This window comes from Nuphar pumila, chromosome 15, assembly GCF_984573655.1.
Source record: "Nuphar pumila chromosome 15, dmNupPumi1.hap1.1, whole genome shotgun sequence".
In the NCBI taxonomy this organism is placed as follows: Eukaryota; Viridiplantae; Streptophyta; class Magnoliopsida; order Nymphaeales; family Nymphaeaceae; genus Nuphar; species Nuphar pumila.
Genome location: NC_143263.1, coordinates 6,262,789 through 6,334,877, shown reverse-complemented (window position 1 = coordinate 6,334,877; position 72,089 = coordinate 6,262,789). Strand labels below are relative to the sequence as shown.

The window sequence follows — 72,089 nt, the reverse complement described above, 5'->3', positions numbered from 1 at the left end:
AGATATGTGACTATGAGTAATCTAGCTTATGTGAACCAAGGTCAAGAGTTGACAGCAGATTGGGCTTGGGATGAGAACTTAAAATGAAAAATGGCCCTACTCTATAAAAATGGCGTGTTCTTGCAAAAACCCACAAATATGCCAAAATTCTCTAAATGTCTAATTGATTCTTAACTTTTTATGACCATTTTACCCTTTACAACATATTTGTGCAGATAGACATCCTCACATTCGCACAAATATGTTTTGAACCTTTAAATGTAGTTAAAATTACTGAGGAGATTTGCAATATATTTGGGTGGGCCTCCTCACGTTCACACAAATATGTTGTGGACCTCTTAATATGGTTAATATCATTGAGGCGATTCACAATATATTTAGGTGGATCTCCTCACATTCGCACAAATATATTGCAAACCTTCAAATGTGGTTAAAATCATCAAAGAGGTTCGCAACATATTTGTGTGAACTTGTTAACATTCTCACAAATATGTCATGAACTTCCGAATATGGTTAAAATCAAACTAAGGAGATTCACAACATATTTGTGTGAACCTCCTCACATTCACACAAATATATTGTTAACCTCCAACCATGGTAAAACTCACCAAAGAAATTTGTAATATATTTGTGTGAACCTTCTCACGTTTGCACAAATATGTTGTGAACCGTCAAAATGTGGTTAAAATCACTAAGGAGTTTAGCAATAAATTTATGTGAACCTCTTCATGACAAAAAAAATCACCGAGAAGATCCACAACATAGTCACACAAAAAATACAAGTATTTATATGAGTGAAATCATGCGACTATAAAATATCAAGATATTTTGTATGAATGTCGAATGATCCACTTGACACTCACCACTACTACACTTTGCATCAATAAAAGGATCTACTTTGAGAATTGAATCTTATGGTTCAAAACCAAAACTATAGAATCTTATGGTTCAAAACCAAAAACTATAGAATCCAGGCCCTGATATTGGTGGTTTGCTTTACATCATTCTCCCCTGGCTAGAAAGAATTTGACTTAGATGAATCAATTGGATCATGGTAGAAAAACATATTGGCAAAATATACCAATCATAAAGCAACTCAAGTAGATATGCATTGTTCCCTAATTTTTAGAGGATTCTAAAAGCACCATACTTACATGGACTCAATTTCTTGTATATCCTTACAAGATACCATTTAGGTTGTAAGTAAACCATAACTAAATCACCAACCTCAAAACTAACATATCATCGACCCTTATCCACATGGGATTTGTACTCCTCAAGGTTTGCTTCAACCTAAGAGTGAATCTCTTGCATGCAATCCACAATGTTAGAAGCTATTGGCACATGATTTCCCAATCTAGGCAAATGAGCCAGATCCAAAATATGGGTGGGGGAATTCTCATAAACAATTTGAAAGAGTGACCTTCTAGTTAGGAGTGTCAACGGGTCAAGTTTGGTTCAGATCCAGGTGAAACCAAACTCAAACTTGATTTGAGATGATGGTATCTGGTTCGGACCGAGGTCTAATTTGACCCACAATAAGGGAAACCATAACCGAATCCTATAAGGATTACATGAACCAGACCCAGTAAAATAATATTTTTATCATTTTTATATTAAAAAATTGTGGATCTTAATCAGAACTTGGGTTAGGCCCGGTATAAAATTTCAAAAACCATACCAGACTCCATATATTAATCGACAACTTTGACAAGTTGATCTCTCAAAGAATTAACTTTGACAGCTTGATCTTTCAAGATGATGGCTCCTTTTACTTGTATAGTGAAGAGTTTATGATCTTTCTGCTTACAAATATATGGAAGGGAAAATGTAAATATCCCTTGTGGTCAAGCGTAACTGAACCCTCACTTCTTCCTTAATCAACTAAAGCATTGAATTATTTACATACAAGTACCAGAAGTATTCAAGAGATAAAGATGGATGATAGCTATTTGGGTAGTAGGCCATCCTTAGCTTTAAAGATTGTTTCCTACTGCCTCTTAGCCGCATATAAATGTGGTAATAGCCACTCAACATGTCAATCCTCTGGACCCTGAAGACGTTTAAAACAAGCTGGTAAGGAAATGGGAATCAATATTTAATCATGAGTCTCTGATATATAACTGCCTCAGTGCATCTTACAGGCACGAGATTCTTTGGCTTCAGTAGGTACAACACAAGTTTAGTAGGAGCAAGTTCCTTCTAGAGCTCCACAAGACTTGTAATAACATCAATTAATGAAGACCAAGAAAAAAAAACATGAAATGCATCAATGCTTGGCCCATCTTTCAAGTTGGGAGTTAATGACTTGCACTTTACAGGGGAAACCATCTTATTTCATCCACACTTCATTAAATATTCGGTCCTGAGATTCATTTCAGAAGGAAGAAAAGGTTTAGGAGAAGCAGAGGAATATAATTTTGTTCCCAATATTTCCAACGAGGAAGTTATTCAGATGCCTTAGACTGAAGCCAGTGAAATTTGGATGTAAAAAATGGAATGTATGTGCAAACTACCTAGCAAATGGGGTGGAACACCCTTGTTTGTTTGTTTTTCTCACATCTAACACCATAGATGTGATCTACAAGTTTTGTTTAGTGGGAACTGGCTCTTGGATTGTGAGAATCTCATCTGTATATAGGTTTTTCTGGCAATCCAAAAATCAGCGGATACAAAGGCATCAATTTTTGTTCTGAATCATAAAAACATGTTTTTTGATGAAAAAACATGATCCAAGAGTCTATTCCTACTAAATCGAGCATGCTGAACACATCTATGAGATTAGATTGTGTCAAAACAACTTGCATCGTGAGATTTAAACTAGATTGTAGGTACAATTGATTGTACATGCTTCTCCACCATTCTAGGATAGATCTTTTCCATGTTTCCTCAAGAATCATAGGTACCTATCTGTCACCTTAAACCGAATCAGCATAATTTTGCTATCCACATGCTATATATGGCAGCCTTATTACATGTCTTGAGACCTCCCTAGTCGATATTGCTTTGCCATCTTCAGCAGGAAACTTATAAGATTTAGCAACATAATATTAGTTATATAACAAGGCAGATGTGAGGAATTTCTAAGATGGCCCACAAATAATTTTCTGGTAAGCCTGAAGGGCTGGTGGACATGGCTATCAATCTAGACACCAAAAATAGGATTCGCAAAGGATGTATAAGTCTTAGGTTCTTCTGACTTTCTCATCCACCTACTAAAGCATGCCATTGAACACGGTCCCATGAACATCACATTCAATGAACAGTAAAAATTATTAAAAGTTAAGACTTACAAGCAACAGATTGGCACTCAGGTATTCTTTTCTAGAGAGATTTTGTTCTTCATCCCACCATTGAGTTGCCAACCATTACTTTGATTAAGAATCAGAATAATTGCAGCAGATTTATCATTTGTAGGATCCCCTGCTTTTTGTAATCTAATCATGAAGAAAGGGAGAAGTCAAAGAATAAAATCCATACCCAACATTCAAATCATGTTCTATCTAACTAATCACCATTCTTAATCTAAAGTAATGTTTGAAAAACTATAAAAGAACCTCTTAATAAAAATCCAGCATAATGCCTTTATCCTTCCCCACAAACAAGATGAAAGGAGAAAAGTGCTCACCATTCTTTAAATTTAGTACTCATCACATCACTTTCCATCTCTTCTCATTGTAGCTCATTGTTTTCCTTAAACAAAGTTTCTTGGCAATCCACCTTTGTCATTTTTTTAAACCCTACATTGTTCACGTTTACCTGCTCTCTCTCTCTCTCTCTGACACACACACACACACACACACACACACACACACACACACACACACACACACACACACACACACACACACACACACACACACACACACACATAAACCTTACATTAAATCAAGAAAAGCTAACACCTAAAAACCAAATCTCATCCCCCACAACTACCAAACTTCCAAATCCTACACCCTCTACAAAAACACCCCATTTATGCAGAAACACTCGAGCACAAGAAAACCTGTCTACGTGAAGAGCTCGATTAAAAACAAATCAGAAAAAAAACGCTATCATCATAGAAAAATGACAAAGAAAAGAAAAGAAAAGAAAAGGAAACCATATATATTCTTAGATTAAATTGTCCGCAGAAGAGGAAATTTTATACATGACGAATATCAAACTTTCAGGATTTTCTACACGCAGAATTGTACACAAACCTTCATTGGTATAACGAAAAAGAAGAAAAGATCTTCCCTTACTCATGATGAGTCCAAATAACGCACCATGACCATCACGATTATCATCACCACGAGAAAAAGAGCAATAAGAAGGGTAGAAGGAAGAAATTCCGACCGTCACCGGCGTTCTGAACACGTCCGGCGGTGGTCTGGATGGCCTTGGTGGTGACAGCCGGCGAGCGACGGCGAGCACGCGTGGTGGTGGTTGTTAGCCTTTTCATACGAGCGGGGAGGCGATATATAGGAACTCGACTCGGAGGCTCGGTGGTGACTCGGATTTGTTAGTAGTGGGGTTCGATGAGATGTCATAATAGCGAATCGGAGTTGATTCGGACCTCAGGCTGGGTCCGCCACTGCTTTGGGTCCGGATCAAATGATAGGATCACAGAGAAATTCGAACTTGGATCCTCATAATTGGAACTTGGATTGGGAAGATAAGTTTCTTTGATTAGAACCATACATTGCAAATCTTGATATTGAGAATTTTCTAATTCAATGAAAATCTGGCGAGAAAGGAGGGTCATTTTGCCATACCACGTGATCCTTAGTTTTTTTTTTTTTATTGCAATCACATCACATGTAAATACCCCAGCACCAATCCAGCATCTTCAACATCCTTCTCCAAGCCACAGTTCAATCTCGCCATTTTTGGCTAGAAAATGGCTGAACTGATACCACTTGGCCAAGGCAATACCCCAGTGGCTGAAAAATCTCAAGCCTATTTCCAGGCAGTTACTATCCAGAAAATGGCCGGCCAGTTTTTTCATTTTTTTTTCGTGCTTGGCTTGTTTAGCTGGGTTGTATGGTGAGCTCAAGCTTGGCTCGGCATGACATATGAAACGACCCAAGCTTGAACACCCTTGGGTTCGCTTGTTTACCAGCCCTACCTGTGACCAAAGCAGACGTGCCATAAAACTTTAATGTTTTGGGGGAAAATCCGGACCCTCTTGCACCGGACTCACCCACGGTCCACATCAAGAGCCGAATCGTACCACCAAGAGTCGCGGCAGTCTCATCCGATCCGATTCTCCACAGTTTCCGATCCGGTTCGCGTTTGCAGCAACTGAATGAACTCACAAAAAACCAAAACCCCAATTGGCAAATCACGCTTTGCGAGCATGGGATCGCTAAGGAAGAGGCACGAGATACTATGGTTTCGCCTTAATGCGACCAATCTTACTTCTCTACTAAAATACCGTTCGTGCTATGATAGACACGCATTTCGTTGCATTTCTGATCTGCAGTCCCTGCAAATGCCCTCTGATGGCGACCCCCATCACAGAATTCATGGAGTTTTGGGGGATTGCAGAAGATGGGCAGCCTCTGTTTCAGTTAAACTCGTACATTGCTGGCTAATCAAAGGTGGGTTCTCTCGAGACGCGTTTGTAGCCAACGATCTCATCGCCATGTATTTCGATTTCAGGTGTCTTGAATCCGCCCGCCAAATGTTCGACGAAATGCCTGAGAGAAACGTTGCATCTTGGACGTCGTTGATGTCGTGTTACACTAGGTTTGGGATGCCGGAGGAGGCCTTGCAGGTGTTTCGTCGGATGCAGTTGGAGCACGAGCAGCCCAACTGCTTCACGCTCTCCAGCGCTGCGAAGGCGTGTGCTGTTTTGAAGGATTTGGAGATGGGTAGAGTGATCCATGATCATGCTTGCAGAAATGAATTGCAATATGATGTTGTTTTGATGAACTCAATTCTTCATATGTATGTGAAATGTGGTAGTTTGGTTGATGCAAGGCGAGTTTTTGATGAGATGCTAGTTAGAAATGAGGCTTCGTGGAACACAATGATTGCAGGGTATACAATGGTAGGTTGGATGGAGGAGGCTGCTCGATTGTTTGATGGAATGCCTGAACCAGACGTCGTCTCATGGAACACCATGGTAGCTGGTTATGCTTCCCAGAAGGAGTGCCAATTGGCATTAGAATATGTTTCTCGGATGCATAGGTTTGGTATGAAACTTGACCAGTTTTCCTTCCCTTGTGCTCTGGAAGCTTGTGGGGTTTTAAGAGTTGTCACAGTGGGAAAACAAATACATGCTTATCTGATTCGATCTGGTTTTGAGTCTAGTTGCTTTGTTGCTACAGCTCTTGTCGATTTGTATTCAAAGTGTAATTGTGTGAATGAAGCACACAAGCTGTTCATCTCCTATTCAAATCATTATCATCCATCCTTGTGGAATGCCATGCTTTGCTGTTATGCTAATAATGGGCACAACTATGATGCATTGAATCTTGTTTCGCAGATGCACACATATGCTTTGATGCTGGATTCGTTCACTTACATTGGCATCTTGAAGGTTTGCATCAGCATGCTCAATCTTCACTTGGGTCACCAAGTTCATGGATTGATTGTTAGTAGTGGGCTCCAGGCTGATGTTGTTTTAGAGAGTCTTCTAGTGGATTTATATGCCAGTTGTGGGGAAGTCAGAGATGCTTGGAACCTGTTCTGCCGTCTTCATGATCCAGATGTGGTTGCATGGACTGGGTTGATACGTGGGTGTGTTCAACAAGGGTTTAACTCTCTAGCAATCTCTTTGTTTAGAGATATGATCAGATTGAATGTTGAAATGGATCACTTTGTTATGTCTAGCACTCTCAAAGCCTGTTCTGCTTTGGCAACACTTGAGGGTGGCAGGCAGGTTCATGCTTACATTGTCAAGAATGGTTGTGAATTTGAGGCAGTTAATCAGACTGCTCTTGTTGATATGTATTGCAAATGTGGTGAAGTTGAGGACGGGCGGGTTCTCTTTGAGGGTTTAACTCATCGGGACATTGTGTGTTGGACTGGGATGATCACAGGTTGTGCTCGACACGGGAAGGCAAAAGAAGCGATTCATTATTTTCAGAAAATGGTAAATTCAGGGATTAGGCCCAATGAGGTTACATTTGCCAGTGTTCTCTCTGCGTGCAGGCATGCTGGTCTTACTGATGAAGCATGGGCATATTTTAAATCTATGAGAGAGAAACATGGGTTAAATCCTGGAATGGAGCACTATTGCTGTATGGTGGATCTTCTTAGTCAAGCAGGCCGCTTTGAAGAGGCAGAAAGATTGATTTGTGACATGCCGTTTGAACCAGATGAAACCATATGGAGGTCCTTGCTAGGAGCTTGCAGAATTCATGGCAATGTTAAACTTGGAAATCGTGCGGCCAAACATCTTCTTGCAATGACACCACATGACACATCTGTGTACATTACACTCTCAAATATGCATGCTAGTTTGGGTATGTGGGCTGAGTCAGCCAGGTACAAGGAAATGGTTAAAGCTATTGGTAAGAGGGAAGCAGGCAGCAGCTGGATTGAGGTGAGGGCATGACAAGGGAGCTTTTGTTTTTGAACATTTAAAGCGTGTGTTAGCCTGCTATGCTATATGCGGTGCCTAAAACACTGGAGAGAGCAATCAGTGCTGCTTGTATCAGTTGACCAGCAGCATGAGGTGGAGATGTTGAAAATTGTATGTATGGCACTGATGGTTTTGGAATTTGGGGATATGCTCCTGAGTAGTATATTCTAGATTCATCCTCATAGCTATTCAGTCAGAAAGAACAGGTATACCTAAGCATAATCCTTAGCTATTCTGTTAAACATTTCAAGTCTTACACCTTTTGCTTTTTTCTCTACCATGGCCATGTAAGGGAAGCCTTCTTCTTTATTTTATTTTATTTTTATTTATGAAAAACTATTAGAAACAGTATGCCTTTTCGAGGAAAGGAAATGATGATAAAGCATTTTATCCCTCATTGTTTTTTCTATCTTGGGGTTAATGTGTCTCAGAAGATGTGTTTTTTTGCAGTGTTTCTTTCCTGAACGGCAGGAATACTGGAGGTATTGACATGTTAGTTTATGTGAGCAAGGTAATGAAACTTTTTCCTTTTCCTATCCTTTTCACCTCGTCTCATTCTCTTGCTCTTGTTTTTAATTGGTGTGCATTAGAACATATTGGGGCACGTTAGGGAGGGGGTTCAGAGTAGGATTGCATGAACTTAGAGTTCTTGAATACTGGGGAGAAGGATGCATTTGTTTCTCATTTCACTTGTGAGTATTAGATTACAGTTTTTTTTAATAAAAAGTTATGTTTGACTATAGTGACAAGGGAGCAAGACGAAGGGGCGATGAAACATTTTTTCCTTTTTTTAAAAGTTTGCGCCGCCTTTGGAGGTAATGAAATGATAAAGTTAATGAGCCCAAGGTACCTTTAGGCTCTGTTTGGGAGCCGGTGTTGGGAGGGACATCAAAGGGGTGATGTGAAGGGTGATGATATCAGGGGATTTCACAACCTCCTCGCAGGGAAGTCATTGAAATCTGGATTATATAGTGTCATCGTCCCTCCAATCTCCCCTTTCCATCCCAAAATCAGGACACCAAATGACAGAGACCAGTGGAATCCCTGTCTCCGCTCCCAACATGGGCTCCCAATCAGAGCCTTGTTTTTCTCAATTCTGTTTTTCCCAATCAGAGCCTTGATGTGAAGGGTGATGATATCAGAAATTCCAAATTGAATATATCATGTAGGGAATTCAAATCAAACTGCTCTTCAAATGTATTCCAGTCACTGTCTGTAGCATAAACCTGAGCCGTTGTGTGGTTTTGGTTGTTTCTGATTCAAAATGAATTAAGATATAAGCTACTTCAAACACTCCAGTAATGTTTTCCTAAATTTTGTATCTGATTTGCTGAAGCCTATACCATTTGGCAGCTGCTGATCTCCACCACACTGGTCTAAAGATGTGTACATGCCCGCATGCTGTCAAATTTGATGAAGATGAGAATGTGTTTGGGGTTTTGGAAATTATTCTTTTGAGCCAAACTAGGTAAGACTGCATTTTGTTTGGATCAAATATTTTTATGTTGTTTCACTCGGTTCTTATGTCATTCCAAGTCCTCATTTTTTTATGTTCTTTTTTGTAGATAATTGTCATCATCTTCTTCTTAACTTGTCCAATATGCATGTGGATTTGTTTCTTTAATAGTTGAACTCCCTAATTCTTATTATGTCCTACCAGTATGTTTCCCATTTGAAGCCTGCAGAGGTACAGATTGACTGCTGCATATGAAATCAAAAATCAAGTCCAGAAATGGGGCCACCTGCTCTATAGAGAAATCTCATTTTCTTTGAACAAAAATCATTGACATGAAAGGATGAAATATAGAAAAGATACAACCACGAAGTGCATCTGCTTTTTAGCAAGATGGGCCATGCTTATTGCTAACAATTGCGTGTTCAAGTATTTTTAGTTCTAGCATCCATTCATGGTGATTTTATCACCCGTATTATTTGTTTTCCTTTTACACATGATAGTAATAAAATCTTGATGTTGCAGCTATAATTGTCTGTTGTGATGGTAGTTAAACCTACTCTTATTGAGAAGAAAATCAACCATCTTCTCTTTTGAATCCTTTGTATTTTTCAAGGAAGTGGCATCCAAATCTTTTTAGAAATCAAATAATCAACTTTGGTTAGCTAAGGTTCTGTCAGAGCCTTCAAGACACATATCACCACACTTGTAACTCCATATGTTGATCTCATTATGGAGATCCATATGAAACATTGAAACCTATGACCTCGGTTTAGTTCAACTATATCTAAAGAATTCATCATTCTAGAAGGCTAGTTTGCATTCTAAAGTTTCCTATCCTTATCGTCTGTACCAAAAGTTCCTTGTTTTCCATAGAGCTTGGAGTTGCAGAAGATTTGAGCTTGGCTTGACCTGCTTATGTGTAAACATAAAATTATTAGGGAGGATTAAATGACTCTATTTTAGTAAGAAATATTTGCATTGGTTCACAATTTTGATTCTTCAGCCATATTTCTCCCAATAACTCTGAATAGATGTATGGCTGCAAATGGATCGGATACATGCTGAAACTTGTTAGATCCAATCCAAATCCCAAATGTTCAATATAAATCGGGATAAGATCTGATATGATAGGATTGAATCTGGATCCAAAATATGTAGCAATATTGGATCCGGTAAAAAACAATAAAAACTAAACTTTATACATGCAGAAAACAAAATCAAATTGGATTTTGATCTGGATCTGAATTAAATCCAACTTGAAATAGTGATCTGAATCCGATCCAAATCCGAAAGAAATCTAATTTACCAAATCCAATCCAATCCAATCTGAATCCGATAATAATGTGTTGGACTTCTATCGATGTTCGATTCATTTGCAGTAAATAGATGCCTGTAGTTTAGGATGGATTGATTTGTTTTTTTTTTTTGTAAAATGCATTAGAGGGATTACAAACGCTATGAATGGATCAAGTTTTTTTTCCTTGTTCTAGAGCGAGAGAAGCAACAGTCTGATGATTTAGAAAAGCTCGATGATCATCACAAGGTTGCGGTTTGATAACAATTGAGGTATCATTATTGATTATTCTTTTTGGAATTTGGAAAACTAGTTGGCTAAATGGGATGGAGAATAAGGTTGATGTATGACCTTATACTTTCTATGGTGCCGGTTCATTGGTGATTACCGTGGCCCAACTGCTGCTGGTGAAAGCTGATGAACATCATTAGGGGCCTGGTTCACCTGCCAATGCATGGCGTGGCCTGAAAGTTTGAGAGATGGGATCAGGTCAGAGTGTGCTGTGAACCTCCAGAGCATCCTTTGGATGCAGATGAACGGCATCCAGGTCTGTCCAAATGAGATGCCCATCACTTGGATGGGTCCCACGTTTTTCCCCGATGTTGTTCCTGTCTCAAAATCTGAAAGACTGAAACTATGTCACAAAGATACAGGTATGATCTGACATGCCACCAGTTCAACAAGTGAGATTGAAAGCTTTATGAAAAAATGACAGGGGGTGCAGTTTTTTATTTTATTTTAATCAATAAATAGTTATTTTTTAATATTTTAATTTCTAAAATAGATATTATTAAAAGCATTATATACTATCCACACGTCAGAGTCATGTCAATGCTCCTGTCACCCATGGCACACCCAGAATGAGGTGCCACTCTGTGAATTCTTAAACAAGGATGATCTGGTCCTTGGTTGTTAAAATCTGGAATGTACCGAACGAGTCAATACAGATGCTCTAAACCATAATTATGATAATAAAAAATAATTGGAGTGAGTCAACAGAGATGATGTGGACCACAATGTCATAATTGGGAACTAATTGTTTAAATTGGATTACCTGTTTCACCAATTCTTCTCTACAATATGCACAAAGACCATGAGGTCCTTGTGAGATGAATCAATGGACGGTGAAAATGTCACAGATCACCTGATCTGCTCTCCAATTCTTTCACTAATCTATGATTTCTGATTTGGGAGGGAAATGTGAGTACTCACCCAAAGATGGGCTAATTCTACTCTGGAGTTGGGTGCATTTATTCATGAGGAACCGGAAAACCACCTCCGGGATCAGATCATCATAGTTCTTTAGACCAACCATGGGGGAGGTCAGATCAGAGATTCTCGGTTCTAAAATCTTAGGATTTCAAATCCGATCATTTGGATTTGAGAACTGAGGCTATCAAACACTGCCAAACTATGGTGGAAATGCTCTCATTGCTACGTGAGCCAGTTGTGGTGGTATTATTATTATTATTCATACCAGCATCATCATTATAGATCAAGAATTAGTTCATGGTTATTACCATATTGGTTCCAGACCCAAACCATGATGTAATGATGTTTCAAAATAGATTTGGATTTACATTATGATTGGTTCTTACAATCCGGATGGCTGTAGCAGAAAAGCATGTTGTCTCAATCAGATCATCTGGCTCTGGATCCATATCTGATTTGATGGAACTGGACCACATGAATATGAACCAATCCACATCTTCATGGTACGTAGTTTCCATGTGTTGCCAAACATGTGGTGTTGGTGTTGTACTTTCCAAAAGCATCTTTTTGTGAATGGTGTTGAAATGTGATGTTGGGGTCGCAAACTCCCTTCTTAATGCAGTGTTTTGGTCACAGTCCTCAAACAGCAGAGAGTGTTGGGAAAACCACAAGTCACCTCCGATTCAAGGATCCCAAACAGAGCCCAAGAATAAAAAAGGGGTAACGTTTTGTTTTGTCCAGGGACACTTTTTGTTCAACCCCACACCTAACTTTCTACTAGACAAATACATAAGTGAAATGTTATGTTATTGGTCCTGCTTAAGACAAGCTGGAGGAGAAGGACAACTTTGAAAAAGAGAAAGAATATAGAAGAAAACACCATAAAAAGAAGAGCATTGGGCCGCAATTCTTTTTCTGGTTCCAAGTTAATGTTTATCTTATCTAAAATCCCAAGTCGTCATCAATCACCATCAGTGTGTGCAATACCTTGAGAATCTGCATTATCAAATTGTGCACAAAAGTCAAGGCTCATATTATATTGATCAATGATAAAATGACAAGAAGGGCCTTAGTTCTTGGACAACTAAGGAAATAACACTGTTTGGGGTCTGTACTCTGTAGTTTGTGTCATAATCACAAAAAAACTCACTTTCAGGATTTTCCTGGCAAGGGACAAAATCTGGATATATATATATGTGTGTGTGCGTGTGCGTGCGTGCATGCGTGTGTTTTATCACATGAAACATTTATGGAATCAAAAAAAAAAAAACACCCAAGTATTCCTTAATATCATAACTAGGATTTTCAAGAGAAGATGCCATTCATTTAATGAGAAATAAAAATACAACAACAACAACTACGCCTTCATCCCAAAACAATTGGGGTCGGCGATATGAACCAAAAAAGAAAATCATTTTGGGTCTTCCACATGAATCCTTCTCCTTCAATCGTTTTTATCCAATGTCATGTCCTCGGTGAGGTTCAAAGCATTCATATCCTTTCCTATCACCTCCATCCATGTCTTCCTAGGCCTACCCCGACCTCTTTTAACTAATATATTTTCCCATTTCTCCATCATTCTAACTGGAGCATCATTAGGCCTTCGCCGAATATGTCCAAACCACCGTAAACGATTCTCTCTCATCTTATTTTCAATGGGTGCAACGCCTACCTTCTTACGTATCTCCTCGTTCTGAATCTTATCTTTTATTGTATTTCCACACATCTATCTCAGCATACGCATCTCAGCTACACTCATTTTTTGAATATGATGTCTCTTGGCAGCTCAACATTCCGTACCATATAGTAAAGCGGGCCTAATAGTCGTCCTATAAAACTTTTCCTTCAACCGCAATGGCATTCTACGATCGCACAACACTCCAATTGCACTTTTTCATTTCATCCACCCAACCTTTAACATATGATTTACATCTTCATCAATTTCTCCATACTTTTGAATGATAGATCCCAAATATTTGAAACAATCATCCACCAGTATTTCTTGCTCACCAAGCTTCACTACACTCTTATTACTACTTCGTTGCTTACTAAACTGACATTCCATGTATTATGTCTTACTCTTACTCAACTTAAAACCTCTTGCTTCCAATGTTTGTCTCCATAATTCTAACTTAGCATTAACCCCAACTCTAGACTCATCAATCAAAACAATATCATCAGCAAACAACATACACCACGGCACATTTTCTTGAATTGATCTCGTAAGCTCATCCATCACTATAGCAAATAGGAAAAGGCTTAAAGCAGATCCTTGATGTAACCCAACCGTTATAAGAAAATTGGTTGTTACCCCTCCATAAGTGCGGACATTGGTTACTACTCCTTCATACATATCTTTAATTATACTAATGTACTTAAGAGAAACACATTTTTTCATCATTGTCCACCAGAGAACGTCCCTAGGTACTCTATCGTATGCTTTCTCCAAATCAATAAAAACCATATGCAAATCTTTGTTCCTCTCTCTATTTCTCTCAATAAGTTGTCTAAGAAGATGTATAGCTTCCATAGTTGATCTTCCAGGCATAAAACCAAATTGATTCTCCGATATCATGATAACCTTCCTCAACCTAGACTCAATCACCCTCTCCCAAAGTTTCATAGTATGACTCATGAGTTTTATACCATGATAGTTTGTGCAATCTTGTATATCACCTTTATTCTTATATAGAGGCACCAAAGTACTCTTCCTCCACTCATTAGGCATCTTATTTGTCCGCCAAATCTTGTTAAAAAGATTTGTCAACTATTCTAAACCTTTCCCTCCCAAGCATTTTCAAGCCTCGATAGGTATACCATCTGGGCCAACTGCCCTTATTGATTTCATTTTCTTCAAAGCCTCTGCAATGAGAAATAAAAATAAATATAAAAAATTTGAGTGACTGAGGCTGAAGGAGCTACTCTCAAAGTAATAGAAAGAAAAACAACGATTACAGTGAGAGAGTCAGAGTCAAAAAGCGAATTTCTCACTTCTTTCTCTCATTCAAAACCGTGCATGAGACTTTCATCTCGCATGACTCCTAAGTCCCCATGACCACCCTGCCTTAGGTGGCCCACCTTTGACAGTTGGAGACACACTCATATGCCAATGGGGTTTGATCCAGCAACTTCATCTCAGCACCATCACAACTACCCAGCTGGCGATGCGGGTGGCCCCAAGGTGGTTAATCTGGTGATACTTTGAAATTGTTTTCTTTAGAAAATCACTAAAAAACATCAGTACATTATAATTTAGAAATATGTAATAAAATACATAAAATATGATAAAAGCAAACAATATAAAATAAAAATTGATAATATCACTTAAAAAACACTAATATCATCACATTTTCAAAATAAGTCATTGTTTTTAATACATTGTAATTTTTTAGATTATATCATGTATTGCAATTATCACGATAAACTCTTGATATTTTAGGAATACCGCCATATAATTTGTTTGATATGCTTTGTGCATCGAAACATCTTCATATGGTAGCAAGGTTAAAATGACCAACACCAAATTTGGCACACACAGCAACGTCCTTCAACCAAATTTCTAAGTTAGAACATGTCCAAGTACTTCAAAGTCTAATCTTGTCAATTCAGAGAACAGTTTCTTTGATTTGTATAGAAGCAAGGTCATTTTTGGATTGAGCAAATAGGTAAAGGATTAAGACAATTTTTTCATGTTTTCTCCCTAGGGCTTTTGATGCGCAATCAAGTTGTTTTCTCCCGTACCTACGTACACTCTCTTGGCAGTGTAAAACTCTGGGGTTACCCGTTGTCCCTACGAGTGTCAAAGGGTTGGGTTTGGTTTGGACTCAGGTGAAACCAGATTTTCGAGTATGGTATGGGTCTGGACTCAAGTCTAATTGGGTCTACTATAAGATAAATCATACCCAGACCCGATAAAAACTACATGAACTAGACCCGGTAAAATAAAATTTTTTATCATTTTTACATTGACAAATTGTGGGTCTTAATCGGAACTCGGGTCGGGCTCAGGTCTGGTATAAAATTTCACAAACTATACCTGGGTCTATGTATTAATCAGGTCTGGACCCGGGTTTTAATCGGGTTTTCTTATTTATCACCATACCCGAACTCTATAGGGTATGGTCCGGGTCGGGTCCTGGTAAACGAAGCCCGTGGACACCCCTACTTGCCCCCAGGGAGTCTCCACGTTCCTTCAAGTCCTTTTACATCTCTATTTTATGAATTTGGTGCAAAAATTTATCATTGTTGAATGGTGATGATGTGCAGGGACCTAAGGGTTTTACCAACAGGAGGCCAGCCAATGTACCGTGGTATTTTTTTTTTTTTGACGGGGGATTATTTGAAAAAAAAAACTACAAAAATATAAAAAAAGAATTCGCACTATTTAAATTGATGTTTTAGAATAGGTATATTGCTTTTTCTTGAAGAAACTGACGCCACATTCATTATCACGTCCACAAGAAGTGATTACTCTTTTGTTGTATTTATGCATAAATCTATCGATCCCCTTAGTTACTCTCATGCGCAGATATATCAGCATTCATTTGTTTTACTTGTTTTAATACAGAGGGTCACAAACTCGTGTGCGTGAGCATTCACATGAGCTCTTCTTTTCTTTTCTTTTTCTTTCTTTTCTTTTTTCTATTTGACTCGTATCTCCCATAAGCATCCAGTTGGTAAAAACCTCTCAGGTTCTCCTTAGACCTGATACTACACCCAGCTTCAATCTTGTGGCAAGGGATACCTCCCCTAGGTTTTCAATTGTGATCATCACATGCCATGTGACCAGGGGCGTAGCTAGGATTCATGTGGGGGGGGGGCAAACAGGGGTGTAGCAAAAAAAATTTATTTGTGCGATAGTCGGGGGTTCGGGGGCAGCAGCCCCAAAAAAAAAAATTTAGATAAAATAAAAAATGGCTACAATTATTAATAAAAATCTATTTCATATGGACAAATCAAACTATTTGCTGCAGTCAGGGCTGGGCTAGGACTGGGCTGGGCTACAAAAATGGATAAAAATCTATTTCATATGGAATCAGGGTTGGGCTAGGACTGGGCTTTAAAAAAAAAAAAATTAACTGTTTCGGGAGGCAGGACTGGGCTACAGCAAAGTCCTGCCCCCCTTAGCTACGCCTTTGCATGTGACGAACCATGGTTGCCCTAACCAACTGGGGCGCCAGTAGGAGGTCACCTTGTGTTGGGGCGTTGCAGGTTCAAAACCCGATGGTATAATTGTATAACTGGTAGGAGTCTGCTTAACCCTAGTTTGCCTTTCCAAAAAAAAAAAAAAAGAACCATGGTTGTCCCTACACAGGAAGGTAGAGAGACCTTTTGGGTATTGTCATATGGAATTTCTCTATTAGGTGTTCACACCTATATCAACTTCAAATTATAATATTTGAACTCTATGAGGAAGGCCGTTTTTTTATCAGTTATGAGGAAAAAATACCTTGAGGCTAAAGTGACGAAAAACTCCAGGTGCTGCCCCGCGACCACCTTGGCTTATCTGGCCCACCTCTAAAAGCTACGGACACAGCCGTATGCCAGTGGGTTTTGAAATGAAAATCCATTTTCAAAACCCTACCAAAGGAAATAGAATAACACACTAATTAATTGAGAAAAAGCTTTACATAATTTCAAATAAACCTATAAAAAACAGGGTAACTTACGTTAGGTACCTGACCTATGGTGATTTTACACTTAGCCACGTTAGGTTTCTAATACAAACTCTTCATTTTTCTCAAAGATTGCTGAGATTGCCCAACTCTAGTAAAATCTTGACAATAACAGTTGTAACATTTTTCTTTAAGGCCCGTTTGCGTGCTGCACAAAAGGTGCTCTTTTCGTGGGAATTCATGCATTCCCATGAGTTTCTACGGGGCCCACTATATCAACGCAAACAGTGGCTCTTCTTTCCCCATGGAAAGAGGAGCCCATTTCCCCCCGCCCCTTCAGTGGAAATAGGCTCTGTGCAGATTGCATCTGGGAGCCTCCTTCTGCAGCTCGCCCTTAAAATGGCGGGCGAGAGTAGGGATGTAAACGGTTTGGATTTGGGTCTAATCTAGGCATTACTAAGTCTGACTTAATCGGGTATATAGTCAGATGCAAAAAGATAAAACAAAACTCGGATCCGGCTAGCTTAAACCCGGCATTTTCACTTAACCAGGTGGGGTTTTTAGTCAAAAATTGGGTTTTAGTCAGATTTGGGTTTGAATGCAAAACTTAATACCAAACCCAGATCTGATTATTAATGGGATACAAATTTGACAAACAAACCTGCTTGTTGGACTCAGATTCGGGTCAGGAATCAGGTTGCGCCCGAATTCCACACACACACACACAGAGAGAGAGAGAGAGAGAGTGTAAGACCCGCAATTTTTCAGAAAATATCTGAATAAAATTCATGAGGCATTTACCGGTAATAATAGCATTTCTTCTCAGAATGCGAAACAAATCAATTCCTGCGAGCCAGTTATACTTAGGATATTCGTCGAATTGCGAATATATGCTCAAATACTCGGGAAGCCATAACTTCCTAACTAAACGAAATCAATAGATTCGTACGAGCCAACTTTTTTAGTTACGTCAATACGAAGAAAATGGCGTACTCAGAATTTTTCGGAAAAAATCGCCGGAAACCCGAAATTCTTGCGGGACCCACGGAAATATTGGTGGGACCCACAGAAATATTCCTCAGAAAATATCTGGTGGGACCCACAAAAATATCCCATGGAATATCCAAGTGGGCCCCACACCAAGGAACCTCTTGGAATTAAAAAGAAGCCAAGGGGGTAGTTTGGGCATGAAAAAACCCAAGAGGAGGTGGGCTTGGGCTATAAATAGCCCTCCCCACTCTCTCTCTTCTCATAAAAATCGACCCCCTCTCTCTCTTGCCTTCTCTCTCTCTCCTAAACCTCCCCTACCTAGCCTAGCCCACCTGAGCCCACCTGACCTGGTCTGAGCCTGCCTGACTTAGCCTGAGCCTGCCTGACCTGGTCCTAACCCACCTGACCTGGGTCTGAACCCACTTGACCTGGTCCAAACCCAGTTGACTTGACTTGAACCTAGTTGGGTTTAAAGTCAAAGTCAAAGTCCTTTTTGGTCCAGATTCCGGTTTGGATTTCTGAACCCAGACTTAGCCTACTTGAGCTGAGTTCGAACCTGCTGAACCCAGTTGACTTGGATCGAACCCTGTTTGGTTCAAACCACTTAGGTTGAGTAGCTTGACCTGCTCTACCTCTTTCTCAACTAAGTCAGCTTCATCTGACTTAGTCTGACCTCTCGAAGGAAGGCTCGAAGCCAAAGAAGCAACCCGGAGCCGTTTCTTCCACGATTTGAAGTAAGTTCGCTTCGTTGATCCATCTCTCTCAAGTATTTGATTGTTTGTATATAGAATATACTTTCTGAAGTAGTATCTTGCTTTAGTTCTTGGTTGAGCCCTCTAGGACGCTTCGGTGTTCACGCGCTCGCCTCGTAACTATCGTCGGATATATATGTTCGAATGCGCAGTATATGCGTTCTTCAAAAATAGTATCTCATCCTAGTTCTTGGTTGAGCCCTCTAGGACACTTCGGTGTTCACTCGCTCGCCTCGTAACTATCGTTGGATACAGATCTAGGTGTATATCTGCTGATTCTGCCGACGCGTCTTATATCGCACAGGCTATGTAATTTACCTTTGCCGTCGCGTCGTATGATGTCAAGGCTCCCTGCTTTCCGCACTTCCGATTACTGCACTTCCGATTATGCATTTACTTACGCCGTCGCGTCGAACGATGCCAAGGCTCCTGCTTTCTGCAATGTCTTTACTTACGCCGTCGCGTCGAACGATGCCAAGGCTTCTGCTTTGTTATATATGTAGAATATTTCGTTCAGTTACACACCCTGAACAATAGTATATGCATTTCTTTACGCCGCCGCTGTATAAAGCACAGGCTTCTGCTTATACTACATATATAGCGCATAAATGAGCGTTCAAATGGAGATCAACTCCAAATCGCCCATGCGATTCCTTGACCGCTCCTCGTTCAAGATTCTGCTTGACGAATGAAGCCCCTATTGGAAAGGCTTCGGTTTTTAGCAAAATGCTCTTTACGTAATGACTAAGTCAATTTCGTATGGCCTGGCTATGGCCAAGGGTTCCTGCAACCTTGATGGATGCAAAGTACACACAACGGTGCGCATCCATTTCCCGAATTAAGCGTGGCGATTTCCTACCAAAGAGGGGAGATGCCGCTGAAATGGATAAAAGAAACGCACGCTTTCTCCGTAAAAGAGAGGAAGTGCTGCTGAAATTTCTGAAGAAGCTATGAATAGCTCAGAAAGAACGTAGCAGGATACTCTGACATATAGCAGAGTGCTACCCAGTTCATGGTTTGCCCTCTACAACGTAGAAGGGTTCGTCGCACCACTGCCGGTAGAGCAGGGGAGGTGCTGACGAAATGGTTGGCAGAAGAGCTGCTGGAACCAATGGAACGGCATAATGATGTCCGTTGATAGAACGATGCCAGATCGGCTCGTATCCTTGTGCCTGCAAGGGCACCTTGCTCGTAAGGGCCGCTGAGCCGGAGTAGAGGTTGCGCCTTGGCTAGGTTTGGACTCGTTGCGTAAAAATACGCCGAGTAGCCGATCTATTTAGATCGAGTCATATGCATGCTCATTGAGAACGGTTACACAACCAGACTCGTAAGGGCCGAAGAGCCAGAGTGTGTTGTTTCCACCCAAAGAGGTGTGATGCTCGTGGTGGCCGAAGTGCCAAAGAGCGGTGTTCTGCATGCATATGAATAAGACTTAAGGTCGCACATACCCCGCGGTTGAAGATCGTGTTAGGGGTACCCCCTCAGTAATGACTGTGTTGGGGAAGACTGAATGGGGTCGGGTACATACTCCCGTAGTCCTGAAAGCACGGGCTGCCTAAATGGCATGCAGATTCTGTCCAAGTAATTGTAAGACTGGCAGACCCCTTCAGGAATTATACTCACTGTGGAATGACAGTGATGGTACAGCCTTGAGTGACATGTATTTTACTTTGGACCTGATAGAGTCCACGATGGCCTCAGTCACTCATGGGTTTTGGGGTCGTGGTTATCCTTAAGATCTAAGGATTGAACCCAACTACTGCAAGTAGAGGATGCATCCGAATATGGGCCTAGTAGGATTCTCCCAGTTGAAACACACTGCCCTACTATGGATAGGGTCAACAGGCCTCTGGGGTATCTAAAATACATAGAATAATCAACCCCCAGAACGTCGCGTTGATGCCCGGACAATAGCTCTACCTGCGTACCAAAGGCGGGAGCGGTTAATCATCGAAACAATGCATTAGCTTAGGTACAGCGATGCTTTGAATGTATGAGTGGATGACGTGTTGAGTCAGTCCTGCATAACCTTTGTGAAGGTGTCATGTTCGGTATACTACTGGACCGACTGGGCAAAGACCCGTGTTGTATCCGCACGACTAAGCGAAACTCGAGGAGTTGTCCTTAGATGCGTGGGATACGGATGTGCCAAGTATGAAGACTTGAGCTAGACATCACTTTGAGACCCGGAAGAGGTCATGGCTAAGTCGTGGAGACTTATGCGGCTATTCAAATCACAGCCCTGAAAAGGCTTGCTCTAAGTCATGAAGACTCGAGCGGATGTTCAACTCATAGCCCTGAGGAGGCTCTTGCGATATACGCTAAGTCTTGGAGGCTTGAGCGTCGTTATTGCGCATTGCGACCCTGAGTGGTCATTATTGTATTTGAGTTGAATGGATGTATGACTGCATACTTACCAGACCATCAGTGGTTCTGACCCCGTTTTATGGGGATTTCAGGTGTTGGACCTGCGTGGCGATATGCGGAGCAAGGCGGCATCGAGTTCCAGGGTTTCTCTAGACAGAGTTGTACTGCTTCCTTTTATTGAACCTACATTGCTTTTCTAAGCAGTAGTGTTGTAATAAACATGAGTTTTCGATAAAATGGAACACCTTGGTGGTCAATGAATTGCTTGGCCACATACCTGCAACGTGCTCGGAGTTTTCTAAAACCGACGACTCATTATCGTCTTATTCCGCTGCTAAAAGCTTTTCTAAGTTCCGCTGCAAAGAAAAAAAAAAAAAAAAGAAATCCATGAAAATTTTAACTTAGCTTTGTTTTGGAAATCCGGGGCGTTACAGAATTGGTATCAGAGCATGTGTCTGAGAAACCTGGTTCAAGATCCGTCATGGTCCCGATATCGCACTGTAAGTATATGTTTTTATACTTTTGTTCTGATCTGGGTGCATCTTTGTATAGATGGCAACTCATGACTCGCATGGATATTGCTATCGCTGCAAGGTCATGCACGATGAGTGGATATGCCCGTATGAAGTCCAAGACTGCCAATATTGTGGCGAAGATGGGCATTCCGCCAACGAATGCCAAAGGAAATATACCGCCGATATGGGTCGGCGGGCTTCAAAGGGTCTCAGGGATGAGACTTCGCGTGTCAGTGGACCGCATCACTCTAGTGTTGGGAGCAACCATACCCTAACATCTTTTGATGAATTACCAAGGCTGAGGAATTTTGATTTGAACTTCCCTGCGGAGGTCTATCACTCGCCAAGCTACCATCCGGCATCACATACGCCGAGCTTAAATGGCAGGAACAAAAGAGGGGATTCTTTCTGTTCGCCAATCATTATTCCAGACTCCCAGAGTCTTGATCTTGCTGACTGGGAAAGTGGACTGGAGTCTCTCATATATCCCCAGTATTCGCTTGCTAGTGCGGAAGTGCCGCCCAAGCCAAAGCTAGTAGTGCCTGCACCAAGGCCATGTGGCAATAGATGGACCTTTTGGAGTTCGTCTTCATCAAAGAAATCCAAGTCTTAAAGAGACTGGTGATGTTTTGGAGTCAATAGACTCATGTATATAGTTTCTCAACGCCTAAAGTCTGCCAGTGCGGCATGACGTTTTGTTTAAGGCGATGCTTGTGTAAATGTGATGTATATTAAGTAAATAAGGCTTTTACTTCCTCATATACATCGAGAAACTAAAAACAAGTGCTTGTGTGTGCATAGATAAATGGCTCCTACGACGAGGAGAACCATACCAAGCGAGGAGTCTCATACGCAAGGATTCCTGTTGGAGACACTCAACAACCTGGTTACCGCCATCCGTGAAACGAGGCCAGAACCAGTCGCACCACGAAACGAGCACCTGGGAGGAGTGACTTATGAGAAGTTCCTCAAGCTTGACCCGCCAGTTTTCATTGGCAGAGCCGATCCTGAGCTCGCGGAGAGTTGGATCGAAGAGACAGAACGTGCCTTCTCAGTACTGGGAGTACCAGAAGAGAAGAAGACCAACTTTGGCACGTATCGATTAAAAGATAATGCACGGAAGTGGTGGGATACCACTAAACTTATCCAGTTCTCACAAGTCGAAGTCATTCCTTGGACTGACTTTCGGAGGACTTTTATGAATAACTACTTCCCGTTGCATTCCAGAAACAAGAAAAAGATGGAGTTTCTGGAGTTGGAACAGGGCGGTATGAGTCTAATGGACTATACCACCAAATTTCAGAATCTAGAGCGCTACTGCTCTCGATTGTTCGAAACAGACCAAGAAAGGGCCGACAAATATGTGAATGGTCTGCGCGAAGGGCTGTGATCTCGAGTGATAACAAGCATGCCTTCGACTTTTCAGGCTGCGGTAGCAGCAGCTTCAAAAATCCAAGAGGACTGGGCACGATCTAAAGTAATGGTAGCAAAGAAGCCCATAGTGAATGGTGGGAATCGTAAAAGGACGTTCCCAAGTGGCCAGGGTTCACGACAACCCTTTCAAAAGAAGAAGTTCCAAGGAGGGAGCAACACTCAGCAAGTCGTAAGGCCAAGACAGAACCCAACTCCGAATGGTCAGCAGTCCAACTTCAGCTGTCCAAGGTGTCGTATGAACCACCCCGGAAAGCCATGTCCTCGTGACATTGGTGGGTGCTTGTATTGTGGCAAGATGGGCCACTTTATAAGGGATTGCGCCAAGAAGGCTGCAGATGAACAGAGGGGTAATGCCGGATCTGCCGGATCCTCTCGACCAGCACCACAACGTTCTCAGTTTCCACGACCTCCACCTAGAATAGAACAAAGGCCTGCTGCAGGTCGTGTATATGCTGTAACGACTGAACAAGTCGAAAATGGTGACCTGATTGAAGGCACCGTACCTGTTAATGGACATGCAGCTTACGTCTTGTTTGATTGTGGTGCTACTCATACGTTTATCTCTGACGATTTCACCGAACAACTCCACGCTTCGGTGCAACCGATTGATAAAATGATCGAAGTATATAACCCGTTGGGTTCACGCACCAAATGTATCCGGTGTGTGAAAAATTTGGATATTGAGATAGCAGGGCAACACTTGCCTACTGACGCCATCCTGATCGATATGATACAGTACGATGTCATTCTGGGAATGAATTGGTTGGCTCAGAATAATGCCAAGATTCTGTGCCGCGAGGGCAGAGTGATTCTATCTCGACCCGGATTGCCTAAGATGGAGTACCGATTATCCAAACCAGTTCCACAGAAAAGGCTCATATCAGCACTTAAGGTACAAAAATACCTTAGGAAGGGTTGTGTGGCCTTCCTGTTGAGTCTCTCGGTGAAAAAATCCAATGACCAAACCCTTGAGAGTTTGGAAGTGGTGCGGGAGTTTCCCGATGTGTTTCCTGAGGAATTGCCAGGACTTCCGCCACTTCGTGAGGTTGAATTTGGAATTCAATCCTTACCTGGAACAGCGCCGATATCCAAAGCCTCGTATCGAATGGCGCCAGCTGAACTCAGTGAGTTGAAGTGTCAGTTGGAAGAACTGATGGAACAAGGGTTCATCCGTCCTAGTGTGTCACCGTGGGGAGCCCCGGTACTGTTTGTAAAGAAGAAGGATGGATCCCTTCGGTTATGCATCGATTATCGGATGCTTAACCAGGCAACTGTTAAAAATAAGTACCCGTTGCCTCGGATTGAGGACTTATTCGATCAACTCAGAACAGTGAGGGTGTTCTCCAAGATCGACCTCAGGTCTGGGTACCATCAGCTCAGAGTAAAGGAAGAGGATATACCCAAGACTGCCTTCAGAACGAGATACGGCCATTATGAGTTCGTAGTAATGCCCTTCGGACTCACTAATGCGCCTGCTGCCTTTATGGATCTAATGAATCGGATATTCAGACCATATTTAGATAGCTTTGTCATCGTCTTTATTGATGACATTCTCGTATATTCTGAGAACAAGGAACAACACGTGGAGCACTTGAAAATCGTCTTGAAAACCCTTCAAGATAACCAACTCTATGCTAAGTTTTCAAAATGTGAATTCTGGCTAGATAAAGTGATGTTCCTTGGTCATGTGATCTCGAAAGATGGAATCGCAGTAGATCCTGCGAAGGTGGAAGCTGTGATGGACTGGAAGCAGCCAGAAAATATCACTGAGGTCCGTAGCTTCCTTGGACTTGCCGGATATTATCGGAAGTTCATACAAGACTTCTCCCGAATCGCCGTACCAATGACGAAATTGCTGAAAAAGGGAGTCAAGTTTGAATGGACTGACCAGTGTAAGGAGTGCTTTGAGGTTCTCAAACAGAGGCTTACCACTGCCCCTGTCCTTACCTTACCTTCTGGTCAGGGAGGCTTCATGGCATATACCGATGCCTCAGGAACAGGTCTGGGTTGTGTGTTGATGCAGCATGGCAAAGTAATCGCCTATGCATCACGACAGTTGAGGGTCCATGAGAAAAACTATCCAACCCACGACTTGGAGCTTGCTGCGGTAGTGTTCGCGCTTAAAATCTGGCGACACTACCTGTATGGAGAGAAATTTGAGGTCATGTCGGACCATAAAAGCCTAAAATACCTCTTTTCTCAAAAAGAACTCAATATGCGGCAACGGCGATGGCTGGAATTCCTCAAAGACTATGAATTCACGCTTTCCTATCACCCTGGAAAGGCGAATGTTGTAGCAGATGCCCTTAGTCGCAAGACTGTTGGCACTCTGGCCAGCCTAACCGGACAATGGAAGTTGATGGAGGATTTCGTCAAGTGGAAGCCATTTTTGGCTGATTCTGGTAGAATCCAAATGTCATGTTTGACGATCCACATTGAGTTCCTCGATCGCATCGTAGCCGAACAGTTCAAGGATCCCCAGTACTTGGAATTAAAAGCTCGTGCTGAAAAAGATGATACTTTCTTCCATTTGAAAGAAGATGGAGGAATATGGATGGAAGAAAGGATTTGGGTTCCAAATAACCCTGAGCTAAGACAGGAAGTACTCCAGGAGGCCCATAGTAGCAAATATACTATCCACCCTGGGGGTACGAAGATGTTCCGAGATTTGCAGAGAAAGTACTGGTGGAAGGGTATGAAGCGTGATGTGGCTACGTTTGTCTCGAAGTGTTTGATCTGCCAGCAAGTTAAGATCGAACATCAGCGCCCTGGTGGAAAGATGCAACGGATCGAGATTCCAGAATGGAAATGGGAAGGCATTACGATGGATTTCATCGTTGGATTGCCTCGATCCAAGAGACAACATGACTCAATATGGGTGATCGTGGACAGACTTACCAAGTCTGCTCATTTTCTGTCAATCAACACTCGATACTCAACTGAACGATTGGCGGAGATCTACATTCGGGAAATCGTTAGACTCCATGGAGTGCCGATTTCGATCATATCTGATCGTGACCCGAAGTTCACCTCTCACTTTTGGGAGCAGCTTCAGAGAGCCCTGGGGACGAAACTCAAGTTCAGTACAGCATTCCATCCCCAAACAGATGGGCAATCAGAACGAACCATACAGACTCTTGAAGATATGCTCAGAGCCTGTATGCTGGAATGGAAAGGTGATTGGGATTCCCACCTAGCGTTGGCTGAATTTGCTTATAATAATAGCCACCACGCTAGCATTGGGATGGCGCCGTATGAAGCCTTGTATGGACGACCCTGTAGATCACCGATCCATTGGGGGGAAGTGGGTGAGCGAACCTTGGACTCGCCCATTGTGTTGCAGCATTATACTGAGCAAGTCCACATGATCAGAAAGAAGCTACTGACTGCTCAGAGTCGACAGAAGAGCTACGCCGATCAGCGGCGTAGGGAACTCACTTTTGCGGTTGGAGATAAAGTTTTTATCAAGGTCTCTCCAACCAAGAGTGTGTTTCGTTTTGGAAAGAAGGGGAAGCTCAGCCCCAGATTCGTTGGTCCCTTCGAAGTTTTGAGCCGGATCGGAGAGACTGCCTACCGAGTAGCATTGCCACCACAATACGCGCAAATACATGATGTATTTCACGTATCAATGCTTAGAAAGTACGTTCATGATCCTTCTCACGTTATTCAACATGAAGACATTGACATCCGAGAAGATATGACGGTAGAAGAAAGGCCAGTAGAGATCATGGACCGACGGGAGCAAGTGCTAAGAACGAAGGTCATTCCACTTGTTAAAGTGAGGTGGCAGCATCATGGAATCGATGATTGCACTTGGGAGCCCGAATCGGATATGCGGGATAAATATCCTGAACTCTTCACCTTGTACTCTTAGCTGAACTTCGCGGACGAAATTCCTTTAAGGGGGTAATGATGTAAGACCCGCAATTTTTCAGAAAATATCTAAATAAAATTCATGAGGCATTTACCGGTAATAATAGCATTTCTTCTCAGAATGCGAAACGAATCAATTCCTGCGAGCCAGTTATACTTAGGATATTCGTCGAATTGCGAATATATGCTCAAATACTCGGGAAGCCATAACTTCCTAACTAAACGAAATCAATAGATTCGTACGAGCCAACTTTCTTAGTTACGTCAATACGAAGAAAATGGCGTACTCAGAATTTTTCGGAAAAAATCGCCGGAAACCCGAAATTCTTGCGGGACCCACGGAAATATTGGTGGGACCCACAGAAATATTCCTCAGAAAATATCTGGTGGGACCCACAAAAATATCCCATGGAATATCCAAGTGGGCCCCACACCAAGGAACCTCTTGAAATTAAAAAGAAGCCAAGGGGGTAGTTTGGGCATGGAAAAACCCAAGAGGAGGTGGGCTTGGGCTATAAATAGCCCTCCCCACTCTCTCTCTTCTCATAAAAATCGACCCCCTCTCTCTCTTGCCTTCTCTCTCTCTCCTAAACCTCCCCTACCTAGCCTAGCCCACCTGAGCCCACCTGACCTGGTCTGAGCCTGCCTGACTTAGCCTGAGCCTGCCTGACCTGGTCCTAACCCACCTGACCTGGGTCTGAACCCACTTGACCTGGTCCAAACCCAGTTGACTTGACTTGAACCTAGTTGGGTTTAAAGTCAAAGTCAAAGTCCTTTTTGGTCCAGATTCCGGTTTGGATTTCTGAACCCAGACTTAGCCTACTTGAGCTGAGTTCGAACCTGCTGAACCCAGTTGACTTGGATCGAACCCTGTTTGGTTCAAACCACTTAGGTTGAGTAGCTTGACCTGCTCTACCTCTTTCTCAACTAAGTCAGCTTCATCTGACTTAGTCTGACCTCTCGAAGGAAGGCTCAAAGCCAAAGAAGCAACCCGGAGCCGTTTCTTCCACGATTTGAAGTAAGTTCGCTTCGTTGATCCATCTCTCTCAAGTATTTGATTGTTTGTATATAGAATATACTTTCTGAAGTAGTATCTTGCTTTAGTTCTTGGTTGAGCCCTCTAGGACGCTTCGGTGTTCACGCGCTCGCCTCGTAACTATCGTCGGATATATATGTTCGAATGCGCAGTATATGCGTTCTTCAAAAATAGTATCTCATCCTAGTTCTTGGTTGAGCCCTCTAGGACACTTCGGTGTTCACTCGCTCGCCTCGTAACTATCGTTGGATACAGATCTAGGTGTATATCTGCTGATTCTGCCGACGCGTCTTATATCGCACAGGCTATGTAATTTACCTTTGCCGTCGCGTCGTATGATGCCAAGGCTCCCTGCTTTCCGCACTTCCGATTACTGCACTTCCGATTATGCATTTACTTACGCCGTCGCGTCGAACGATGCCAAGGCTCCTGCTTTCTGCAATGTCTTTACTTACGCCATCGCGTCGAACGATGCCAAGGCTTCTGCTTTGTTATATATGTAGAATATTTCGTTCAGTTACACACCCTGAACAATAGTATATGCATTTCTTTACGCCGCCGCTGTATAAAGCACAGGCTTCTGCTTATACTACATATATAGCGCATAAATGAGCGTTCAAATGGAGATCAACTCCAAATCGCCCATGCGATTCCTTGACCGCTCCTCGTTCAAGATTCTGCTTGACGAATGAAGCCCCTATTGGAAAGGCTTCGGTTTTTAGCAAAATGCTCTTTACGTAATGACTAAGTCAATTTCGTATGGCCTGGCTATGGCCAAGGGTTCCTGCAACCTTGATGGATGCAAAGTACACACAACGGTGCGCATCCATTTCCCGAATTAAGCGTGGCGATTTCCTACCAAAGAGGGGAGATGCCGCTGAAATGGATAAAAGAAACACACGCTTTCTCCGTAAAAGAGAGGAAGTGCTGCTGAAATTTCTGAAGAAGCTATGAATAGCTCAGAAAGAACGTAGCAGGATACTCTGACATATAGCAGAGTGCTACCCAGTTCATGGTTTGCCCTCTACAACGTAGAAGGGTTCGTCGCACCACTGCCGGTAGAGCAGGGGAGGTGCTGACGAAATGGTTGGCAGAAGAGCTGCCGGAACCAATGGAACGGCATAATGATGTCCGTTGATAGAACGATGCCAGATCGGCTCGTATCCTTGTGCCTGCAAGGGCACCTTGCTCGTAAGGGCCGCTGAGCCGGAGTAGAGGTTGCGCCTTGGCTAGGTTTGGACTCGTTGCGTAAAAATACGCCGAGTAGCCGATCTATTTAGATCGAGTCATATGCATGCTCATTGAGAACGGTTACACAACCAGACTCGTAAGGGCCGAAGAGCCAGAGTGTGTTGTTTCCACCCAAAGAGGTGTGATGCTCGTGGTGGCCGAAGTGCCAAAGAGCGGTGTTCTGCATGCATATGAATAAGACTTAAGGTCGCACATACCCCGCGGTTGAAGATCGTGTTAGGGGTACCCCCTCAGTAATGACTGTGTTGGGGAAGACTGAATGGGGTCGGGTACATACTCCCGTAGTGCTGAAAGCACGGGCTGCCTAAATGGCATGCAGATTCTGTCCAAGTAATTGTAAGACTGGCAGACCCCTTCAGGAATTATGCTCACTGTGGAATGACAGTGATGATACAGCCTTGAGTGACATGTATTTTACTTTGGACCTGATAGAGTCCACGATGGCCTCAGTCACTCATGGGTTTTGGGGTCGTGGTTATCCTTAAGATCTAAGGATTGAACCCAACTACTGCAAGTAGAGGATGCATCCGAATATGGGCCTAGTAGGATTCTCCCAGTTGAAACACACTGCCCTACTATGGATAGGGTCAACAGGCCTCTGGGGTATCTAAAATACATAGAATAATCAACCCCCAGAACGTCGCGTTGATGCCCGGACAATAGCTCTACCTGCGTACCAAAGGCGGGAGCGGTTAATTATCGAAACAATGCATTAGCTTAGGTACAGCGATGCTTTGAATGTATGAGTGGATGACGTGTTGAGTCAGTCCTGCATAACCTTTGTGAAGGTGTCATGTTCGGTATACTACTGGACCGACTGGGCAAAGACCCGTGTTGTATCCGCACGACTAAGCGAAACTCGAGGAGTTGTCCTTAGATGCGTGGGATACGGATGTGCCAAGTATGAAGACTTGAGCTAGACATCACTTTGAGACCCGGAAGAGGTCATGGCTAAGTCGTGGAGACTTATGCGGCTATTCAAATCACAGCCCTGAAAAGGCTTGCTCTAAGTCATGAAGACTCGAGCGGATGTTCAACTCATAGCCCTGAGGAGGCTCTTGCGATATACGCTAAGTCTTGGAGGCTTGAGCGTCGTTATTGCGCATTGCGACCCTGAGTGGTCATTATTGTATTTGAGTTGAATGGATGTATGACTGCATACTTACCAGACCATCAGTGGTTCTGACCCCGTTTTATGGGGATTTCAGGTGTTGGACCTGCGTGACGATATGCGGAGCAAGGCGGCATCGAGTTCCAGGGTTTCTCTAGACAGAGTTGTACTGCTTCCTTTTATTGAACCTACATTGCTTTTCTAAGCAGTAGTGTTGTAATAAACATGAGTTTTCGATAAAATGGAACACCTTGGTGGTCAATGAATTGCTTGGCCACATACCTGCAACGTGCTCGGAGTTTTCTAAAACCGACGACTCATTATCGTCTTATTCCGCTGCTAAAAGCTTTTCTAAGTTCCGCTGCAAAGAAAAAAAAAAAAAAAAAGAAATCCATGAAAATTTTAACTTAGCTTTGTTTTGGAAATCCGGGGCGTTACAGAGAGAGAGAGAGAGAGAGTAAACAACCAAGGAGGATAAATCTGCAATTTTGCATTGCAATTGGATGCTAACATTAGGGATGCACACGAGCCGAGCATGGGTCATTCAAACTCGTCTCGGCTCAAAATGTTTATGTCCAAGCTTGAAGCCGAGCATGAGTGCATTGTTCAGACTTGGCTCCGTTTCAAGCCGAGCCGAGCCAAGCTTCAAGGCATTCTAAAAAGTCATTTTGGAGAAGGCATGATTCGAACCCTAACCTCTCTCAAGGTTTCACAAGCAACCCACCACTAAGCCAAAGCAGGTTTGAACTCAGCACAAAACCACCTTCCTACCCATTACAGTAACAATTCCTTGATTAATTTTGCAAACATATATATATACTTGCATCGGAGCCTTATCAAGCCTAGGAAGCCTTATTGAGCTTGGTAGGCTGATCAAGCTCAACTCATTTGCCCGTCTAAACCTTACAACTAGGGGTGGCAAAATCTGACCTGACCCACCAACCCGCTTCTTAGCCGGGTTAGAGTTTGGCTTAAACGGGTTCGTGTCATAAACGGGTCGACCCGCCTAACCCGTTTATTAAACGGATCATGTTCGTGTTAGGGGTATGCCAACCCGCCGACTCGTTTGACCCGTTTAATAAACGGGTTAGGCGGGTGGGTCAACCCGTTTACACGAACCCATCAACCTGCAACCCATTTAATAAATGGGTTCGTGTCGTAAAAGTATAATATGTATTTTTTTTTGTGTTTCTAATTGTGCTATTCGGGTTAGACAGGTTATTCGGATTACTCAGGTCGGTTATCATGTCTATGTTATCGGGTCGACCCGTTTAACAAACGGGTCGCCGTGTCGTGTAATTGTGTCGTGTCGACCTAACCCGTTTATTAAACGGGTTAACTGTGTTGTGTCGGGTTACCTGTTTAATAAATGGGTCGTGTTCATGTTTGCCATATCTGACCCGTTTAATAAACGGGTCTGTTGAGGTATTCTGACCCGCCAACCCGACCCACCAATCCACCGACCCGACCCAATTGCCACCCCTACTTACAATCATGTTCAAGCTCGGCTCATTTAAAGTATGGATGAGCTTTGGACCGAGCTTAACCGAGCCGAGCTCAAACCAGCTTGGTTAGTTGTACATCCCTAGCTAGCATAAGTGCAGAGTAATCAATGTGGCTATCTAACGAATTTCCCAAAAGGTGCGGGCTTTTCTTTGAACTTTGGAAACTTGAGGAAGCCAAACCTAAATTGGTCATTGGTTAGGGTGCCTATATACAAATTACCACTAAATAAAAAAGAAATTGACAATTGACAGGCTTACAAGAGCTCTTCTAAATTATGCAAATTTAGAAGTGGGATGGCCTTTTTCCTTGATGGTTCTTTGGCAAGGTTCTTTGTCGTATGAAATCATCTTTCCCTTGTTCCCTATGTGCTTTTGACATGGTGGATGCAAGGCTTCTAGAACGATTAGGTTAATCTATAATCTAAAGAGCCTAGACAGTCCTAAAGCGGAGCACCAAACTTTGTTCAGTCAGATAAAGAGTTACTCAAATTATCCAGGAAAAAGAATAGCATTTCAAAGGAACTTCAAGGTTGTGTAGTTTATCAATATCTAGTTATACAACTAGAACAACTTGTCCTTTTTTTTTATTTTCTTTAGATTAAATATGAGATGAATAAGATGCTGCAATCTTCACTTACTAAGAAGTGTCCAATTGTTTATTTGCCATGCTCATAAGGGCTCTACGCACCTGGCTAGGTCTGCTTATGCCTTCATGTTGGAGGAGGTCAAGAGTTCAAAACCGGGGTGGGGTGCGTATCCTTTACCGCAACGCCTAAGTCAAACTCATGGAGTTTTACATTGTGGACACTGACTCCAATCCTTGGTCAACATGCGACCTCTCGACCTGTAATGGGATGCCCAAATGCTGTCGGTGATTTTTTTATGCTAATCGAAAAAAAAATATTATTCGTCATTCAAACTTTGAAAAAGTGGACTTTTAAAAAATTGCAACAGGGTGATATGATTAATCAAGAGAGGTAAATCTCTTAGAACCAAAAGGCTGGATTCAATGCAAAAACATGCTTCATCCAGTCATAGTAAAAGGCAAGTGGGTTATTAAATATGCAGGCTGAGTGCACAACCAGTTATTGGTCAATACAAGTGAATTCAAACACATACACAAAAGACAGTTTTTCTTTTTGTTTAGATGATGAATGGAAACCCTCACCATCGAGAACCGAGTCACTTAATAGGCCCGCCTATCTGCAAAGTAAAACTCCAGGTTGAGGACACCACCACCGGGCCTAATTATGTCCCCCAACGGTGATAAAGCAATGGCAGCCCCATAAACCAGTGGGATTCGATCATGTGCCTTCGGCTTGACACGGGTTCTTTTATCCAGAGGATTAATTAGTAGTATCCATTGTATAGCAATTTACTACAACAACAACAACAACAACAACAACTACGCCTTCATCCCAAAACAATTGGGGTTGTATAGCAATTTACTGCACATCAAAAATCCCACAACTGGGGCAAGTGTGCTACTGCAGCACCATCCAACACAGGCAGCTTGAGTAGCATTTATTTCCTTCTTTGGTGAGGGACCTTTGCTCATTAGGTCAATTACCCCAAGCAGATGTGGATTTGAACCTAAGACCTTTGGGGGCAGCACATACAAACTCTGGAAGCTATGCTCCATACATGCAACAAAAGATGTCAACTGTTCACTGGCACTAGAGCTGGTAATGAAATGAGTCGCTCGTGGCTCTGCTCAGTTTGGCTTGCATAAATCTTGTTCGGACTCACCAAATGAGCTCGGCAAGCTGAGCTACGAGCAAACCCACATAGTCTAAGAGGCCCAAACTCAAAAAATGGGTTTTTTTGGCTCGACTCGGCTTGTCTAGGCTCGTTTAGATGAGATTATAGTTGTGCAGCATTTATGTATTGTAATGTTCAAAACAATATGGAAATTCTCAACTGGTTGGATGGGTCTGCTTGCATGCAAGAGGTCTTGATGTTCCATTTTCACAAACTCCCTTCTGAATAAAAATCTCAAGCTCCACTCATCTTGCACCAGGCTACACAAGCTGAGCTCAAATACCATGACCAGTTCATTTAGCTCGTTTACCAGCCCTTCAGAGAGAGAGAGAGAGAGAGAGGCAAAGTGAGGAATTTTTTCAGACTTTTAACAAGATTGATCTAGTGAATGGAGTACGACCCAGATCAAGGTTGGACCAGATAGCAACTTAGGGTTGTCAGCGGGTTGGATCTGGTACAGATCCAGGTGAGTCTGAACCCAGATCTGAGTTTGAGGTGTGGGTATCGGGATTGAACCTGGGTCCGGTCAGGTCCAACATAAGAAAAACTATACCCAGGTCCTATGAATAGTCCTGGTCTGACCCATATTGGAATCCCACTGAAGCATCATATGATACTGGCCGAGCACACCCCATTGAGAAACCCATTTAATTTCATATTCATAGCAGAGCTATCACCTTCATTATTTATCCAGCTTAGTCTAGGATCATTATTTGTCCAACGTGGCATCATAATTCTAATAATTGCTGGTCGTTCTCATCTCAAGTGTGTATTGAACAGGACAAGCTAGCGAAGACTTTGCTTGAGATTGTTGCCCCTCATGTTCAGTCCAACCTCATCACAATGACAACTAATTTAAGCTCATAGGTGACAAATCGAGACAAGCTGTTCTAGTAATTGAAAAAACATTTTATATTTTTGCATTATGAGTTTTTGTATGTTTTCCTCTAATTTTTTTTTATGACGAGGAACTTTCACCGAGAACTGCATCACTTAATGGGTTCACTCTCCTGCAAGGTAAAATTCTGGGCTGAGTTACAGACACCAAAGCCTTCACAGAACCCACCAATTAAAGACACCTATACACTCGGTGGAAGTGGAACCTGGACCAAAGGGTCAGCACCTTCTCCCGTATTTTTCTCCTTAATTAAACCATGCCAATGTGTACAGGGTGAGAATAAAAAAAAAAAGCCACCAATCCAGTGCCGCCACATGTGACAAACCATGTCAATGTACAAGGTGCCAAACTAGCAATAGAAGCATCTAAAATCAAGCCACCAATTGAATGTCACCATGGTTTTAAAACCCGGTCGGCTAGGTCAACTTGGTGACTCAGTCAGGTCATGTTAACTTTATATTTTATATAAAACATATAAATAGATGTATATACTATCTATATTTTATAGCATTTTACAAATATATTATATGATATATATATATATTCAGCCAAGTTTTATAAAAACCGAGTTTCACATGTTTTTTTTACCCTGGGTGATCCAGGCCGAGTCAACTGAGTAACCTAGTAAACTGTGAATGTTAGTCTGGTGGTATATTAGAATCATCAATGCAGTGAAATGTCATTCAAGTTTCAATAATGTACCAAAAAATAGGGCTATCTACGGAGTAAACAGAAAACCTCCATCAGATTTTGAAGCAAAAGCTTGATATCCTTACATGCGTCAGCATAGAGGGTTTGTTTTCCAAACTCTTGACTGATTCCAGAAACCATTTTACAATTAGAGCATTAAATATGATTTGTAAACAGTGCTGTTTGTGTATGTGCATGTCCCAGCACTTCAATGGATGGCTTAGTTCCAAAGAACCACTAGAATATGTTAATTGGAAATATGTGAACCCCAGTATGAACCAGGTAGTTTCAACTCTTTTTTTTTGCGTACCCGACTCTGCAGATGTGTTTGTCACTGTCTATTTGCTGAGAATCAACTGTTGGATTGTATATTCTCAACGGAAAAAATAAGTTTTTTGAATGCTCAAATACTTACACATAGATTTTCAAATATTAAAAGATCCTGCTTATCCGTCTTAATTGAACAATCCAAGTGCTGCTCCACATAAAACCAAGCATGTACATGATATCCGTACTATGAAATTTAAGGGAAAAAACTCATAAAAACACTGTTCATACTCCATTTCACATATTTCCATTTAGCATATTCGTGGCTCTAGTTTTAAAAATGTAATTTCATGATCATGAAATGATTTCCCATTCATAATCGGGTCTATATCATGGTTTCATCTCCATAAACATGTCATGTGGTTTCAGTCTCGTTGACACAACCAATAAGATTGCGAATATTAAGAATGAAAGGAAAGCAGCACTCACTCAATAACTACCTTCATCTTTGGCTTGCCATGTTCGTTACTTTGTTTTGCCTCCAAGAAAGATGGGGCATCCATTGGATTTTTTACATTTTCATTTATTTAGTTAATAATTTGCATTGCCTTGTTCACCTATTATTATTTTATATTTATTAGGCAGGGAAAATTTTGGTCCCAGTTGGAGACTGAGTTTGATTTAATGAAAAATGAAAAAAAAACTTCAAAAGCCTAATAGGCTATAGAGAGAGAGGTGGGGGAGGATCAAATAGACCCTGGTTTAATTTAAGTAATTAAGAGACAGCATGATCTAAGCTTAATCTAAATTTAGTGCTTAAATTAATCTATTCATGAACAACTGAATACTAATGTATTATTAAGTACTTATACCTACGGAATGAGTAGATTCATCCACCCAATAAGATACAGGTGAGATATTAAAGAAGTCACAAAGCAGCTCAAATGACGAAGATAAGGGACTAAAAGAAAAGAAGGGGGAAGAGGAAAGGTACAGAGCATTTCTAGCAAACGGATGATGATCACATGGCACTCATGTCGCGACATCACTTGGGTGGGGCCCCTTCCGGATCTTCGTCCTCATCCACAACTCGATTGCCTCTTTTCTCCATCCCACCACACTAAAAAACAAAAAACGTCAAAGAAAGAAAATTTAATAGAACTGTATCAAACTTGCCACCAATTTCTGTAAGTAACAAAAGCGCCCTCCCTAAAATGACCACCTTCCCCTCCCAAAGCTCAAAAAGTGAAAATCGCCACTAGACACAACAGAACAGACCAAACCCAACTCAATAGTAATTACTAGATTTCCATGCATCAAAGCCCACAGACCAACTTATCTTTGGATAGATATAAGGACTAGTCAACAGAGTCAGTAGATGACAGGACCTTGAGTTAACAGACTCAGATGGTCGGTCAATCTCATATCGGCGATCCCATGGACCCATTGAGCCACCAAGAATTAATAGATTCGGCTAGGTTGGTGCATGTTCCATATGCACCAGAAGCCACGGGTATCACATTCGACCATGAATTCCTTTGCAAGTCGAAGGGTTCACACGGCAAGTTCTCCTGGCCAACTGTTCCACCTAAAAACTCTCTGAAAATTGAAAACGAAGCATAGAGAAACAACCTAAACCCAAACCTATTGTGGTACTTTTCTCCACGTTTTCCAATACACCGAACCTTTACCCTGTTGTTAAGAAAGATGAGGCCAATTGAGTGTGGTCCCTCACAATTCCCCCTCTTCTAGAAAAGAGAGTCCCCCTCGTGTGTCCAAATCTCTCGTCTAATCTCCGTGGTCCACCACCACCACCACCACCATGGTGTACCAGTAGCACGCCACCAGGATCCACCGCCACCCTCTTCATGACCACAACCAGTGGTGCTATGCCTCCGGAGACCACCACCACTGATGCAGCCATGTCTTCAGGATCCACCACCACCACAACCAGTGGCTATGTTTGCAGAATCCACCACCTCCTCCGTTCCTACCATCAGATCCTAAACCTCCACTAACCACGGCCACCACCAGCAGCAGCAGCAGCAGCAGCACCAAGCGCGTAAACATGCCTTCAGAACCGAGCGCCGCCTCTTCGTCCTCCGGCACCCACCTCCACGACCTCCCAGACGCGATCCTCTCCATCATCTTCTCCCTCGTGACGGACACCCGCAGCCGCAACTCCATGTCGCTAGTCTGCCGGAAATGGGCGGTGGCGGAGCGCTCCTCCCGCACAACCCTCTCCTTCCGCGCCAACCTCTGCTACCTCTTTTACCACCCTTCCTCCTTTCGCTCCATCACCCACCTCGATCTCTCCCTCTGCTCCCCCTGGGGCCACCCTCTCCTCCCCCTCTCCGAGGAAGCCGACCTCCTCGCCCGCCTCCTCGCCCAGCACTTCCCCAACCTCGTCTCCCTCACACTCTACGCCCGCAACCCCACTACCCTCCAGATCCTCGCTCGCCACTTCCCCTCCCTCCTCTCCGTCAAGCTCGTCCGCTTCCACCAACGCACCCCTTCCCCTCTCGGCTCCGACCTCGAACCCCTCTTCGACAATTGCCCCTCCCTCGCCTCCCTGGACCTCTCCCATTTCTACTGCTGGACGGAGGACATCCCCTCGGCCCTCCTCGCCCACCCTGCTTCCGCGTCGGCGCTCACCCACCTGAACCTCCTCATCCTCTCCACCGATGGCTTCAAATCCCAGGAGCTCCAGATCATCTCCGCCGCCTGCCCTAACCTCCTCCACCTCCTCGCCTCCTGCCTCTTCGAGCCTCGCTACATCGACTACGTCGGCGACGATGCCCTGCTCGCAGTCGCCACCAATTGCCCCAAGCTCTGCTGCCTCCACCTCGCCGATGCGTCCTCCCTCTCCTCCCCGCGATCCGACCCCGACTCCCATGGGTTCTCGCAGGAGGACGCTGGGATCAGCGTCCGGACGCTCGAGGAGGTGTTCGCCGCCCTACCTGCTCTTGAGGACCTCACTCTGGACGTCTGCCACAACGTCAGGGGAACGGGCGGGGCACTGGAGGTGCTTGCTTCCAAGTGCCGGCGTCTCCGGACACTGAAGCTTGGGCAGTTTCATGGCATTTGCAGGGGTGATGGGCCTCGCCCAGACGGACTTGCAGTGTGCAGCAGCTTGGAGTCGCTCTGCATCAAGAACTCCGGCGATCTCACCGATTCTGGATTGCTCTTCATTGCCCATGGCTGCCCTCGCCTCTGGAAGCTCGATATCCAGGGGTGTCGGGGCGTCTCCGAGAGCGGCATCAGGAGGGCGGCTTACTGCCTCCGCAGAACTCTGGTTGATGTAAGGATATCGTGCTGCAAGCAGCTTGACGCAGCCACCTCGCTCCGAGCATTGGAGCCCGTACGCGATAGGCTACAACACCTGCACCTTGATTGTGTCTGGGGTGTGACCGAATCTGGGGAGATCGCAGGGAAGAACAACGGCCGCGATTTCGATCTGAATTTCTGCTCTGAGGCAAATGAAATCCATCGGTATAACAATGGAGGATTCCAGTATCACAATGATGGCTCCCTCACACATGAGGCCGATAGCCCCAGGAAGAAAAAGCGGAAGTACTGTTCTGATGGCAAGAGCAGCAACGGAGCAGGCAGAGAGTTCTGGTGCAAGACATGGCCTCGGCTGAGTTCATTGTCGTTGTGGATAGCGGTTGGCGAGCTCCTAACCCCGCTCGCTGAGGCAGGCCTGGAATGCTGCCCAGCACTAGAAGAGATAGAGATCAAGGTTGAGGGTGACTGCAGACTCTGCCCGAAGCTCACCAAGCCAGCATTCGGATTGCATTCGCTGGCCCGGTACCCTCGCCTCTCGAAGATGAACCTAGATTGCGGAGATGTGATTGGCTATGCTCTAAGCGCACCGGTCGGGCAGATGGATCTTACCCCGTGGGAGAGGTTTTACCTGAATGGGATTGGAGAACTGAACCTGAATGAGTTGGATTACTGGCCTCCCCAAGATACAGAAATGAACAGCAGGAGCCTAACGCTTCCGGCCGCTGGCCTGCTGTCGGAATGCTTCACTCTGAGGAAGCTCTTCATACACGGAACGGCTAATGAACATTTCGTGAAAATGCTGCTGAGGATCTCCAATCTCCGGGATGTGCAGCTCAGGGAGGATTACTACCCTGCACCAGAGAATGATATGAGCACTGAGATGAGAGTGGACTCATGCAGACGGTTTGAAGACGAGTTGAACCAGCGTCTAATCCCTGACTGAGCAATGCAGATTTGGTAAAAATAACAGAGGTGTCCACTTATCATCACAGTAGATGTCAAGTGAGAGTATAGTGATACGTGCAGTTGAGGCATCCTAACAGATTTAGAGAATTGAACCTTGCTCATGCATGACCTGATCAAATTTATCAGGCACTTGTTATGCATTTTCGTTGATTTTTTTTTTTCGCAACATGAAAAAATCAAAAGCTTTGCCTTGCATCTCTATTTATTCAAGGATGGACTGACCAAAGGAGGCTCACTTTGGTGTCCCTTCTAATCAAGAATTGGGGGACCTCACAGTCACTAGCCAATATAATAACACTGCTGAGGGTCCTGAATCTTTGAAACGGGCAGCTCAGAGAAGAACCCTACGCTGCACCAGAGATAAGATTGGCCTCCAGACTATTCGAAGATGAGTTAAAACCAGCGTCTGGTCCCCAACAGAGTAATGGAGATCTAGAAGACATAACAGAGGTGATTTGCTGCGTGATGGTCCGAAACCTGATAGGAAAATAGCAACACGAGGAGACTTCCATTATGAGTCAATTGTAAACGTTTCAAGGTTTTTCTTTTTCCCTCAGAGAAATAAGTCTGGATAATTCGACAAGCTTATGTGGGATTATCAGCTGAATTTTTATAGCTTGATAAGTTGACTGTAATTGCTTACAATGGAATGCAGGGCATGAAAAACTTCTGCTTTTCGTTTATTTATTTTAGAAATCTTAATGTGATCTGAAGTTCCGTTCATCAGTTTATAGCCCTCGAGGATTTTGTGATAGTTTTTTTTGTTTTGAAAGAAGGGATAATGCATTAGCATGTTGGAAAAATTAAGCGTTACAAGGCTGCAGCAAGCGATGAGGTATCACTTGCTGTAACCGAAAAACAGAGAATAAAAGCACATAGTTTTATTGCCCTCTGTACTCTTATCAGAAAAGAAAGAAGAATGGAAGCTTGGAATCTTTATGCTAAACGTGCTTTCCTTCCCCTCTTCAAGCAAAGAGCAGCTTACAGTAAAAGTTGCATACTATATGTAAACAAATGGTATCAGCAGAGTGTGTACTCACCCTCGAGCAAAGGGGAAAGTATCCTTGCCACTGAGCCTGCCAACAATCAGCTTCACACAAGCACGTCAGAATTTCTTTGAGATTTTATTCTTCTCTTTTTCAAAACCATTATCACCACCTGCTGCTTATGTTCACTTTCTATAAATCATAAACAGAATGGTACCAAGGAGAACAAGAGGGATAAATCAGTGCAGCATATTCGTCAGGATGGGTTTGGGCAAGTACCTGAAATAAGCTTGCCCAAGGGACCTTCGGGAATTTCAAGCCGCATCCCCTTCGTGTGCAATGGTACAATTTACCTGAAAGACAGCACAACACGACTGAGAAGTGAGAATATTTGAAGCTTGCAGTTAAGAGAGAACGTATGACACAACATATAGCCTTGGTTAAGAACTCTGGAAGGATGTCCCTGTTAATATATATATATATATATATATATATATATATATATATATATATATATATATATATATATATATAATAACTGAAATACCCAGCAAGGGTATTTCAATCTTTTCACTGTAATAGGCGTTAGTTAGCCCACTAGGGGTTGACAACCTATTTTCACCTTTTTATTTTTTATTTTTTTATAATTTTTTGTTTTTGACTGTTGGGCCAGCTCCAATATAGTTGTTGGAGCTGCTCCCAACAGTCATAAATATGATATGGCTATTGGGACTTGGGAGCAGAGCTGCCCCCTTTAACCTCTTGTATTATAAATAAGCCTCATGACCTTTATATTATTTCATCTCTTTTTCAAGAGAGTTTTGTATGCAATATACTTTCTCATTTGACCCTTGTGTGGTTGGTGTGATTATTCAATCAAGTGTTCCCACTTGATTGAGGTGTGTGTTCTTGCATATACTTCGGATTCAATCTACTTCATTACATGGTATCAGAGCTTGGGTATTTCAAAAGCCGTTTTTAGAGAAGATCGTGACAATATCAAGAAGAGGATCGTGAGCTTGGCAAAATACAACAAATCACGAATTGTTGCATCGGGAAGCAAACCACTTCGAAAAAAAGGTCTTGTATTTTCTTCTATCTTTTCTCATAGTCGAAAACGGCTTTAGCCAAATGAGGTGTTTCCTATTATATTGTGTTGGTAGACAATTATAGTAGACAATCTTGGATATTCTTTCTAAAACACAAATCAAAAGTATTTGATTGTTTTAAAAAAAAATCATAGTTATATAAAGAATCAATTTAAAACCAATATTCAAATCTTTAGAACTGATTCTGGTGGAGAATTTGTGTCAAAAGAGTTTAAAAATTATCTTGACCTAAATGAGATTGTTCATCAAAAACATGTTCATACACTCCTCAACAAAATGGACTTACCAAAAGAAAGCACAGACATTATTGAGATCACTAGAATACTTCTAGTATGTAAAAATGTTCCAAAAGATTTTTGGGCTGAAGCCACCCTTACGACAGTCTATTTGATAAATAGAATGTCTTCAAAAAATATTAAAAATGTTTCTCCTATTGAAAAACTTTGTAAAATGTATCATGATTACAAAAGGTTGAAGGACTTCGGGTGAAAGTATTTTGTTCTTACCAACAAGAATGATAAACTCTCTCCTAAAGCAATTCCTTATGTGTTTTTAGGCTATGCCGAAAACCAAAAAGGATATAGGTGTTATGACATTGAAAGAAAAAAATCATATATTTCTCGAAATGTTACATTCCTTGAAATTGAAAATGGTTTTAGCAAAGAAAAAATCCAAGAGAATTGTGATTATTCGTTCTTCTTTGACCTAGTCAATGATAAGTGTGAAAATATTCATGAAAGTGAAGATATGCATGAGGCAAATGAGAATGTGAGAAGGAATCTTGATGATATAGACATATCTCACAATAATTTACAAACCTATGCTCGACATACCGAAGGTCACCCATCATATGCCCTAGAAAGATACTCTCAAACCAAGAAGATTCTTCTAGCCTTAGAAAATCTATAAGAATTTCAAAAGCTCCTAGTATATTTGTATCATATGATTCTTTTGAACCAAGGTATAGATCGTGTCTAATGGTCATTCACTCGTATTTTGAATCTCAATCATACCATGAGGCTAAACATCATGAAGAACGGGTTAAGGTCATGAACGATGAGTTAGAAGTATTAGAAAAAGCAAAAACTTGAAAAATCCAAACATTACCTAAAGGAAGAAAAACTATAGGATACAGATGGGTATACAAGGTAAAAACCAACTACGATGAAACATTAGAAAGATATAAAGCTAGGTTAGTGGCCGAAGGATACAATCAAGAATATGAGATAAACTATGATGAGACGTTTGCCCCAGTCGCTCAAATGACCATTGTTAAAACTCTTATTGCTATAGTATCGATTAGGAAATGACATATATTTCACACAACTTCATTTTAATTTTTGTTTTACTGACAATGCATTGTTTGTTAAGTCTTCTAATGCATGAATGATGGTCATACTTCTTTACGTAGATGATATGATAATCACAGGAGATGATAAGGGAGTTAACCATATCAAAGATATGCTTAAAGTCAATTTTGATATGACAGGTTTTAGTTTTTTACGTTACTTTCTTGGAATAGAAGTTGCTTACTCACATCGTGGTTAATTGAAAGATCAAGACTCTCAGATGAAAAATTGGTTGATACTCCGAAAGTCTAAATGCCAAAATGAAGAAAGATGGTGAAGAGCACTTGCAAGATCCAATGCCCTATAGACAAATGATTGGGGCTTTATCTTATCTTTCTATTACCCGTCCTGATATATCTCATGTTATTCATTCTGCTAGTTAATTTCAGCATGCTCCCACTACAGTGCATATGAGCGTTGTAACGAGAATTGTTAGATATATTAAAAAATCTATTAATCTTGGCTTGTTTTTATCCTCTTCCTCCTCACTAGAAATCATTGCATATTCTGATTGGAGAGGGGATGTCAATGGTAGACACTCAACCATTGGTTTATGTGTATTTGTAGGTGACTCCTTAATTTTATGGAGATGCAAAAAGCAGTATAATGTATCACTCTCCTCTACTGAAGTTGAGTATCGTGCCACGTCGACAACTACGTATGAGTTAGTATGGCTAAGACAACTCGAAAACTTGGGGGTTTATATTGCAGAACCTTTAAGATTATGTTGTGACAACAAGAGCGCTATATACATTGCAACCAATCATACATTTAATGAGAGGACGAAACGCATTAAGATGGATTGTCACTACGTTCATGAAGAATTTCTGAGAAAGACCACCACATTGCCCTATATTCCGCCTGAATATCAATTAACAGACTTCTTCACGAAAACGCTTTCATCTTCAAGATTTCACTTCTTACTTGGCAAACTCTCGATTGTTTCACCATGAGTTTGAGGGGGGTGTTTATATATATATATATATATATATATATATATATATATATATATATATATATATATATATATATATATATATATATATATATATTGTAACTGAAATACCCAGCAAGGGTATTTCAATCTTTTCACTGTAATAGGCGTTAGTTAGCCCATTAGGGATTGACAACCTATTTTCACCTTTTTATTTTTTATTTTTTTATAATTTTTTGTTTTTGACTGTTGGGCCAGCTCCAATATAGCTGTTGGAGCTGCTCCCAACAGTCATAAATATGACCGTTGGGAGCAGCCCAACAGCCATATTGACTGCCCCCTTTAGCCTCTTGTATTATAAATAGGCCTCATGGCCTTTGTATTATTTCATCTCTTTTTCAAAAGAGTTTTGTATGCAATATACTTTCTCATTTGACCCTTGTGTGGGTGGTGTGACTATTCAATCAAGTGTTCCCACTTAGATTGAGGTGTGTGTTCTTGCATATTCTTTGGATTCGATCCACTTCATTACAGTTCCGAATGCCAATTCGTTGCTGGCCAAGTCCGTATCCAGTTCAGGTTCAAGGTCTTTAAAACAGTAGGGTTACAGATCTACAAATTGGGAGAATCTAAATTTTTGGCTATGAGAGCTCTGAATGGTACTTGTATTCCCAAGGCCTCTTTAGGGTGCGTTTGAATCGCCATCCGCACCCACCCAAACATGGAACACACAATGGAACACACAGAAGCAATATTGGTGTGTTCTGCGGATGCTTATTTGGTATCCACCACTGCTCTGTGCCCGCCACCCGCCACCCCCCACCCCCCCCACACACACACAGAGAGAGAGAGAACAGTGGTGGACGGACACTCGGACAAAAAAAATTGGGGATGCATGGACAGGGCAGGACAGTGCATCCTGTCCACACGTGTCCGTGATTCAAATACACCCTTAAGGTACAACAAATCTCCCACTTAAAACACACCAAGGCTGAAAACATCCGTGAAAGGGTTCATTGCCTGAGTTCAGGAACCATCCATTCAGGGGTTCCTCCGGAAGAGGAATCTCTCATGGGTGCATCAACCATCATACCTGAAAGCCCAAGCGGAAAATTTTCAAAGTCCAGAGCTGATTCACAAGGCTTCTTGATAAAATTGATAATGCTTTGGTCAATCCATCCTGGTCTTCCCCTACCTTCAATTTCTAGATTCACCACTTTCACTATATCCTTTCTCAAACTCTCCACAACTAGTCTTCGAGTGTTTATCTTCAAAAGTGATGTTATTCCTCATCTCCTAGATCTGATGCACTATCAATTGAAACAATGTAATCCAACCTAGATATATTTTCTTACAACCGAAATTGAACTTGGTCCAATGAGTGAGCACTGACATGAGGTCTGTCAAACAATCTAGCAACCTTACCCCCAATCCAGCTCACACGGTTTTGCATGCATATCAAGGAAATGATCTTAATCACAACTCAACTCACACGTTTTCTCTCAATCAAGACAAGTCTATCTCTGCTAAAAAAAACTCTCGAGATAAGGCAAGATCTCACACAGGTAAGGATGACCTGAATATGGCAAGGAACTCAGATCTTAGAAAGAACAACTGATCCCATCCTGCTAGCAGGGCAAGATGCACCATTTTCCTCTGGTATAAGTGCATCAATCCTCTCTAAAACCCGGAGCAAGAATAGATGCTACCTTCTCTTCTAAGGTTTTCTTTCAAGAATTATGAACTATCAGTATGTGACATATCCAAACTTCAGGTCTAGTCCATAGGCACAGCTTCCATCATACATAAACTTCTTGGCCTTCTGCCTAAGAACGCTGTCAGCAAATACATGAACTGATCAGTGAAATGTTCATCCACTCAATATGTTTCAAAGGTCAAGAAGAGGCATCGCTTTTTATTCCCATATAGTTAACCACAGCCGTTTTCATTGTTTCCCACCCAGTCTATTAGTATCTCAAAACAACCTGAAGACTAGACCAGGAGTGAACCCCTCGGTGAATGCAATACGCAAAGATTGTACAACTAAAGCAACTATGGAGAACATGAAATAATCTCCACTAACACAAAGCAAACTGAAGGCCCGGAATGGAAATGACTCCTAGCATTGCATGAATAGCAAAACAAACTTGTAGAACTTCAGAAAGCCCAAAAGGAACTAAATATCATTTAACATGGAAGATATTTTAAATTCAGCAACATGGACTCGGAGATGAATATTTTTACGGCTATTAGCATGATGATATCGACCTTATTAGTCTAATTGCTCCAAATTAATGAATCTATACACCAAATTTTGTGAGACTTCAACTGATTCCCGAGCACAAGACAAGTTTTCCTTTCTTTCCATCATTGGAAACGGTTGAAGTTTGAACAGAGCATGACAAACGAAAAAGTTTTGGCAGGACTACCTACCAGTATCAACACTTCCAAAATTACTGAGGCGAACGATCCAATGATGTAATCGTGAATATGAAAACCTGACAATGCTCTTGCTAGCTTCAATCCTTTCATCTAGACTATCAAATATGCCAATAAACCACATGCTTACAGTCACCATGTGAATGAGCTGCCGAGCCACAAATCTTTGCTGGACATTCCCAACCAAGGGACATTGAGGGTATATCTTTGGAGATCAAACCAGAGAGGATTTAACCTATGAATGTTACTACCTTTGAACTATATAAAAATAACTATTTAAATTTTAAACTACTTCCGAGAACTGAGGTTGTTATCCTCCCTTGCCTGATCTCTTCATTCCTTCGCCGCTCAAGGATGACGGTTTGTCAACTAAGAATTTTGTGATTAAAAAATGTCTTAAACCTTTGAGAATAGTGAGAATAATATCTATTCCACTAACAAGTTTTCCTAACCATTCTCCATACAACTTGATTTCTACATAGTGATATATTCTATTGTTCACTATATGTCACATCCAGATAAAACGTCACACTTTTTGAGTTGCCAAATCTCATTGATGTCGCAAGACACCTTAATTGTGGCTTTAATGATGAATTTCATCATAGCCACTAATCTCCATATAGCGAATAATCTTCGCATGGTTTTGTAGGGTGTGGCCAATATATCTCCACATGGTTTTGTAGGTGTACAAGAAGTTGGTATCCAACACCACGCATATTGTTTGTTTAATCATGGAATAGATATTATCACCTCAAATGATTCTCTAGACACATTATGCATTTTTTTCTTAACTGGAATGTGATAATATTTTCATTATGTTTATGGCAGAAATTAGTGATGAGAGAGAGAGAGAATGGGTATGTAATTGGATCGGCATCTGAAGAGGCAGCTCCAACTGTTCCATGATACCATTGACTCGACAGATACTTGGAGAAGTCATGTTTCAAAATATCTCACTTGTTGATAATATTTTTGTTTTTGCTAATTATGTTCAGTGCATATAAGCATTTGCAAAATATATAAATATATGTAATTGCAGGATGCTTATCTAGTGCAGCTGATTAAAAGCAGGCTAGAAAAAGGGACAACATTACCATTATATATGGCTTAGTGTTAACCTACTAAAATAGTATAAAGACTAGATGGCTTTAGCTTAGTTAAGCTACAAAGGTACATCTCTCTCTCTCTCATGCGTATATGTGTCCGATGTGTTTTCTCTTCTGTCTCAACTCCTCACATCCTCTTTATGCTTCTGATTCTGTTACCACTCTCCTCCATTCAGGTAATCTGAACAGGTACGATGTTTCACCATCATAAAAGACATCTATCAGATCAGTCTGGTCCAATTAGACTTACGGTAATAATATAAGAATAACATTTTCACCTTTCCTAGAGTAAAATGAAGCATCCTGAGAACAAACTTTATGAAGAAAATGCCCATGCCTCCCAATATAAAGGGAAAAAAGAAAAGAAGCATCTGATTTGAGATTCAGTCGGAAGATGCAGAATGCATTAGATGTTTTAGAAGTATTGACAGGATACCATAGATAGTGGTTTCATCAAGTGAAATTCTTAATAGAAGTAAATGAACAGAACTCTAGTGAAAATTAATAATAAAAAAACCTTCATAAATTATGGAGCATCTTTAATCGCCTGTGCCAGCTGAGCTTCGTTTTCTGACCACTCGTGACTCAATACAAGGAACCAATTTTCATAAACTCTGTATATGGAGGTTTAGATTTTAGTGATGCACCAAAAATAATAATCACTGCAAAAGGAATGCTGGCCCAAAAAATTGTACATTTCACATAAAGCAAAGGTCCATATAGAGCTCCAATGCATCTAATGTGGAATAGACATATTAGCATATCAAAGTGAAGAATAGATGATACCAGCGCAGATGGACTAATTTCATAAATTATTTAGTGAATGAACAAGCTATCCACCTAAAGTAGCAGAAAAATAAGTCTACTCTGTAGTGAGCAATGGATTACTGAAAAATTCATATAAAAAGGCAGAAATAGTACAGTACCATTTGGATGCCATAGGCAGCTGCGAAAGGAACAAAAGAAATATAACAGAATGAAAAACAAAAGAGAAATAATAGCCAAAAGAAGCAATTTTTCTACAAGTTCAATAAATTGGAATCTTTGTGCACCTTAGCAGTGATATTTCATTGCCAGTCTTCCATGTTCTCTGCAGTCAAATCTTGCTCCCAAGCAAAGGAGAAAAAGAAATGGACTGCAACAGCAGTTCGTTCCACTCCAAGTACCACGAAAAACTATAGTAAAGAATCCTGTAGGTTGCATATTTTCTGATGCAAATCAAACATATTGCAAAGAAAAAGCTAAGTCAGGAATGAAAACTAAAAGGAAAAAATGTTGAATTTGAGGATGAAAATTAAGAGGCCAACAGGCAAATGAGGTGTTCATTGTTTGAGACTTGTAGTGACTGATTTCAGATGCTAATCCAGTTATTTGAATGGTTGTTTAGAACATCCTTTAACATCGCAATGTCTATAGCATGACATTATGACAACTTAAATAGAACATATGGTACAAAAAAACTGTTTATAAATTCATTTCATAAGGTTCGCTCGGACATACACAGTGAGATACAACAAAGATAATTTCAATAGAAAATGGAGGTGAAAACTATATGAAAAAGATAAGAGAAAATGATGTACTTCAATAAACTAATCATTTCATACATAATGAACTTTTACTTATTTTCGATACATCAATGATCCATCCATTCAACTAATTCCAACAAATTCACTTAGTAGGCTATTGCCCCAGATTGCTGGAACTTAGGGAGTGTTTGAAAGTCTCCGATCTCAGATCTGAGAATCTGATGGCGTGCGACACATTGATGTGGTGTGCGCTCCATACCAAGATCCGAGGCTATTCAAACAAGGGATCTCAGCCCTGTTATAAAGGGGATAATGGGCAGATACATGTATTTGAAAACAGATGGGGAAAGGTCCGTTCTCAAACCTGAGGATCTCCCTCGGATTTGAGGTCTAAAGCTTTCAAAATCAAACGCAACCTTAGGGTACCCTTTGAATCACACAACCTTACAAGCCATTTCTGAATTGGAAAGCTAGTCAGCCATGTCACATAGGTACAAGTATGGTCACAGGTACAGAGGGCAAGACACAGGAATTCTTAAAATTATGGGTATAGGGTTAGAGTTAGGGCACATGAGGTAGGTAGTATGCAAAAGCTCATCCCTCATCCTATATATGTATATATATTAGGGGCATATTGGACATCTCTCTCTGCATTGGGTTTGAGCTGAGTCTGACTCGACCGTACCCATAAGCCTACCTGTGCAGACCTGTGTAACTTCGTTCCCTAGTCATATCCATGTCACATAGCTAGTCAGCCTGCTTCTAAAGCACACAAAGCAGACTATCAAACACATGGTATGGTAATTTACATACCAAGAGGTCATCTGTCCCAGTACTACTCTTGTCCAAGTCTCCAACTATGTTTGGGAGTACTACAAAGTACCAACAAAAGAAAAAATTAGAGAACATTGTTTAGATGGTTTAATATGTTGTATAAGGACTTGTCATAACACCTATAAGAAAAGCTGACATGACTCAAGTGGGAGGAATTAAGAAATGAAGAAGGTTGTTGACTTGGAGGGAGGTAGAGAGAGTTGATACGAAGGGTTGTAAGGTGACAAAAGATGCAGCTCTAGACAAGGAGGAATGGAAAAACATGACTCATAAAGCTGACCCCATGTAGTTGGGTGTTACATGCACCCCCTCACTAGCCAAACGATACATGCAAGCCTTCACTAGCCAGCTAGCCTATGTGGTGCCTACATAGGGTAGCATGACATATTTTGTAATTCCTGTACTTCCTTTGGGCTATTTGTATTCATCTGGGACTTGGGTGGCATGAATGTAATATCCACATGTACTAAGGGTAGTTAGGAAGGTTATGGTTTATATAAGGCCAGCCCAAGCCACTTGGCTCATTATTGATGTTTTTTACTTAAGATTGCTTAATGCAATGAGAGAGTTCCTTGTGAATCTCTTTGAGAGTGTGTGATACTCTAAAAGGGTTAGTCTTAAGTGGTTATTCCATAACTACTTAAGATTCATCTCATAACAACCCTAACCCATCTCTAACCACTCACCAAACCAACCCAATCTAACCCAACTTTCATTTTATCTCTCCCCAAGCTAGCTGACCCCCCTACTTCTTGTTAAATTGTATACATTAGGATTTGTATATATATATATATATATATATATATATATATATATATATATATATATATATATATATATACATTCTATCATTGTAATAGGTTATACCCATTAGCGGTATTTTGGTCTTTCAGTTCATGTAATAGACTATGTCCACTAGGGGCACTTTAGTCCTTTGTATCTTCTTATTTTTATTTTCTATATTTCTGTCTTTTATTTTCCTTGTAAGGGCTTAATAGTCATTGACCATTATAGCTGTTGGGAGCTCCCAACAACTATATTTATAGCCTTTCGGAGCATCCTGTGTATGCTTGTTCTCAAGCACATTTGAACATATAAACTCTTATATTTTTATGTTGTGTTTCAATCGCATAAGAGGCTATTGTGCTTGTGATTTGTATTGACCCATAAGTGGCCTTTGCTTGTGCTCTCTTTGTATGATTGTAAGCCCATAAGAGGCACCTTACTGTGTATTTTTCATTTCATTACATGGCATCAGAGCCTTGGTGTGGTATCATTGCATTGTGGTCTTGAAGATTGTGTGGTGGGCTGTGAAGTTCTCTCTGTTAAAATGTAAAACTGTACATATATGTATATATAATAATATTATATTATTATATATATAAATACATTTTTAATTTCTTTCTTTTCTGTATTTTTTTTCCTTTATTTTTATTTTTTGTCTTTATGTCATCTAGTTCAGTTTGAACTAGAATGACTGTTGCTAGTCAAGTCCTGTCCAGACTTGACTAGCAATAGAGCTGTTGGACTGACACAGTCCAACAGCTCTTAATAGAGCTGTTGGACTGACACATTCCAACAGCTCTAAATAGAGCTGTTGGACTGTGCCCAACAGCTCTATTGAGTCCTCTTTCAGCTGTGTATATAAAGGGGTGCAGCCCCTCTTGTATTTCACTCCAATGCTTCTTAAGCAATTGGTTTTTCATATCAATAAAGAATACATTTTTATTTTTATTTTGTTTCCAGTTATACCCTTTTTAAGGGTTATACTTTAGTGTCATTCTTGACACTTGCTCTTGTTAATCAAAGCTCGTGTTTCGAAGATCCCCATTTCATTTCATGGTATCAAAGCCGCGGAAGTACTAAATCTTGAGGAAAAGCTGCCTCGGTTTCTGTGCCCGTTTGCAAAAGTGTTCGCCACTTGAAGAGAAGTGTTTTATCACTTCATTGGAGAAGATTTCACATCTTGTTGTATTGTTTTTTTTTCTTTCTTTCTCATTTTCCTTCTTGTTTCTCTTCTATCCCTATTCTTTCTCTCCTTGTAATCGATGGATGACAATGATAAAGTCACCATCATGCCTATGAAACTAAGCGATACGAACTATGTAACATGGGCTTCAATCATGAAGCACCATATATGGGGAAAAGGCTTATGGGGGATTGTGGATGGTTCCGATTCGGAACCTAAACTATCTCTTACTAAAAAGGAGGGAGATAAAGACGTCCCTCTATCGGAAGAAGAGAAAATCAAGGCTATTGCCTCATACGAGAAGAAATGGAAAGAATGGAGAATATCTCATGCGAAGATAATGTCATGGCTTATCAATAGCGTTGACATTAAAAAATGCTCAAGTCTTGCCAAATTTGATCATGCCGATAAGGCATGGGAATACCTTAAGAATATGTATTCCCTTAAAGATATTGCACACGTGTGCAACCTCCAAGAAAAAGTTCGAATGATGACACAAGGAGACAAAACTATTCGTGAATATTACAATGGGTTGTCCGAACTTTGGGAAGAACTTTCCCTTTTAGAACCAAAGTGGCATTGTGCCGAAGACATCGAGCTTCGTCAGAAACAACTCGATGTTGAACATTTTTACCAGTTTATCACTGGATTAAGGCCGGAATTTGAAACCACTAAATCGGCCCTACTTCACCGGAGAAAAATTCCTTCTATTGTGGAAACTATTGAAGAGTTAACAATGGAAGAAAATCGTCTTCGGAAAGGTTCTTTAAAAATTGAAGATAATTCCGTTTTAGCCGTGTCTAGACCAGGGAATCATGTTCGATCATATAGGCCTCCTCACTTTAACCGACAAAATGGTGACTATGATAAGAAGAAAGTTATTTGTCATCACTGTCATGAACCGGGACACTACAGGCCACAATGTCCCAAACTTAAGGAGCTGAGAGAAAAAAGAGCTGCAATTGCTGGATCGGAGCCTAAAGATCAGGATGCACCAGTTTCCCTGGCCCAACTAATGGAGATCCTTCAGCCTCTCATCAAAGGTGCCTCTTCCTCATCTGAAGCTTCAACCGGCGCAGCAGCCTCATCTTTTTCTGATTTAGGTAAAATTTCTTGGCTTCTTGACTCTGGTGCATCTTTTCATATGACCCCAAATAATCAAAGTCTATCCAAATGTGTTAAAAATAAAACAAGTGTGTCAAAGGTCTTTACTGCTGATGGGACTTCTTTTGAAATAGAAGGAATAGGAGATTTTGAAAAAATTTATAAAACAAAAAAAATTTTTATTCCAGAAATTAGACATGTTCCCAAATTAAATTTAAATCTTTTATCTGTATCTCAAATTTCTGATTATGGGTGTAATATTTCTTTTTCTTCTCATGGTTGTTGGGTACAGGATCGCCAGTCAGGCAAGCTGATTGGGGAAGGCCATAGAGAAGGAGGACTCTATTACATGGATTTTTTGGAAATGCCGAAGAAAGCTTTTTGTTATAATATTCAAAAAATAGAGTTGGAATTGTGGCATAAGAGACTTGGTCACCCACATATAGCCAAAATCCAACATTTTCCAAATCTAGGAAAATTTTGTAACTCTGAATCATTTGATTGTAAAGATTGTATTCTCGGCAAAATGAAAAGATTACCATTTCAGAACAGAACCTTTTTCTCTTCAAGACCACTTGAATTAATACACTCAGATGTTTGGGGTCCTGCACCAGTAATTTCTAAAGGAGGATTTGTTTACTATGTTATTTTTGTCGATGATTTCTCCCGACATACGTGGATGTACTTTCTCAAACATAAGTCTGAAGTATTTTCATACTTTCAAACTTTTCATAATATGGTTAAAAACAAATTTCAAAATGATATTACTATTTTTCGCACAGATTCAGGGGGAGAGTTTTTATCCACAGATTTTCAAAATTATCTTAAATTGCATGACATCACACATCAAAGATCTTGTCCTTATACACCTCAACAAAATGGACTGGCAGAACGAAAACATCGTCATATTATAGAAACCACTAGAACTTTATTAATAGCAAATCAAGTCCCTAAAGACTTTTGGGCAGAAGCTGCCTTAACTGCCACCTATCTCATTAATAGGATGCCATCTTCTTCGTTACAAAATATCACTCCCATTGAAAAACTTATGAACATTTCTCCAGACTACTCTAGATTAAGAATATTTGGGTGCAAATGTTTCATATTTACTGACAAAAATGATAAACTTTCCCCTCGTGCGATTCCCTGTGCCTTTTTAGGATATGCTGAAAACCAGAAAGGTTATAGATGTTTTGACTTCAAAAATAATAAACTATATGTGTCTAGAAATGTTTCCTTTCTTGAAAAGGAGAGCTTCTTTGATTTTAGAAAATTAAAAGACGTCACTGAGTACTCCTTTTTGCTAGATCTAACATCAACATCTGATGAATATGACCTTGATTGTAACTTTGATGATGATCCAAGAATTATTGATCTTAATGTTGAAAATGAAGAAGTTCATAGAGATACTAGTATTCAATATTCCAGGCGACAAGAGTCTAATACTCCATGTGCACTTGAGAAATATTCTAACATTCCAACTAGACAATCATCCCGAATCTCGAGGCCTCCAGAAAAGTTTGTATCATACGAGTCTTTCTCACCCACATATAGGGCAGTTATTGCATTAATTCACTCATATGAAGAACCATCCACATATTTTCAAGCAAAAAATGATATCAAATGGATAGAAGCCATGAAAGTTGAATTAGATGCACTTGAAAAGGCTTCTACATGGAATATTCAAGATCTTCCTCCAGGGAAGAAAACTATAGGATGTCGATGGGTTTATAAAATTAAAACCAAGAGTGATGGTACTCTTGAAAGATATAAAGCCCGTTTAGTAGCCAAAGGTTATGCCCAAGAATATGGGATTGATTATGAAGAAACCTTTGCTCCGGTGGCTCGTATGACTACTGTCCGAACCTTAATTGCCTTAGCTTCTATCAAAAAATGGTCTATTTTTCAAATGGATGTCAAAAATGCTTTTTTAAATGGAAAGCTAGTTGAAGAAGTATATATGGAACCCCCTCCTGGTCTAAGTATTCCTAAGGGTAAAGTCCTTCGCTTAGAAAAAGCTCTTTATGGACTTAAACAAGCACCAAAAGCTTGGTATGATAGGTTTAGTCGTGTTATGATTGATATTGGTTTTCAATTCTGTTTAACTGACACTGCTTTGTTTATTAAGAATTCTGATGCAGGAATCATTGTGCTTCTTCTTTATGTGGATGATATGATCATCACCGGAAGCGATAAACAGGTAGTTGAAACAATCAAAACACTTCTTAAATCTCATTTTGAAATGACTGATTTGGGCTTGTTGAGATATTTTTTAGGCATTGAAGTTGCTTATTCTCCTAAAGGATATTTATTATCTCAGACTAAATTTGCTTTTGATATTGTTTTCAGGTCTGGTATTACTGATGATAAGAAAGTTGACACTCCAGAAGTTGTTAATGTTAAAATGAAGATTGATGATGGAGAACTTCTTGCAGACCCTACTCCTTACAGACAGCTTGTCGGGGCACTTTCCTATCTATCCATTACCAGACCAGATATAGCACATGTTGTTCATACAGCAAGTCAATTTCAACATGCTCCTACTTCTGTTCATATGGGAGCAGTCATGCGTATTATCAGATACATCAAGTCCTCTCTTTCACGAGGACTTTTCTTATCTTCCTCCTCTTCTCTTGATTTAATTGCATATACTGATGTTGATTGGGGAGGTGATCTCAATAACAGACACTCAACCACTGGCTTTTGTGTCTTTTTAGGGGAATCATTAATCTCGTGGAGGTGTAAAAAGCAGCAGAAGGTATCTCTCTCATCCACCGAAGCTGAATACAGAGCCATGGCAACCACGACCATGGAAGTAGTTTGGCTCCGACGACTGCTTGCTGACATGGGAGTTGAAGCAACAAAGGCTTCACAAATGTGTTGTGACAACAAAAGTGCGATCTACATTGCCAGTAACAGAACATTCCACGAACGCACCAAACACATCGAAATGGATTGTCACTACGTCAGAGAGGAATATCTACACGGGATAATTGATCTGCCATATGTCACTTCAGAATATCAGTTAGCAGACCTCTTTACAAAGCCTCTCGCTGCTCCCCGATTTCACTTTCTCTTAGACAAACTTTCGCTCATTGTACCGTAAGTTTGAGGGGGAGTGTTAAAATGTAAAACTGTACATATATGTATATATAATAATATTATATTATTATATATATAAATACACTTTTTAATTTCTTTCTTTTCTGTATTTTTTTCCTTTATTTTTATTTTTTGTCTTTATGTCATCTAGTTCAGTTTGAACTAGAATGACTGTTGCTAGTCAAGTCCTGTCCAGACTTGACTAGCAATAGAGCTGTTGGACTGACACATTCCAACAGCTCTAAATAGAGCTGTTGGACTGTGCCCAACAGCTCTATTGAGTCCTCTTTCAGCTGTGTATATAAAGGGGTGCAGCCCCTCTTGTATTTCACTCCAATGCTTCTTAAGCAATTGGTTTTTCATATCAATAAAGAATACATTTTTATTTTTATTTTGTTTCCAGTTATACCCTTTTTAAGGGTTATGCTTTAGTGTCATTCTTGACACTTGCTCTTGTTAATCAAAGCTCGTGTTTCGAAGATCCCCATTTCATTTCACTCTCTCCCCAAGCTAGCTGACCCCCCTACCTTCTCTCTCTAGCTTCCATCTTCCCCAACACCTCTTCCCTCTCAATTCCCCATTGAATTTCCTAAACCCTATGCATTCTTAAGTGAATGCAACATTGGGATAAGGCTTGATGATGGTGGTGATGATGATGTATAGAGATAGACAAAATTATATATATATATATATAGAGAGAGAGAGAGAAAGAGATCCACTCCCCTCTCTTCATTAAATAAAGAAAAGCACACAAAATATGTGAAACATATAGGGTATAACCTATGTCACATGGGTGCGGGTGCGGGGATTCGGCACTTACAAAAAACCCGGGTGCGGGGGTGCGGCAGGGGCAAAAATGTAAAAAATATATATATATATAAGGGGGTCGGGAGGGTTACCCCGACGCGGGTTTTTTCAAATTTCATTTTATATACAGCTGCACGCACCCATCTCGTCAGGAGAATAGTGAATACTAATAGCCAGCAAGGCTACCACCATCATTATCATTTATTATGGAGAGAGAAAATCCTTTACGAAAAAAAGGATCAGCAAGGCTACCACCATCATTATCATTTATTATGGAGAGAGAAAATCCTTTACTAAAAAAAGGATTAGGAGCAGCAGCTGCTGTCTATCATTTATTATGGAGAGAGAAAATCCTTTACGAAAAAGAAGGATTAGGAGCAGCAGCTGCTGTCAGCAGATTTTTTAAAAAAAAAAATCGCAGCCCATTTCATAGGGCATTTTTTTTTAAAAAAAAATCCAAAAAAAAAATGGACCTAAATGATCCTAGGTGCGGTCAACGCACCCAGGATCGGGTTGACCGCACCCGGTGCCGCACCCGCGACTCGAGTCGACGCGGGTGCGGCACCCTGCTAGCTGAATCCCTGTGACATAGGGTATAACATATCTATGTATGCAGCAAGTAGATGTGCCATCATCGACCCATGTATGCTGGGCATTTTGAAGCACCAATGTACATAGTTGCATCCTCAGTTTGTCCACAAGTAACTTTACTAGCAATTGAACTTGAGATTCATGTTGAACGACTCCTAATTCAGTTATTGTTGAGATTCATGTCGAATGACTCCCAATAATTCAGTTATTACTAGTTCTACAGTATAAATAAATTGAGATTTCTTTTACTGTACAATTGCTTAATAGTGAAGATATAATAACTGTTTTTTACATTTTTGGTCCCCTTGATAAAGATGAACAAAATTGATGGATCATTTTGCAATATGGGAGAATTTTCAACGAGAAATTTGAAGCATATAGATCTGTCTGCCATAAGATAGAGCTATAAGATAGCTGCTATTTCACAATGCAACATTGCCAGCTTTCAATGCAAAAAGGATTTGAAAGAGAAGAATGGTAAATTTTAAAATATTAGCAATTTAAAAATGACTAACATGATTTTATCTTGATATTTTGTTAATATTTGTATTCTACAAAATATTACTAATATTACCAAATTGCAATATTTTACTTTTTATTATTTTTACTTTCTTAATGCCCATATTTTCATCCAGAGACATGTTATTTAGAGTAACACGGGTGTATATGGTTCCAAACAATTGCTAAGTAACGGAAGAATAAAAGAACATACAACTCCACCATAGGTCCACTGCATAGGGAAATCAATCACCAGAGGTCCAAAACAAAGATGTCCTACAACCCAGTTCCAACCTAAGTCACAGGGACTCGTCAAAGCAGGTGTCGCATCTGCGTCGACGCGACGCAGGTGCGGCACTCGGTGCGCGTGCGCGTGCGACACTCGGTACGGTCAATGCACCCAGGGTCGTTTTCATCCAATTTTTTAACGTAAAAAAAATCTATTGCCTAATCAAAAGGGGCTGCAAAAGAGGATTAGGGCAAATTTTTTTTGCCCTAATCCTCTCCTCTCCCGCGCAACTCCGCTCTCTCGCTCGCCTCCTCTCCTCCCGACGTCTCGCAGGGGAGCCTGACGCCACCTCCTCCTCTCCCTCGTCGCATGTACCCTCTCGCTCTCTTGTTCGGTCTGCAGGGGAGGGGCTGAGCCCCCTCCCTGCTCCCTCTGATTTTAGGGGAGGGGCCGAGTGTAATGAAGTATGCGAAAGAATCCAAGAATGCCAAAGCATTCACTATGTCCAACACTGACAAATGAAACAAGCATAAGAGAGGAAATCCACCAAGGGATATACGAAGGGCCTTATAATAAGGCTACACACATAAAAAGAATATCTCTTTTATTGGAGAGGAGCTCTCTAAAGCAATACAAAATACAAGGGGGGTTCCCCCTATTTATAAGAAAAGGGAGACTAAAGGGGGCTCCCAATAGAGTCGTTGGGAGCCCCCAACGGTCACAATTGTGACCATTGGGGGCCCCAACGACTCCATTGTGGGGCCCCTTTTGGTAACCCAAAATACATTTTAGAAAATAAAAAAATAAAAATAAAAAACAGGAAAATAAAAGAAATAAAACAAGTACTCATGTTGGGTACTTGTGAAAAGACCATAATACCCCTATCGAGTATTATGGTGAATACATCTATATTTATATATATATATAGATGTATTATTACATATGTCTTAACATCGAGCCCCTCCCTGTTTTCGGCAGGGGAGGGGTTGAGCCCCCCCCTACTCCCTCTCGCTCTCTTGTTGGGGCAACAGGGGAGGGGCTGAGCCCCCTCCCTGCTCCCTCTGATTTTAGGAGAGGGGCCGAGCCCCTCCCTGTTTTCGGCAGGGGAGGGGCTGAGCCCCCCACCCTGCTCCCTCTGATTTCAGGGGAGGGGTCGAGCACCTCCCTGTTTTCAACAGGGGAGGGGCCGAGCCCCCCACCCTGCTCCCTCTGATTTCAGGGGAGGGGTCAAGCCCCAACCAAGAAAAAAATTCTTTCGGGGGGCGCTGCCCCCCTACGGCCCCCATGGACCCCGTCCGCTGAATGCGCAGCAGGACCCACGTCGGGGGGGAGCCTCTGAACCCCCCAATAAGGGCAAAAACTCTAAATCAGGCTCCACAACTCATCATTGGACTCGATATTATAAATCTTGATTGTCTGCATAATTGATTTTAATATGATTTTTTTTTGTTTTCAGGACAAAAATGACAGATAAAAAGAAAATGACTTGTGTCATCTTCATCCCCACATGCGAGTTCTGCTGCTAGTTTTATTGATAGTTGTAGTGAGAGTGATAATGTAGGACCACTATGGGTACATGTAGATAAGCTTGCAAAAACTGGAGAAGGAAGTGGTGGAAACAAGAGATTTCGATGCAAGCTCTGTGAAAGAGATTTTGTTGGGTCTTCCACAAGAGTGAAGGCTGATTTGTTGAAGATATCAGGACATGTCATTTCAGGATACAGAAAAGTTGATAAGGCAATGCGAAGACAATACAAGAAGAATATAAGAAGAGAAAGACAATGAGTGATTCTTGTGCAATTAGTGTGTCATTTGGAAGCCGCCAAGAAGATGCTGAAAAAAAAAGTCAATGCATGAGGTAGAGGAACGATACAAGCAACATTCAATATATATAGAAGAGAAGATATGGATAGAAAAGTAGGGAGGTATTTTTATTCTAGTTCACTCTCATTTAATGCGGCTAGAAATTCTTATTGAAAGAATTTAGTAACATCTTTAGCAAATTGTAATTTGAGTGGCTATGTGCCTCAAAGCTTAAAAAAAATACGAACAATACTTTTTGCAGAAGAGAGGATAAATATGGAGAGGTTACTGGAGATTAAAAAGTATTCATGGGAGCAAAATGGAGTTTCTATTGTTTCTGATAGATGGGCAGATATTCAAAGGCGTCCACTGATCAATTTCATTGCTTGTTCGCTTAGTGGCTCAATATTCTTGAAAGTAGTTGATGCATCTGGGAAATATAAAAATGCAGAGTATTTGAAAGGGTTGTTTATAGAAGTCATAAAAGAAGTGGGTGATCAGAAAGTGCCAGAAATAACTGATATCGATATTGTAAGATTCAGAAACGATTTTCCTAATTCGCTACATCAACAACGCTCTCGCTAAACCGATCGCAAAAGATTCAACGCAAATCCTAATAGATCAACACGATCAACAACTGGCAAGGAAAATCGAAACATAGCAACACCGAACGGATCAAATGCAATGAAGATCGGGCGTTTCCCGAAGAAAAAAAAATCAAATTTCTGCTCGTAAATCAAAGCCACTTTCTAACAATCTTGACATTGTAAAAAGGGTTTGTAAACCTATTTTATTCTAATGATGTTTAGTGCAGCAACACAGAAAATATGTGGCTGCCGATTCCAAGGAAAATCCCCTCTCCTCTCTCGTCTCGTCTCGTCTCTTCTCTACTCCTCCTTCTCGGTATTCACGATAAATCTGTCAACCCAAAGCAGTTTTAACAGTGATATCATATATATATATATAATTTTTAACAGTTTTAAGTTAACACTGTGTATGTTTGTGCATTTATATATATATATATATATATAATATAGATAAAAATAGACTTTATTAGGGTTAACTGAATCTACTTTTAGATAGAAATGAACGTCGGTGTGGTTGACTTCACCTAACACAAAGGAAGTTGTGTCCAAGTGTCGCACCCGTCTGGGTGCGAGTGCGACGCGGGTTCAGTGCCCTGTTAGAAGAGTTTGTGTGACATAGGCCTCAATCTATCTCATAAGCTTGATCCTTCATCAGTCATCTTGAATGATACTGGTGTCAGGCTTATGATGCATTTTTTCCTATTATATCTATGACCAAGAACATTTTTTCCTATTATATCTATGACCAAGAACATTGTTGCTTAACGAGGCCAGTTGAAAAGGCTCGGAGGCTATCAAAATCCATAGTAGTCACAAATAGATGTCCATGAGCATTGTTCTACGAGTTTTTTTTGGCTTTATTGTTGGCCACTGAATCAAGGACTAACGAAGATCTGACACAAATTGAAGCAGCAAAAGATGTAGGAAGGAGAAGAGCAATCATCTTCTTCTTGAAGCTTCCTCAAATGCACAAGGAATAGAGATTCCTTGAATCCATAATAAGAATGGGAAAAATAAATTTATTCAATAATCAGACTACATCTCATAAAATAACCTTTATTTTTAAGTGAAAAATCCTGCACAAAATGAGAAACTTACTTAAACTAGTTTCACTTTAATAAAAAAAATATTTTAAACTAAAAGAAATAATTTATCCTAATTATAGTAAAGAAATTAACAAATAAAAATTCTTTTTGGATCAAGAAACTGCTCAAATAAAAAATATATAACTGAAAAAGCTACTGAGATCTTAACTATACAGCTAACTCCTAAAAATCCTTAATTTACCTAAGTAGAAAAGACCTAATTTATTTAAATTTTTAAAAGCAAGTTTCCACCAAATAATAATAACTAAAACTAATCGAATTTCTAAACTAATACTAGAACTATACACTTTCCCTGATGAGTATAGGATCCTTCAATCAGGTTCTTTGGCATATAGCACATCAGCTTTGCTCTAAGCCTTTTATGGATCACAATGGTATTCCGCTTCTAACAATACTCAAAATGTACCATTCCAACTTCTTTGCATTTCTGATATTCATTCTAGTTATCATCATGTATATAAATTTCAAAATCTCTAGCAAAGAATGAACAAACAAACAGCATAGAGAGTCAATTGTTCTTCCGATAAGAAGCTGGTAAATTTCTTCTATATACTGACCAAGGATCATTGCAGTGCACAACTTATCAAAGGTACAGGTCAAGCATTAGTGAAATATCAATATTTGGGACAAAATAGCAAAGGAAAATATAAAAGCATGTGGAAATGCATAAGCATAGGAGGCCATTCATGCTGATATAAAATGCTCACTACCGTGCTCGAAATCTAGTAGATGTATAAAACAAAAGATCACAGTTTCGTTGTTTCAGTGCTAACCTTGGGTCTTCCCTAACAAAATTTTCATCTGAATCCCAACAAGCAATCAGAAACTTACAACATTGTTGCCTAAATACTTGAGCTGCATAACTCACTAGTTATCCTAAATCTCATCACGAACATCACCAAACCCAACGCATGCGCAATTCAAAACCCTAAAAACGCACATTAGCGTGATCTCAGATTCTCAATGGAAATTCTGCGCATAAAGTCTAGACTGCTGAAACCGACACAAGAATCGGCAACAACGAAGATGAGCAAACATGTCCTAGTAGAGATACCGATCAACAACTAATGTAAATCCGAAACAGGATTTGCAGGAACAAACTACTCAACTACGAGTTATCTATGAATTTCTAAAATCATCTAAGAAAACTGGAAATAATTGGAAAATGCCAGAAATAACTGATATCGAAATTGTAAGATTCAGAAACGATCTTCCTGATTCGCTACATCAACAACGCTCTCGCTAAACCGATCGCAAAAGATTCAACGCAAATCCTAATAGATCAACACGATCAACAACTGGCAAGGAAAACCGAAACATAGCAACACCGAACGGATCAAATGCAATGAAGATCGGGCGTTTCCCGAAGAAAAAAAAATCAAATTTCTGCTCGTAAATCAGAAAATCCTCACCCGATTCCGAACCAAAAACTCGACGAGGCAACAAACCCCGGTACATCGAAAATCCCGTCAAAGAAACGGAAAATAAAGCCATACCTCCAGATCTGAGAATGAGAAACACCGTTTGCGCTATTGAAAAGACCGATCAACCTCACGATGGAGATGAGATAACAGAGAGAGAGAGCGGTGAGCGAGGCAGATGATACGTGCAGGGAAGGAAGATTCTCTCCCTGTATTCCGTAACGAAGACGACGAGGGAGAGAAGAGGAGGAGGAAGAGCAGAGATGGGGAGAAAGAGAGGGAATGAGAGACGGAGGAAATTTCTCTCGGAGAGGAGAAGGCGAGAGCGTGGCGGTTTGGGAGTTTTTTATATTGCAAACGGAAACATCTTTTCAAAAAAGAGAGTTTTGCAAATTGGTCCCTGCCTTATGGTTCATTTGCAAATTGGACCTTTCTTTATCCCATTTTTCTAATTAGTCCTCTCCTTTCTCACCGTTAATACTAATTGATGTTCCTGTCAACAACTGTTACCAAGCACTGACCATTGTTACCAAAATGCCTTTCATATCAAATAGTTGTTAGTGGATTAACATTTTTTGCAAATTAGTCCATACCTTTTTCACATTTTGTAAATTGATCCTGTTATTAGGGTAAAACTGGCAAATTATCGAACTTTTAATAGTTACCGTCCGAAAAGCTAACAGCTGGTAAACTCTGAATTCCAAAGGTTAATGTTTGTAAATGATCTATAAGGCAAGGACCAATTTGGTAAATAAACCCTTCAAAAAAATATATTGCAAACGGGAACGGAAGGAGGCGGGGAAGTCGTTAAAAAGAAACGATTAAAATGATATTTTTTTTAGTTCTCCGAGTCTGAAATCGCCCTATACGAATACGGGTATACCCCTAATTCAGTACAAGTGACGGCGACGAATGGGGGACTTGATTTTTGGGTGGTCATCCACGTGATGTACCATTACGAAAAATTGTGACGGCGGAGAGGAGCGGGAAGGCTGCTGTTCGCGTTCGCGCGCCTTAATGATGTGTCAACGGATCGGTTTGGGTTGGATATCTGACGGGATTCAAATCCAATAAAGCAGCATCCTGGGTTCTCATTCGATGTGCAGCTTTGGATTCAAATCCAAAACCCAATTACGTATAAACTATATTCGGTTATTTAATTGGACCTGTATTATGTACGTCTGACTCTCATTCTAAATATGAATCTGATTAGTAGGGTTGGTAAATGATGAGCTGAACGAAGCCAACATGGCATGGCTCGGCTCATTTATAAGTGGATTGAGGCTGTGGCTCAGCTCATGTTCTTTTTTAGCCAAGCCAAGCTTCAGCTTGGCTAATTTCTAAATGAGACTAGCCGAACACGAGCTGGCTCGTGTAAAAAGATTCCATGTTATTTATACATGGAATATATATATTATTACACTTAATAGTTTATATTTTATGTATATATTTTTTTTCATTCATCCTTCTCTTTGTATATATTTTATGTACTAATTTTCTTCAAAGTAATTGAATAAAGCGAAGGGTGTCTTGCCCTCATACACCTCAGCAGAATGAGATTGTTGAAAAGAATCATCGTCATATTGTTGAGAGTGTAATGAGTATGATACATGATAGTAATCTTTCGATTACTCTATGGACAAAAGCTTTTCATTCAGCAGTTCATGTGATAAAAATATGTATTACACTTAAATATGTATTATACATAAAAATATATAATTTTAACTACACTAGATGAGCCAAGCCGAACACTGTGTATTCAGGCTAGACTCGATCCGCCCAATTATATGAGTGTTTTAATAAAAAAATTATGGATTTTAGCCTAAATATGGATCTTAGATTGGATCTAAAAACTAAAATATATTTAAAAATTAAGTAATTTAAGAAAAAATAAGAATTGATATTTTTTTGATATATAAATAATTTAATCAATATCATATTACATCTAATTATGGAAATTTATCATAAAAATATCAACCCTAAAATCAAATTAACTATAAAAATCCAATTATCAAACCTTATTAAATCATAAAACTTTAAAATACAAGAAAATAAATCATAAATAAACAACAAAAATACTAAAATATAAGAAAAATAAGTCATAAAATTAAATAAAAAAGTCTTAATTCAAAACCTAACTAAAAAAATTTAAAAAAAACACCCCTAATCAAATACAAAAAAAGCCCTGATCAAATTAATTATAAAAAACTTTAATTAAAAAAGTTTGATTTAAAACCCTAATCATAGGAAAACTTTAATCAAATTAACTATAAAAAGCCTTAATTTTAAAAATTTGATTCAAAGTACTAATAAAAAAAATCAAATAAAAAAATCAGAATCAAATTAACTACAAAAAGCCCTAATTTTAAAAATTTTATTTAAAGTCTTAATAAATGAAAAACAAATAAAAAAAACTTAATCAATGAAAATAAAAGAAAAAACCTCTAATCAATGGAAATTAAAAAAAAAACTTAATTAATAAAAAACACCTAAAAACACTCTAAGAAGAAGAAAAAGAACAGGAAATGAAAAACGAAAAACAAAAAACGAAGAAGGGAGAGAGAGGAAATAAGAACGAAGAAGAAGAGGCCCTCGCCATCGGCCTCACCACTAGCATCGGTGACCTCCGGTGTTGCCTCACCCCCACTGGCCTCGCCCCTTATGGCCTTGCCACCTAGTTGCATGAGAAAGAGAGAGAGATGAGCAAAACAAAATGAGAGAGTTGGGGACACCTCTTCCCTTGTTTTTTTTTAAAGGGTCTCCCGCATCCCCTTTCTCACTGTAACAAGGGGTCAAACAAAAATTACAGTGAAAAATGAATGTGGCAGATGTGTTCCTCGTGTTTGTTGCATCCTTTGTTTGTTGATAGGGTGCCACGTGTCATCAAACAAGCCCTTCGATTCCAACAAAACCAAGCCAAACGAACTCATCCATAGTAACAAATATAGCGAGATCTCGTGAGAAATTACCTGAAAGTTAAAAAAGGCAATTTCTCACAATATCACGTTTTCATCAAAACATAAATATCACAATTTAAACATGATATTTACATTTTTTAAGTTATTTATCATAAAAAACCATGTAGTTTTTGTTTTTAATATTTATATTTATATTTATATTTATATTTATATTTATATTTGATTATAAAAAGATATTTTTTTTATATTTTAAAGTATTTTTTATTACCAAGATTTTGCCGAAAAATGTGAGATTTTCAAAGAAATTTCAAATTCTCGCGAGTTTTTGTCTGCCGGATATTTTTGCCATTTTTAACTTTTGCCGTGAACCCACCAAGGCGTCCACCACGATATCCATGTCAGTAAGAAATATCAAATGGCCAAAATATCATAATAATTTCAAAATATCAGGAAATTATCATTTAGTAGTTTATTAATTCTGTTATATTTTTATTTTCACTCATTTTTGCCTCATCATAATGATACGGGTACGGACGTGGTTTGACTAGCAAGTTAAGAATGTTTTGGAAAAATAGGGCACAAAATTGTTTATGTCTTAATAGATGAAAAAATATTTTTGATATTTCAATATTTAGAAATGTATTTTTGAAATGTTATTAAAAATATTAAATTATTTTAAATATTAAAATAATAGCCATAGGTGTCAGTGTTTGGGTGAGTTTGTCCCGTATTATTGGCTTGCCTCAACACACATACCAACCCTTCCTTCCTTTTGAGGGAGGATCAGGTGCAATGTGACGGAATATTTTTAGGTGCTGCTGCACCATAAATAATGGTAGGTGATCAGGTGCAGCATAACACTTAAAATGTGCAATCTTGTCCCGTATTATTGCCTTGCCTCAACATACATACCAACCCCTTCCTCCCTTTAGAGGGAGAATCAGTTGCAATGTGATTGCATATTTTTAGGTGTGCTGCTGCACCAAATAATGGTAGGTGACTAGGTTCAGCAGCACACCTAAAATGTGCAATCAATTGCACCTGATCTCAATTCTCTTTTATGCCTATGTGTGTTGTCACAGACTCACAGGTAGAAAAAAATCTTTCTCACTTTCAACGTAGGGAAATTTGTACTCATGAATGGTTGATTGCAAAAATTGGTACAAACAAATAATAAATTTTTTTGTCACTTTGGTAGTGTGTGAAAGTGATAAAAAAAAAGTCTCATATAAAAAGAAAAAGGTACATGAGATAAGTTCTCATAGCATTTTTTTTTGTGCAACATATGAGAGAGAGAGAGAGATTTTCATATGAGAAACTTAGATTTTAAGATCACAAGGGCACCGCTCATCTGGTAGGGACCAACTTGTGAACGTCACGCGTTTGATACTCATGGTTGGTGTTTTTTGCTGCAAGGTAAAAAGATGAGTGGTGATTTTTTTAGGGGGGAGGGAAAGAGCCAGGATCAGGTGCCATCATATGGCACACTTTGAGCGGGCACCAGTTGCAAGGGTACAAAGTGTGCCATGTGATGGCACCTCATCTTAGCTAGGGGAGAAGGGAGACGTTGGTTTTTCCCTTATCTAAGCCAAAAAGATAATTATTTTGGGAACAATTGAGTAAATTATACTTTTTTTATTTGTATTTTATTTTATTTTTTTTCTTCCAAACTCTTTTTTGTAGAATTTCATAGGGATGCCGCGATGGAAATTTTATTCATTTGGTGGATATAAAATGAGACATGTCAAATTGAGACTGTTGCCGCGTTCATGATTCCTGCATCACTTGTGCTTTTGAAAATCAATCAGGATATTAAATTCATATAATCATTGTCAGTTGGATCTGGTTGGGATCCCAATACCATTTGTAGTAAAAAATAAATAAATAATATAAAAAAGTAAAATTGAGATGAAAGTAAATGAGAAGCAAGTGCAAAGCGATTGAGAAACGAATGAGAAACAATCATGGCGCACTTGCAAATTAAACGGGAAGCCCATTATCTAAGAAGTACACGTTGGATTAACCACTATGATTTACATGGTGGTTATCCACGACGTAGATACATCCCACATCAGGGGTGATCCATCCGATAAACCGGGTACAGGATAAGAAAGAATGGTTATGCAAACCGTTCTCACCCTATGCTTTATAAATACAAGGTATCATGAGCGACCCATATGCGAGGAATACATGTCTACTCATCGGCTGCCTAAGGAAGCTTGCGCTTGTGGTGGCTGCAACTCGACTAAGCAGAGAACCTCCGACAATCTTATTTCCGGTAACCACAACATCCAAATGATCGGATCAGGTATGCGTTCCCTATATTTTTTGTTCTGTGTTTTCTGTCTTTACGTAGGGCCACCGCCATTCAAGGCAGGTGATGTGTTTGCCGGACCAACGACCCAACAATGGGTTATGGGCCCACTCCACCCCTCCGCTGCGATGGTTTTTTCAAGCAATTGTCGCCATTGGGCGACAATGTTTTCCGGCAACTGTCGCCATGGGGTGACATAGCTTTTTCTGGCAGAGAGGCATCATCGTGGGGCGACATTGCAGGCTGTCGACGACAGGTCGTCGTGGGACAACATGATGTCGACAGCAGCCGACGACTGCCACCGTTGGGCAACAGACAGCAAAAAAAAAACATCAAGGGGGTTTCAGGTTTTTTCTTTACCTGAGGACATTATGTTGTTGTATCACCAGAAAACAGAGGCCTTCGATGGTCGATTTGTCGGTGTCAAGGACCATTCGATAACGTACGACATCTGGGGCACTCTGCCATTCTATTTCAGGGTGACAGGCTGTGTCGGGCGACAGGTTTTGCCGGTGGTGCGTCGCCGGCGAGCAGCGTGGGTTGCCGACAAGGGGTACTGGGTCGCCGACGGACGACATTGGTCGCCGACAGGAAGATGGGGAAAACCACTCTTTCTCAGAAAAATCAGGTTTTTTTTTTTAAGTTTTACAAAACTTGTTTTTTAACCAGGTGAAACCGGATCGGGTCCGATGCTTGTTCAGACCCAGATCCAGTTTATACCTAGTTTGACCTGAATCTGGTTCATACCGGGTCAGACCCGGATCCAATTCATTCCCGGGTCAAACCCGAATCCGGTTACACCCGGGTTTGACCTGGATCCAGTACATACCGGGTCTGAACCGAATCGAGTTTATTTCGGGTCTGACTCGGATCTGGTTATAGTTGGGTCTGACCCAGATCCAGTAGGGTTCATGCACTATTTGGCCTGAATCAGATCAGGGACTGATTCAGCCCCTTTTCAGGACCGGTTCGGAGTCGTTTTTGACCGGTTCCTTCCAGTTTCTCATCAGTTCCGAGATGCTAAGACCTTGTTTTCTTAAATATAAGAAAATACAGGGATTTTGGCATACAGTTATAGGGTTTTTATGAACTTTTATTCATACTTGACATTGGTTCATAAGGTTCAGAACCGGTTCATGCCCTTTGATGACCGGTTCATGGTTGTTTCAGACCGGTTCAGAGTGCTTTCAAACCGGTTCCTGTTCAAGGACCCAAGGTTTTATCCATTTAAGCTTGGCTTGGGTTATTGCTCATGCATTTATTTGTAACTATGCATGCATGAATGATTGTATATAATATTGGCATTAAAGATAGCTAGATGACTTAGTGAATTCATGTCACCAAAGTGATTGAATACACGTATGTTGTCAAAATTTTATATTATCATATGGTTTAGCCAATATTACTATTATACTAATATTCATGAAACGATAAATGACCCAAAGGTAGTTTTATCGTGTTTGGAATTTAAGTATGGTAAAATAAGGTAAATTTGTTGAGATACATCACACATGTGTATTCAAAACTACCTTGTGTCGATGGTCTAACTTCACAAGAACCTTAGTTTTACCGAATATGGTCGGTAGGCGAAGTGGTTTCGTGTGTCGGAGCTCTTACCAAAGTAGGACTCTGATGACCCCCTTCACTTGCCTGGAAATAAGCATATCAAGGGCCTTTATTCTTTTCCCTTTTTCACCAAAGTTTTAATCTCGTACGAATGTTTCTTGATATGTGTCTTTTGTCGTGCAGTTTCTAGTTCTGTGATTTTAAATTACTCAAGCTTTATACCTTTTCTTGATGGATCTAACTTTAGTGATTGAAAAAAAACTGTTCTTTTTACATTATGGTATATGGATTTAGATTTGGTCCTAAGGATAGATAAACTTGATGCCCTCACTAATCAGAGCACTACTGATCAAAAGATTGCTTTTGAGAAGTGAGAGCGCTCGAATAGGCTTAGCTTGTTGCTTTTGCAATCTAAAGTAGTTAAGAATATTCGCAGTGCTATCCCACAATGCAGAACAGTGAGAGAATTTTTGAGTGCCATTGAGGCACAATTTATAAGTTCAAACAAGGTCAGAGCCAATACCCTAATGTCTAAGCTCATATCTATGAAATATTCTGGAGGGGGAAACATTCGCCAACATATTTTGAAGATGAGAAACATAGCATCTCAGCTAAATGACATGAAGCTCACCATATCTGATTCTTTCCTAGTGCATTTAGTTTTAACGTCCTTACCTTTGGAATATGGACCTTTCAAAATCTCTTACAACACACATAATAATTAATGGATATTCAATGAACTTATGTCCAAGTGTCTTGAAGAAGAAAAGAGGTTGAAATGAGAGAAGGTGTAGAGTGCACATATGGCTTCTCATACATCCAAGGTAAGATCAAAGAAGAATGCATTCAAGAGAAATGCTAGGAAGAAGCCAACTGGGGATAAGTCATCACAATACAAACAATCTGACACTACTCCTATAAGGTGCTCCTTTTGTAAGAAGAAGAGACACATGAATGCAGATTGCATAAAACACAAGAAGTGGTTGGAAAATAGAGGTAATTTGTCATTTATTTCTCATGAATGTAATTTATTATAAATTCTTGAAAATAGCTGGTAGATTGATTCTGGTGCTACTGTTCATATTTTCAATTGTCTACAATTGTTCCTGAACAGAAAGGAACCAACAATGCATGAGAAAAGCATCTATTCGGGAAAGAAGATGCGTTCACATGTGAAGGGTGTTGAAATCTGCATGATTACTATAAATACAGACGTAGTTTTAGATCTTCATGATGTTTTTTATATTCCATCATATAGTAGAAATTTAATTTCAATTTTGAAGTTGGATAAATTTGGATACTGTTTTAAGTTTGAAAATTCCAAATTGTTCATTTATATAAATTCAATTGAAATTGGTTCTGCATCAGTTTATGATGGTTTATATAGATTGAATGTGAAGATTCAAACTAAGGAGTCTCTGACTTCTGAATACGCATTGGTTGAAAATAAACGTAGCTTGATAAATGATAAATCTTACATGCTTTGGCATCAAAGGTTGAGTCATATCTCTGAAAAGAGAATAAAGAGACTTGTAAATGAAGGGATCTTGAAATCTCTAGATTTTACCAACAATGACCCATGTGTTGATTGCATAAAGACTAAGCATACAAACACATATAAAGAGAGTGTCAAACGCAACAGTGAAATATTGGAGATAGTCCATACAGATGTATGTGGACCGTTTTCTCTTTGTTACATAGGCAAAAAATATTTTGTCACCTTTATTGATGACTATTCTCGGTATATGTATCTCTACTTAATCTTAGAAAAATCTGATGTTGAAAAAGTTTAAGAAAGAAATAGAGAAACAAACTGATAAGGTTATTAAGATAGCCAGGTCTGATAGAGGTGACGAATATTATGGTAGATTTACTAAGATGGGGCAAAAAGAAGGACCATTAGCGCGATTTCTCAAAGAAGAAGGCATTATACC

The 72,089-nt window shown here is 40.4% G+C and overlaps 1 protein-coding gene, 1 long non-coding RNA gene and 1 pseudogene across 3 annotated transcripts; 2 read left to right on the top strand and 1 right to left on the bottom strand.

The window, feature by feature from the left end:
• Window positions 1-6,453: 6,453 nt before the first annotated feature.
• On the top strand, window positions 6,454-9,555 carry LOC149814285 (Pentatricopeptide repeat (PPR-like) superfamily protein). Its single transcript, XM_089989957.1, has 3 exons — window positions 6,454-7,782; window positions 8,027-8,087; window positions 8,930-9,555. The coding sequence occupies exon 1, from the start codon at window positions 6,476-6,478 to the stop codon at window positions 7,547-7,549; it is 1,074 nt and encodes a 357-aa protein (XP_089846083.1). The 5' UTR covers window positions 6,454-6,475; the 3' UTR covers window positions 7,550-7,782; window positions 8,027-8,087; window positions 8,930-9,555.
• A 26,923-nt stretch (window positions 9,556-36,478) lies between these two features.
• LOC149814283 (uncharacterized) lies at window positions 36,479-63,668 on the bottom strand. Its single transcript, XR_016428050.1, has 4 exons — window positions 63,433-63,668; window positions 48,833-48,988; window positions 41,123-41,196; window positions 36,479-36,723 (listed from the first exon to the last, which is right to left on the bottom strand). It is a non-coding gene; the product is annotated as an uncharacterized LOC149814283 (long non-coding RNA).
• LOC149814284 (F-box protein MAX2 homolog A pseudogene) lies at window positions 36,738-40,580 on the top strand (annotated as a pseudogene). Its single transcript, XR_016428049.1, has one exon. The product of XR_016428049.1 is annotated as an F-box protein MAX2 homolog A pseudogene (transcript).
• Window positions 63,669-72,089: the final 8,421 nt, after the last annotated feature.

What these genes read in the sequence shown, in the direction of transcription:
- LOC149814285 (XM_089989957.1), top strand. Translation starts at nt 6,476, where the DNA reads ATGCACACATATGCTTTGATGCTGGATTCGTTCACTTACATTGGCATC.